This window comes from Cucurbita moschata, unplaced genomic scaffold (assembly GCF_002738365.1).
Source record: "Cucurbita moschata cultivar Rifu unplaced genomic scaffold, Cmos_1.0 Cmo_Scf00049, whole genome shotgun sequence".
NCBI classification, from domain to species: Eukaryota; Viridiplantae; Streptophyta; class Magnoliopsida; order Cucurbitales; family Cucurbitaceae; genus Cucurbita; species Cucurbita moschata.
The window spans coordinates 1,223,191-1,286,063 of NW_019268565.1; the positions used below are offsets into that span (position 1 = coordinate 1,223,191).

Genomic DNA, 62,873 nt, shown 5'->3' on the forward strand with positions numbered 1-62,873 from the left:
ATGGATTGAGGTGCTGAATCCGACTTCCATAGGAGCAGTTCCCCTTCGTCGTCTTCCATTGGAATACCAAGCAGAGCAGAACAGACTGCGGAAATGGAAAATGAAGGCCGGACAATTGAAGGGACTTTTTGGAAAATTCACGTAACTTTAAAGGGCTCTTTTGAAAAGTGGCTAAAAATAATATAAGGTGAAATGAAGGGTTAGTTAGAAAAATAATAAACCATTTTTTTTCCATTTTTTTAAGTAATATAATCTTTTTTTGTTCGGGTCATTTATTTAAAATTTTATTTTGTATAAACGTAAAATATCCGTTCATAAAACTTCTATTTATTTATTTTTTAAAACATTTTGTTAAAATTTACCATTTATATTTTGAAAAATTATCTTTTACGGAGTTAAAAATTATTTTTTAAGAGTTATTTAGAGAATAAATAATAATTATAATATTAAATAAATATTAGTATATTAATTTGTGTTAGGTTCGTGTGGGCCTTATCCAATCCCTTTTTCAACCAAGGATACTGAATGTGACCGGGGAGAAGGATATCGAGATTGGAATTCTTGGCCTATTAGGTAGGATAGCAGTCTTTGGGCTTTGTCTGCCCTTTCTCACAAAGAATTTCGGCTTGGCCCGGGAAAGCACGGGCAACAACATAAAGGAAGGGGTCCATGTAGCTGGTGCGTTCAACCCAATCTAGTGGGACCATGAACTAAAGAAATGCATCAACTTTTTATTTATTGAATCTAACTCAACTCAAGTTAGTTTATAACTCAACCTAAACCATAGGGACTATGCTTAGTTGATCAAAATTTTCAAGTTCTCGAGTTTTTTAACAACTCAAATCAAATCCTGCGAATCTCACATCAAAAGCAATTTTTTCTTGTTTAGGGTCATCATATGATTCAGGAGAAGGCAACCTAGTGGTACATTTCGATTCTCGCGCCTCGTAGCATTTATGATATGAGATAAGGGATTACTCCGTTAAGTCTTTTCTTTGAAGCCTTGAGAACTCGGTAGAGCATCTTTGCTCCTTTCTTTCACTCTATCTTCGTCTTTTCTCCTTTCGAACTCCCGATATCAATGATGATCTTTGCACCGGCCAACTCTGACATAGATTAATATTATAGGCTCTTCACATTCTTAAAAAATTTGGATTTAGGTAAATCTTAAATAATGTGAAGTGTTTTCATCGTGGCCATCCAATCAAGTATGTCAAATTGGGTCATAATGGTCATAATATTTTGGGCCCAAGCCCAAAGTGGTCCACGATTATGACAATTTTTCTCTTATTCCTAAGCCCAACTACTATGCCCCAATTTGTTTATGGTTTTTAAAATGCTAAATTAATAAAAATATAGTTTGAAAAGTTTCAATAATCCCTCGAATTTAAAAAAAAAAAAAAAAAAAAATCTAAAAATATCATTACCATTAACATTTTGTTCACCCTTGAATTTTCAAAAGGGTTTAAAAATTACCCTTCAACTTTAAAATAACAATGACTTTTCAAACGTTTGATTTTTTTTTAAAAAAAATTTCAAAATCATCTTTAAACTTTTTTTTAAAAAAAAATACACTCGTCGTTAGTACCATACTTTAAAAAAAAATAATAAGTAATTTTAAAAGTAATATTAAAAGGTTTAAAGATAATCTATGAGATGTGGATAGTGTTGAAGCTAATAATAGAAATTTGAATTTAGTTAGCACGGAGAACGAGGAGAATTCAATTTCATCTAGCTGGTCAACAGTTTCATCTAGCTGGTCAATAGTGTTGAAGCTAATAATAAGTAATTTTTAAAAGTAATATTAAAAAATAGTTTTTTGATATGTTGGAGACGGGTTATGAAGAGCCAAATGAAGGCGAGGTACTCTCAGCTGGTCAACAACAACTGTTGGCAGCATCGAAGTTGAAGGACCTGAAGGTCAAGAACTATTTATTTCAATCCATTGATAGGACTATCTTGTAAACAATGCTTCAGAAGAAGACATCCAAGGAATTGGGATTTTATGAGGAGAAAGTATCAAGGCTCAACGAGAGTAAAACGTGCTCAACTACAAGCCGTCAGAAGAGAATTTGAAATTCTCCAAATGCAAAAGGAAGAAAAGGTGAATGATTATATTGGCAAGGTTACAAGTCTTGCAACTAAAATGAGGATGCATGGTGATTCAATCACGGATGTTGCGGTCGTAGAAAAGATTTTGCAATCACTAACTCCAAAGTTCGATTACATTGTATGTTCTATCGAAGAAGCAAACAATTTCGAGGAGATGCAAATAGATGAACTCCAAAGCTCCCTATTAGTACATGAATAGAGACTCAATCATACAAGTGCAATAGAGGAGATGACAGCCTTAAAGATATCCACACCAGGTGAAACTTCAAGCCCTAGAGGTAGAGGGCAAAGAAGAAGCAGAGGTCGTGGGAGAGGCAGTCAAGAAAGAAGTGGAGATGTTGGCAGGTCAGCAGATCTAGTCAGAAACGATTATGACAACAAAGGAGACACTTTGACAAGTCTAAGGTGGAATGCTACAGATGTGGACGCCTTGGACATTACAAAAATGAATGTTATACTAGGTTCCAAAAGGAGAAAAGAGATCAATCCAATTTTGTGGAGAGAAGAGAAGAAGAAACATTGTTAATGTCATTCCATGCTATGAAGGTTGCAGATCAAGGTGTATGGGTCGTAGACTCTGGATGCAGCAACCATATGACAGGTGGTAAGGAATTCTTCTCAACTTTGGATGAAAATTTTCATACTACGGTTTCTCTTGGCAACAATTCAACTATCCAAGTGATACGGAAAGGAACGGTAGATATCAAGACTAGAAATGGCTTTGTAGAGTCTATTTCTAATGTATTCTACATTCCTGATCTGAAGGTCAACTTACTTAGTATCGGACCCTTACAAGAAAAGGGGTATGTGATCACATTCCAAAATGATGAATGTGAAATTTATGACTCCAAAGAGGATTGATTACTAAGATGAAGATGACCACCAACCGTCTATATCCGTTGACGTTAAATATCGTTGCCAAAAGTTTGATGGTGAAGAAAGAAGATACCACCTGGCTTTGGTATTTTAGGTATGGTCATCTACACTTCAAAGGATTAAAGACGTTGTCTACAAAGAAGATGGTAACTGGGTTGCCAGATATTACTCCTCCAACAGAAATTTGCGAGAGTTGTGTAGTAGCAAAACATGAAAGAAATTCTTTTCCATCCGGAAAATCAAGAAGAGCTCAAGCAATTTTGGAGTTGATTCATTCAGACATATGTGGTCCCATCTCTCCAGCATCAAATGGTGACAAGAAATATTTCATGACCCTCATCGATGATTTTAATCGAAAAACATGAACTTATTTCTTGCACGCCAAATCAGAAGCCTTTGATTGCTTCAAAAAAATTTGTACCGAAACTGGAAAAAGAGTCAAGGCTTTAAGAACTGACAGAGGTGGAGAGTTATGCTCGAACGAGTTTATTAAATTTTGTGAAGAGAAGGGCATAAGGAAGCAGTTAACAACAGCATATACACCACAACAAAATGGTGTGGCCGAAAGAAAAAACAGGACCATTCTCAACATGGTTCGAAGTTTTTTGTTAGAGATATGACTCCACAAGAAGCATGGAGCGGAAGAAAACCTGCAGTAGACCACTTTAGAATCTTTGGGTGCATAGCATATGCGCACGTTCTTGATGAGAAAAGGAAGAAACTTGAGGACAAGAGTTTGAAGTGTGTGTTCCTTGGAGTAAGCGAGGCCTCTAAGGCGTACAAGCTCTATGATCCCTTGACAAAGAAAGTGGTGGTAAGTCGTGATGTAGTCTTTGACAAAAAGAAGACTTGGACATGGGAAGAAAATATCACTGTGAATCAGCAGATTCCTGTAGATCTTGAAGAAGAACAAACTGAAGTCCCTATTCAACCTCACTATGAGCATGGAGAGAGCTCATCACAAGCTCAACAAGAAGAACCAGTAGAAGAAGATCATGATCATAATCAAAGAAATCCAAAAACAAGAAAGAGACCAAATTGGATGATTGATTATGAGATGGACTATGAATCAAGTGATAGCAGTTATTTTGCATTCTTTATGGATAGTGGTCCAATTGTCTATGAAGAAGCGGTAAAGGAGAAGAAATGGAAGGAAACTATGGACAGTGAAATCAAATCCATAGAGAAAAACAAAACTTGGGAGCTCACTGATCTTTCTAGAGGGCAGAAAACAATCGGAGTAAAATGGGTTTTCAAAACCAAGTTGAATGAAAACGGTGAGGTGGATAAGTACAAGGCGTGACTCGTTGCAAAAGGATACAAGCAGAAGTACGGAATTGATTATAAGGAGGTATTTTCACCAGTGACACATCAAGATACTATCAAGCTCATAATTTCTATTGCAGCACAGAAATCTTGGCCTATTTATCAACTTGATGTGAAATCGGCCTTCTTACATGGAGAGCTTCAAGAAGAGGTATATGTACGGTTTGAAGCAAGCTCCGAGGGCATGGTACAGTCGCATTGATTCTCATTTTGAAAAGATGGGATTCACTAAATGCCTGTACGAACATACATTGTATGTGAAAACTGAAAAGGGAGGTAATATTATCATTATTTGCTTATATGTTGATGATTTAATATTTACTAGCAATAATGAAGAAATGTTTGAATTTTTTAAGAAGAGTATGATGAAGGAATTTGAAATGACAGATCTTGGTTTGATGAGATATTTTCTTGGAGTAGAAGTTACTCAAACTCCCACATGTAACTTTATTTGTCAGAAGAAATATGCTCAAGAATTACTTGAAAGATTTAAATTGGATGAGAGCACATTTGGAACTCCATCAAAATTGGGTTTGAAGTTGCACAAGGATATTGAAGGGCGAGAGGTTGATAATAGGTACTTCAAACAAATTGTGGGAAAAACATCTCAATGCAGTAAGAAGGATACTTCGTTATGTGAGAGGAACTTTTGATTTGGGGGTATTCTACAAGAAAGGAGATGATCCGAAGATGGTTGGCTATACAAATAGCGACTATGCAGGTGATATAGATGATCGTAAAAGTACTTGTATTTTCATGATGAGTTCAGGAGCTATTTGTTGGTCTTCAAAGAAGCAACCTATTGTAACACTCTCAACTACAGAAGCAGAATTTGTGGCAGCAGCAGCATGCTCGTGCCAAGCAATTTGGTTAAGAAAAATGCTTGAAATTCTTAATTAGAAGCAACCAGGTACGACGGTTATATTTTGTGATAATATGTCAACTATTAAGTTGTCCAAAAATCCTGTGTTGCATGGAAGGAGTAAGCACATCGATGTTCGATTTCATTTCTTGCGTGATTTGTGTAAAGAAGGCATTATTGAACTCAACTTTTGCCGAAGTGATGAACAAATCGCAGACCTATTCACAAAACCCTTGAAACAACCATTGTTCGAGAAGCTTAGAAGAAAGATGGGGATGTGCAGAATCCAAGATGTATATCAAGAAGATGAAGTGAAGTCCTAAACTGATTTCTGTAGAATTCAGTTTAAGGGAGGAGGTTGAAGCTAATAATAGAAATTTGAATTTAGTTGCTACAGAGGAGGAGGTGAATTCAATTTCATCCACAAAAATCCCAACCAACTCCGGGAATCAATGAAATCGAGTCCTATCAAAGGACCTCCCTTCCCATCTCATTCAAATTACTCCTCTCAATCTCACTTCAATTTTTTGTTGTTACCGACAGATAAATGGTAAAAAAAAAAATTGAAGTTTTTTTTATAAACGTAGAGAGTGTCAATACTGATTTTTAAATTTTAAGAGTATTTTTTAAACCCTGCCTGTAATTGTAATTTTGAACAAATGTGTATTACTCGAACTTTTGAAAATTTTAAAGTTTTTTTTTTTTTTTTTAAGAGAAAGTAATAATTTAATTAATTTATCATTCATAGGAATTCAATTATTTGAATTATAGTTGCAATTTTCTGTTTTGTTAATGTAGTGTTTTTTTAGCCATTATTTGAAGATTCTCCCTGAGAAATGTTTGTCTTTTTAATATTTCAATTATGGAGGCACCTCCAATTTATATTTATATATATATATATATATATATATATATATATATATATATATATATATATGTATGTATGTATGTAGGTGTATATATATGTATGTATGTATATATGTATGTATGTATATATATATCACACCATCTTGGAAGATCGTGGTTCGTAACATTTATACAATCAATTAAGATTTTTGTTTTAATACCACTAATAAAGTTATTTCACACATGTTAAAAGGCGTATGTATTTGTTTATTTGTTTAAAAAATTACTATCGAATAATTAGATTGTTTGATTAAAACTCGAGAATTTCGACGAATGTCGAAATTCTCGTGTCCCAACTAAATCATGGTCCTCCCGACCTCCAGAGCCTTTGCAGAGATACATCGTCGGTGAGAAGGGAAGAATTGGATCTAACACATGACGAGAAAAACACGAGGCGTCAGTGACTCTGAGGTTACTCAAGGTAAGATGTTTACACTCAGTATCTATAGAATTTTCTTGGCTGTTGACAGAGTGTGATGTTATGGGATAATAAAAAAAAAAGAAAGGTAACGTCAGAATTGGTTTTACAAGTCTTACGAACGCCGTGGAAACAAGATGACAAGTCATAGGGAAGAGGAAAAAGATAGATCTATACAGAGGAACGACAGAGAATGAAAACATACGTCGTTTGGAAGAGAGAGAAAGACGTCGAATTTTCATGAGCAAATCGGATAAAGAAAACGAAGTCCGTGGATCTTGGATTAGATCTAAATCGAATAACCAGACCTACAACCCAAATATCCATTCGACCCAAGCCTACACTTCGAGACCCAAATCTGTAAATGGAATACCCAATACCCGCGTCTGCAGCCCAACACCCACTACCCGAGACCGTCGCATCAACCACCTGTAACACCTCACCGTCGCATCCATTAGTATAGGTTAGTTTGCATTTCCATTTAACAACATATAGGCCTTATAAAAAACATGTAAGACCTATGATATATATACAGTAGCAACTTTAACAAAGTAGAAGTCTAGAGTTGATACAGTTAGTATCCGAGTTCTACGTTACAGAACTTGTAGACTAGCTTACGATGTATGCTTGACACGTTCCATAGTCCAACTGTCGGTGCCCTATCACTGTTCATGCATAATATAAGAAAAAAAATTATTTTAAATGACATTTATTGTGATTGAGTTTTAGCCTTCAATGTTTCGTAGCATTGAAATTGATGTGTTATAGTTATGTCATTAATTGTAGCATGACGGTTGATTTAACGTCGCAATTATATGCTTGGTATACGAGACGGAGACGTAGATCGGGGTTTTTATTCATATATTAATGAAAAAAAATTAATAAAGATATTTTTTTAATTGAGAACTTTAAAAATTAACAAATATTTTAATTATTTTTGGTAATAAAAAAAAGTGGGTAGAATAATAAATAATAAATTAGGGTAGGTAACGTGGAAGCGTCCAAATGCATAGGCTGAGAATGCATTGGGAAGGTTTGTCCTTTTCACTAAAATAATGAGGAACCTAGCTTTGCTTTTTACCGATTGACAGCGCACATTTTGGCTGCTGCTTTCAATAATTAATTAAATAAATAAATAATATTAATATTATGATATCCCACGTTGGTTGGGGAGGAGAACGAAATGTCATTTTATAAGGGTGTGGGAACCTTTCTTTAGTAGATGCGTTTTAAAGCCTTGAGGGGAAGTCCGAAAGGAAAAGTCCAAAGATGACAATATCTACTAGCGGTGGGCTTGGGGTTGGACCGTTACAAATGGTATCAGAGCTAAACACTGGACTATGTGTTAGCGAGGAGGTTGTTCTCCCGAAGGGGGGTGGGCATGAGGCGGTGTGTCAGTAAGGACGCTAGGCCCCAAAGGAGGGTGGATTTGGCAGGGGTCCCACATCGATTGGAGAAAGAAATGAGTGTCAGCGAGAACGTTGAGCCCCTTAAGAGGGGTGAATTATGATATCCCACATTAGTTGAGAAGGAGAATGAAACACTGTTTTTACGCGTTTTAAAGTGAAAGCCACAAATATGAAGGCTAGTAAACTTGTAAAATTGTATCTAATAAAATTTTCATTTTTTTTTTGTACAAAATTTTTATTTTATTAAAATTAATGAGTTGATAAAGGTTTGTGATGTTTATGTTAAAATTAGTGGCGTCCAAAAATTTTAAAAATACGAAATTGGTTATAATGTATGGTTAGATTAATTAATGATAAACTATATTTATAAAATGATCAAATCTTTAGGACTAAAATATCAAATACCTAGTAGAAACTAAATTAATATATTTAATTTTGAAATTTTAAATATAAATAATTAATTATTTAAAAACATTTAGACACAAATAAAATAAACCTAAAACTCATGAAACCTTGAACACCTAAAACGGTGTAGTCACAAAAGGTGCACTTTGTTCGAGAGTTCTAGAGAAGGAGTCGAGCCTCAATTAAGAGGAGATTGTTCGAGAGCTGTATAGGCCTCAGGGGAGGTTCTATGGTGTAATTTGTTCGAGGGAATGATTATTGAGAATTATTGGGAGAGGAGTTCCACGTTGATCAATTAAGAAGATAATCATGGGTTTACGTGAAAAATACATCTCCATTGATATAAAACGTGTAAAATGCTTATGCTCAAAGTAGACAATATCACACGCTTACGCTTGCGCTTATCCATTATGTACAAAATGGAAGAGTTGAAGAAGAAGAAGAAGAGTTGAGAAACACTTGAAATTGTATTGAAAAGATACTAAACATAATACAAATCCATAAATAGAAACTGCCAAGGCCATCATCATCATCATCATCATACACATTTTAACTCTTGAATGCCCAAAAAATGCCCCCATCATTCATATTACACAAAACAAAACCTTCATCTTCTTCTTCTTCTTCTTCTTCTTCTTATTCTGCGTACCAATCATAGCATACAGTCCGTTCTGGCTGGCAGCCTCCGGAAGAAGTTGAGCGGCACCGACGGCAGCTTGTACCGAAACCTCGGATGTCTCAGCACGTAAATCCCCGACAGAAGCGCCACAACTTGGAATGGTGTAACATACAGAACTATGGCAGCAACCAGGCAGAAGATCACAAACAATGCCGACGCTCTCGGGTCGCGCCAACTGAGTAGAGATTGAAACCTTTCCCCCTGCGTTGCTAGGTCCCCGACTACCGTCTGGATCCTGCCCGCGATGCTCCTCAGCCGATCGTACCTCATTCTCACAACATCGGCCGGGTGAGACGTAGGGAAGGTGTCGAACTCCTCGTCGAGTTCGTCGGGGTAACAGGAGTCGGCGTGGGAGAGGCGGGTGTCCATGTGAGGAGGGTGCCTTGGCCTCCATCTATAGTGCCAAACTCCTATTAGGAACAGGTAGAGGAAAATTGTGGGGAGAATGAGTTCAGGGTACATGACAAGGATGATGAACAAGATGTGTATAAGAACAGTGGTAATTGGGTTTCTCCAATTGCAAATCTGATCAAACCACTTCCCAACAGCAATCAGTCCACTGAAAACTCCCATGATTCTGAAGAAATTCGCCTTGCTTCTTCTCATGCTCCACATGTGGGAGCCGACATCGAGCATATACTCGACAACCTCTTTTCGCAACGGTGGCTCAGCACGGCTCAGCCTCATCGACACGATCTGAGTCGCCTGGTGCCGAAGACTGTCGAGCTGGCTCACTGTTAACGGATGAATATAGTGCATTTTGGGGAGGAGGGGATGTGAATACATATGCAGCATGTTTAACAAGGACGAGCATGTAAACCTCACGGCCAAATGAATCTCGCCCATCTTCTTCACCCCGCTCGAGTGCAGAACCAGCAGAGGGTATGAATGAGTATATACTCGGTCGGTTTCAAGCGTGGAGAGGCGAATTCTTACCTTCCCTATTCGTGCATCTTTCGATCCTCCAGCCTTCTCCCCACCCTGCAAATGGCAGTTGTCGAAAACGCCAATTGTAATGACGGTACAGGGATCAAAAACCTCCCAAGTGTACTGCTCGTTCCACCGGGGAATGAAACTGTCAATGATCGTCCTGGTTCGAACCCACTTCTGCCCATACTTGGCAACACAGTATGCATCGGTTGTTCCACGTCCGTCTTTCATCTTCATCGGCATTAACCCCTGAGCATTCAGAATCCCCAATTCTAAAACCCCTATGCTGTTCTTCCAGAGCTGTTTTGCCGTCGGTCGAAGATCGCTACTATAATGTGTTGACTCATCCAGAACATGGTAGCCACCTTCCAAACATATCCTCAGGTGAATCCTACTCGAAAACTTGATTTCCTTCTTCTTGTCCCCTTCAACGATAACGACATGTTTCTCGAGATTGAACCATCTTGTGTTCACAGCTCTATGGTCCAATCTCCTATCGATATACTGCAGCGGAATTGCGCACCGTCCCAAGACCTCATCCTTGTTAGGTGCAACCCGGTCCTCCACACTCAAAATCAAAGGCTCTTCAAATGGTTCAGCTGCCACAAACATCAAATCCTCATTCCACATTGGATTGATAGTTCTAGACTGGGATATTCTAGTCCTCAACGCCTGATTTCCAAGTATAGCCTTAGCGAAAACCTCCGGATACCTACCCTTATCGCTCGGCTGCAGATCCTGAGCTTCAATGATATTCACCCTCAAATACCAAAGCTTAGGAGAAAGATAAACCTTAGACCGAATATTCGCAATCCCTTCGGCTCCGCTCACAGTTGCAGCATCTGAATTCCAAGCCTCGGAAAATGCTTCATCTGCTTGTGTTCCCATCCAAACAGCCAACATCAGCTCCCCTTTCACCTTGTCCCCTTTCCTATCATCCAACCGATACCATTGTGGTGCCAAAGGACTGTCGGGCGGTACCCTTCTCGGAACCTCATTCAAGTCAAAAAGAACTCTCCCCATGAAATCATCCTTCACAGGATCCTTATCCTTCACAGTCACCTCAAGCACCGAAGCCTGAATCCGATCCTTCGAAAACGCAAACACTTGATTCCATTCGGGATTCGACTTCTTCTCGAAATGCCGAGTCGTCCCTTTGTAATTCCCAAGCTTAACCTCCACATACGGATCGCAGCTACCTGTGATATCTTTCCCGGGCAAGTCTTTCGCCTTCACGACCCGAACATAGAGGTAATACATTTGCTCAACAAGGTCATAGGTACTTGCTAGTTTGTCACCAGTGACCTTCCCCCCACCAAGATGGGGATTGGTCTCCTTCAGTAAGAAATCCTCTGGTGGAGGCTTTTGCATCATCATCGCAGTTCAATTGATTTTTCAAACACACCTAAAAAAAACCCCAAAAACATACTCAAAATCCGAACTAAAAAAAGCCGTAGGACTTTAAACAAACACATCATGTGCAAGAACACTAATCGATCTCTAGATGCCATAAAACATGAAAAAACCCCCAAATTCTTCAGAAAAACCGTAAAGGAGTCTGAAATTTCACCTGATAAACCCAAATCCTTAAAGAAAAGGAGAGAATCTTCGTCAAGTCTTCAAAAGCTTCAGATCTGAAAAGCCCTCAACGCCTGAAGTGAAAATGAAAATGCAAGCAAGTGAGTTCATAAACAGCACAGATCCAAGAACACAAAACAAAAACAAACCCAAAAAAGAGTGTAATCCACAGAAAAACGGGCGAAAACCCAACAAATTTTCGCTCATTCAGCACAGAAACAAGCAGAGTAAGAACAGAGGAGAGTACCAAACGATGATTTTCAAAACCCCTTCAATGGCATTCTTGAAAAGAGGGCGAAAAAAGAAACCCCATTAGAGAAGAAAGAGAAATGCAGGTGGGTTTGAGAAGAGAGAGAGAGAGAGAGAAAGAAGAGCAGATTATAGGGAGTGGGTTTTTTGGGGCTGTGGGATAGGATCTGATGACTGAAGAGGAGTATATACAAAGTCAAGAGAACTGTACTTTTTCCTTTTTTATTTTCTTTTATTTTATTTTTTCACATTTATTTTGTTTTATTTAGTTTTAAAATTGTTCTATTTTATAAGAAATAATTATTTTAATTTTTCTTATATAATTTTTATCCAAAAAAAACTCAATAATTAATTTTTTTTTTAATGAACGATTATGAACTTATTCCAGTTATATTAAGTTTAAATAAATAGAAACGGGAACCATTCAAATTTAATATTAATTTTAAAAAAAAAATATTTTTTCTTACCATATTTATATATCTACATATTTTTGTTATTATTTAAATATAATTTTTAACTTTTTAAAATATATATTCCGTAATTCTTAACTAAATATTTTTAAAATAAATAAATAGTCTTCTTATAAATATTCAAACATTTTAAAATTATTTTTTATTATTTAGAAGGTAATTTTTTAAAATATATATTTAAAATGGGGGATAAATTACTAAATATTTTTATAAAAAATCACTTTTATCTCATTAATTTATTATTTAATAAAAATTAAATATATTTTTATTGGTGTGAGTGGAGTTGATTTTTTAATTTTATAAAATAAATGAAATATAAAAATGTTGAGGTGGAAAATAAATAATTTAAAAAATTAAGCCTTCCAAGTGAAGGAAGGGGCATGTGGAGGGAACGTTAGAAGTGGGTTTTTGACGTGGGACATGGACTGGTTGGCACGTGTGTATATAATGTTTTCTGTGGTCGCACGTGTGGGAAAGTGATTTTGGGGTTTGAGCCGGCGAGCGTCTGCATGTACTACTACGGCTGTTTTTATTTCCCCATTTAAATTTAAATTATTTGTTCTTCTCTATGGATTAAATAAAATTACACAACTATATAAATATAATGTTCTTCTTGCTCCTTGGTTGCCTCTTCTCAGGGTGCTCATCTCAGTCATGATGGCGTTGAACAAGAGAGACTTTGGAAACGACCGGTAACTGTTCGACTGGATTATCACATTAACCATTTGAATCACCTCAAACCCACACATCCTAGTTCCCATTGAAGGCTTTGGGTTCTTGGATTTCCAGTTTGTTAAGCCCGACATGAGCTTGGCTTGGGGTGTGGTTCTCTACGACCCTCATTGTCAAACTCACTCGGGTGCTCATTTCAGTCATGATGGCGTTCAACAAGAGAAACCTTGGAAACGACCGGTAACTATTCAACTGGATTATCACATTAACCATTTGAATCAACTCAACCCCACTTGTTGAGTTTGAACCAAATAGCTATAACATAACACGAACAAAAGTACAAAGTTTATAAAAGTCTTTTCAATCTAAGATACTACTGAACTAGTGCCTCTGAAACTATTAAAAAAAAAATAAAAACAATGCTAGGAATTGAACCCAAGTCTCTTAAGTGAAAGCCTAACCACTGGACAATAATGGAATTTTGGATTAGTTGTCTTGGAGTCTTTAGTCAGATCGCTGAAGAGTTTCAACAAGGTCTTTTGTGTAATGTCTAACTCTCCGACATGTCCTTCCATATGTGTGATAGAGCTCTCAGAGCTACCTCCACGTTTCGAGCTGTTCGATCGTGTGACTCTTTCTTCTAAGGGGTCAACCCCATACATTAGTTCTTTGATTGGCAACCCATCCTGAGGAGGGTCAATTGCATCGTTCCATGAACGGTCTTCCTATGAGTTTATGGTGCATGATCCATTTTGGATATCATTCACCTTCCAGCTCCACCATAGTTTTGCATCGTCCATGAGATGTATTGTGGCCAACATAACTCTCAGGTCCTCAGAGCAAGTTCCTGTAGCATTGAACTATTGTTCTACGTCAAAAACAAAGTTTAATTCTTTGGCATCCCGGTTCCCATTGAAGGCTTTGGGTTCTTCGATTTTCAATTTGTTAAGCCCGACATGAGGTTGGCTTGGGGTGTGGTTTTTTACGACCCTCATTGTCAAATTCACTCTGGTGCTCATCTCAGCCATGATGGCGTTCAACAAGAGAGACCTTGGAAACAACCGATAACTGTTCAACTGGATTATCACATCAACCATTTGAATCACCTCAACCCCAAAACAACCGGTAACCGTTTAACTGAATTATCACAGTAACTATTTGAATCACCTCAACCCCACTTGTTGAGCTTGAACCAAATATATATAACATAACACAAATACAAAGTTCATAAAAGTCTTTTCACTCTAAGATACTATTGAACTAGTCCAGTATAGTGCCTTCGGAACGATAAAACAAAAAAATAAGAAAATAAAATTCCATTGCCGAGAATTGAATCCAGGTCTTCTGGGTGAAAGCCAGATATCCTAACCGTTGGACGACAATGGATTTTTGGTGTAATTGTCTTGGAGTCTTTACTCTGATCGCTGAAGAGTTTCAGCATGGTCTTTTGTGTAATGTCTAACTCTTCGGCACGTCCTTCCATGTGTGTGATAGAGCTCTCAGAGCTACCTCCACGTTCTGAGTTGTTCGATCATGCGGCTCTTTCTTCTAAGGAGTCAACCCCATACATCAGTTCTTTGATTGGCAACCCATCCCGAGGAGGATCAATTGCATCGATTCCATGAACGGTCTTCCCATGAGTTTATGGTGCATGATCCATTTTGGATATCATTCACCTTCCAGCGCCACCATAGTTTTGCATCATCCATGAGATGCATTGTGGCCAACGTAACTCTCGGGTCCTCTGAGCAAGTTCCTGTATGTTAGGATCGCACAACACCACACACTCGATCTAGATGAACATAAAGAAATAGGAGAGAGAGAGAAGGTAAGGAGAAGTCTGGCTAAAGGATTTGTATTGATGAGTATGCATAAGAGAGAATACAGAGAAAAGAAACTACATTCTCAAAGCTCTGCCTAAGAGGAGATATATGATTCCGTTTACTATATATAGTTTTACCAGATTTAACCATCTACTATATATAGCTATTTACCATATATAGCTTTATCGGGATATAACTTTATTATATATAACCGTTGACCAAGCTATAAATAAGTAGCCGGCTCCATAACCTAACAATTCTCCCACTTATAGATTGATCCAATAAACCAAGAATTTCATTCTCAAACGATCACTGCACCATACCAATTAAGGCTTTGCATAACCTCAATTTTCCAACATCAACACATTTTCTCAGCATGTCTCCTGGATTCTTTGCACCCTCTATCTTCTCCAAACACATATCACCTTCTTCTACTAACCTACGAGTGAAATGGTATCGCCTTCTAATGTGTTTTGTCCTTGAATGATAGACTGAGTTTTTCACCAACTGTATGAGACTCTGACTATCTATATAAAAAATCTTTTTGCACTATTTCATGTTTAATTTTTCTAGATAGTCTATCATCCTTATCATCTCCTTTCTAGCTTCAGCTATTGCCCCGTACTCAGCTTCAGTAGATGAAAAGCAACGCATTTCTAAAGCTTGGACATCCTACTCACTGTTGTTCCATCTATAGTGTAGATATATCCAGATGTGCTCTTGCTAGAGTCTACATCTCCACTCAGATCAGCATCCATACTTTGTCATTGCCATAACAGAGTGAAGTATTGGATGTACCTCTCAGATATCTCAGAAGCCACTTCACAGCTTCCCAATGTTTTGTCCCTGAATTTGCCATATACTTGCTAACAACTCCCACTGCATGTGTTATATCAGGTCTAGTGCAGACCATAGCATACATTAAACTCCCAACTACGGAAGCATACGGAACTGATGTCATGTGCTCACGTTCCTTAACTGTCTTGGGAGATTGCCCCTTTGACAATTTAATACGATTTGCCAAGGGGGTAGTTCTGGGTTTAGCATCATTCATCTTGAATTTGGACAACACATTCTCAATGTACTGCTCTTGGGATAGATTTAATGTGCCAGCAGATCTATCTCGAGAAATCCTCATCCCAAAAATCTGCTTCACTGCACCCAAATCTTTCATCTCAAATACTGAAGACAAGCTTTCCCTCATGTGGTTTATCTCCCTCATACTCGATCTAACAATCAGTATATCATCCATATACAAGAGTAAAAACACATAAGAATCAATGTATTTCTTGAGGTAACAACACTGATTCTTTTCACTGCTGTGGAAACCACTCTTGCACATGAAGGAGCCAAACTTCTTGTACTATTGTCTCGGTGCTTGTTTCAATCCATACAAGCTCTTATTGAGCTTACACACCATGTGCTCCTTGCCTGGAGCTGCAAACCCTTCTAGTTGTTGCATATAGATCTCCTTATCTAAATCTCCATGTAAAAACGTCGTTTTTACATCCATTTGCTCAAGGTGCAAATTCTCCGATGCAACAATACTCAGCAGAATTCAAATAGTAGTTAATTTCACAATAGGAGAAAAGATCTCAACATATTTAATGCCTTTTCTTTGTGAATATCCTTTAACTACTAACCTGATGGTGTCAATATAACACATGCGGAAGCAATTTGGATCTTAGGCACTTTTAGAACATCAATTATAGTAAATAACTAGCATGTTCATAAGTATTAAAACTTAATGAGTTTAAATACTAACCTTTTGTAGTTCAAACTCATTTTTCCTCACGAACCGGTTTCGAACCACCATTAGTGTCTTCTCCACTATCCTCCGGACTTAGAACGGGATTGTGGAATCCGGTGAGTGACTAAACTTGGGAGGGATTTTGTATATGTGAAGATAGTGTTTGTGAGAGGTTTTTCTCAAGGTTTTTTTACCCAGAAGAAGAAGACCTTCCATGTACCATGATCACTCTATTTAAAGAGTCATGTTTGCATGTTCATGCAAATTTGAGATCACCAAATTTTGACACTTCAAATTCCACTCAAATGTTTGGGATTATGTGGCAAGCATGCATGTTTCAGTTAACCAAATTTTGGCACTCAAAATTCCACTCAAACTTGTGGGGTTTATTTGGCAAGCATGCAAGTTTGGTTAAACCAAATTTTGACACCTCAAAGTTCCACTAACATGGATTTTTCCATGAAATGAAGTCAATATTTTGACTTTTTTCATTTTAATTCAACAATTAATTTGAATAATTAATTTCAAATTAGAGTAATATTAAATGATTAATTAAACTATTTAAGTAATATTTAATATTAATTCAAATGCCGATCCCAATCGATTCCGACACATATTTGATTAAAATATTTAATCTTATTTAAATATCTCAAATTCTCTCTTTTTGTTTAATTCGTAAATAAAATAAAAATGCGGTTAAATATATCGTATATATGTAGCGCATAGTCCCTAATTTGAATTCGAACACTTCGAACTCACTCGTCACACTGTTCTATTGTTTAGTCCGATATGAGCTAGTAGAGGGACCCAATGAACCTATAGATCATGGGCTCCAATGATCCAAGATTAATCGGTTAAACTCATTAACCTTGTTAATCAATAACACTCGTTAACTACTAGGACACTCCACTATAGCCTAGTAGTTGCACTCCCCTTACTATAGATATATTTCTGTTCATTTGATATAACCATGATTAGTAAGTCAATCATTTACAGGTTGTTCGTAACTAGAGCTGGGTCAATTAGCCATTTTACCCCTGAAGTTACTTTTTGTTCCTTATGTCCCACTGATCCTCTTATGAACAATTGGGGTGTGGTCCAACCAGTAAACCGAATCCCTCTCAGGCCAATGAGTGGGTGGGGCCCCTTGTTCAAGACCTAGAGTCAATACTTAAGGAAACTACCTCTCTTCTATCCCTAAAAGTGGGTAGGAGCGAATTCCATCTTGCACCCCACGTCCCTAGCTATTCACTCAGTCTTACCCTTGAAATGGGAGGCTTATTGAGTCGAAGAACTCGAGCCACTCTCACCCATGCAAATCTAAGGATAATCTCGAATAAACAGGAGTTCATGGTTAGCTCAGGATTAAGATCGAGTTACCTAGGTCATCGAATGAAAAGAAAATCAGTCTCAACAGTAAACGACATTATAAAGTGAGAGTGATTTTCTTCATGGTCCGATCTTATGCAATACTCATTGCATAGGACGCCCCCACTCACATGTCTCCACATGTACAATTTAGTGATCACATTGTTTATATCATATACAAAAGTGGGCCGCATCCATAGTGTCCCCAGAATAAGGTACTCAGCCTTATCCTTATACTATAGATCATTTTGACTATATACTTGAACTTGATCCACTCTTATGTCTCTACATATAGTTCAAGTAATCATACTATAGCCAGAGTGTTCTTAGTTTATTGGATTTAGATTAATGATCGTAAAGTTCACTTTATTCAATAACAATCTTTACTTAATAAACAACAATAATAACTTTATTGAAAATAGAATATGTTTTTGTTTACAAACTATGAGTTTTAGGACATAAAACCCAATATAACCGAGCCTTAAACCTCATTATGCTATCTGATTCAGTCTTGATTTTGAACACTCATTTGTCCAACAGAGCTCTCATTCCTGTAGGTAACTTAGTCAGCACCCACATATTGTTCTTTTCAAGTGAGCTCATCTCATCATCCATGGCTTGCTCCCACTTGGTTGAATCTTCCACTTGTAGGGTCTCATCAAAGAACTCTGGTTCTCCTTCATCAGCCAACAACATATAATGTAATTAGGGTGAATATCTATCTGGTGCTCTGATAGTTCTGGATGATCTCTCAACACCTGCTAAGGTGTAACTTGCTCACGTCTAGTTCTTCAGCAACAGAATCAAGAGTTTCTTGAGCTTCTGCTGTAACATCATAGGGTGAATTTTCCTGCCACTCAAGCTCAACTCCCACTTGCTTCGTAGTCTCAGAGTTTATCGTCTCTTTGTCCTTGTCAGGATTTTTCTATTCTTGTCATCCCAAAACCTGTATCCGAACATGTTAGAGCCATAGCCTATGAAGTAGCATTTCACAGCCTTAGCATCAAACTTATCTCTCTTCTTTACAACATGAACATATGGAGTACAACCAAAAGTTCTCAAGCGAGAGTACTTGAGTTCTTTTCTTGTCCATACGTCTTCCGACAATTTGAACTTCAAGGGTACTAACGACCCTCTATTAATCCAATATGCTGCTGTGTTCACAGCATCAGCCCAAAATGTCTTTGGAGTCTAGAATGAATCCTCATGCTTCTTGCTCGCTCATTCAATGTTTTGTTCATCATTTTTGCAATATCATTTTGTCTTGCCTTATCGGGAATTGTTCTTATTAATCTAATTCTCTCAACTGCACAAAATGTTTTAAACTCTGATTTGTTGTACTTTTCTTCATTGTCAGACCTCAGACATTTGATCTTCAAGTCGGACTAATTTTCAACTTCAGTTTTCCACTTCTTGAAGGTGGCAAACACATCTAACTTGTGTTTCGAAAGTAAACTCATACCTTCCTGCTGAAGTCATCGATGATGGTGACGTAGAACCTTGATCCACCAAGTGATGAAACTGGAGATGGTCCCCAAACGTCTGTATGAACCATTTCCAACCACACTTTCTTCAGTTCTCTGGCAGCCTTTGTGAAACTAAGGCGTTTCTGTTTGCCCATAACACAGCTCTCACAAAGACTCATATCAACAGATTTTAAGCCTTATAAAGCTACTTTCGTAGTCAGCATCTTCATTCCTTTGACGCTCATGTGTCCCAGTCTATTGTGCCATAGACTTGAATTGGAAGCACTCTCAGCAGCAGCAACCATGTTTATACACTCTGCAGTAGTGTATAAGGTTCCGAATTTTTTGCCACGTGCAACAACCATGACACCCTTCACAATCTTCCACGAACTCTTTTCAAACTCTGTTGCATAGCCTATGCTATCCAACTGACCAATAGACATCAAGTTCTTCTTGAGACCAAGAATGTATCTAACAACTTGTAATGTCCACTAATTTCCTGTTAGAGTTTTTATGCAGACATCTCCTTTTCTTTCAATCTCCAAATCTTTGTTGTCGGCAAGATACACCTTCTCGAAATTTCTAGACTTGAAATTCCGGAACAACTGTTTATTTGGAGACGAATGAAAAGATGCACCTGAATCCAAAATCCAGGATTCAATCAAACTGTCCATGCTGAGGATTAGAGCATCCCCAATATCTTCTACTAAATTTATAGAATCATCATCTCCAGATTTGTGATTCTACTTCCTCTTTGATCTTGTACAATCTGTTCAAAAGTGACCTTTTTCTCCACAATTCCAACACGTTACTTTTGGTCTATTTGAAGATTTTGATCGCCATTTGTTTGGTCCCTTTGGTTTACTTCTTCCCCATTGGTCAACACTCAGAGCACTGCCATATGAAGTTCCAATTTCTCGTTTGCAAATACATTCGTTGAGAACTACATCTCGAATTTCATCAAACTTTAGTTTATCAGATCCTCGAGAACCGCTGATTGCGGCAACAACAGTATCCCACGACTCGGGTAAAGATGACATCAAAATCAAAGCTTTAATTTCATCCTCGAAATTAATTTCCACCAAACTCAGTTGACTTACAATCATGAATTCATTAATATGATCAACAACAAATCCACCTTCAGACATTTGTAGATTGAACAATCTTCGCATCAAATACACCTTATTCATAACCGACGATTTTTCGTACATATTCGACAGCGCCTTCAACAGATCTGACGTTGTCTTCTCCTTGATGATGTTGAACGCCATGTTTCTCGATAGCGTCAACCGGATCAACCTTAAGGCTTGTCGATCTTTGAGTTTCCACTGTTCCGTGGTCATGGTATCCAACTTCACCCCCAACAAGGGTTCGTGAAGAACTTTCTAGTACAAATAATCTTCAATCTGCATCTTCTAGAAATCGAAATCGGATCCATCAAACTTTTCAATTCCAATCTTTGAACTTTCCATCTTCACAGATCGTGGTGAATTTTGCCTAGCTCTAATACTAGTTGTTAGGATCGCACAACAACACACACACTCGATCTAGATGAACACAAAGAAATAGGAGAGAGAGAATGCAAGGAGAACTCTGGCTAAAGAATTTGTATTGATGAGTATGTACGAGAGAGAATACAGAGAACAGAAAATACATTTTCAAAGCTCTACCTATGGGATATATATATAGAGTTCCGTTTACTATATATAACTTACCAGATTTAACCATCTACCATATATAACTATTTACCATATATAGCTTTACCAGATATAGCTTTACTATGTATAACCTTCGACTAAGCTATAAATGAGTAGCAAGCTACATAACCTAACACTCTAGCATTGAACTATTGTTCTACGTCAAAAACAAAGTTTTCTAATTCTTTTGCATCCCAGTTCCCATTAAAGGCTTTGGGTTCTTGGATTTTTAGTTTGTTAAGCCCGACATGAGTTTGACTTGGGGTGTGGTTCTCTACGACCCTCATTGTCAAACTCACTCGACTGCTCATCTCAGCCATGATGGCGTTCAACAAGAGAGACCTTGGAAACGACCGGTAACTGGTAACTGTTCAATTGGATTATCACATTAACCATTTGAATCAACTCAACCCTACTTGTTGAGCTTGAACCAAATATCAATAACATAACACGAACAAAAGTACAAAGTTCATAAAAGTCTTTTCAATCTAAGATATTATTGAACTAGTCCATTATAGTGCCTCTCGAACTATAAAAAAAAAATTAGAAAATAAAATTCTATTGCAAGGAATTGAACCTAGGTCTCCTGGGTGAAAGCTAGATATTCTAACCGCTGGACAACAATGGACTTTTGGTGTGGTTGTCTTGGAGTATTTAGTCAGATGGCTAAAGAGTTTCAGCATGGTCTTTTGCGTAATGTCTAACCCTTCAACACGTCCTTCCATGTGTGTGATAGAGCTCTTAGAGATACCTCCACGTTTCGAGCTGTTCAATCGTGTGGCTCTTTCTTCTAAGAAGTCAACCCCAAACATCATTTCTTTGATTGGCAACCCATCCCGGGGAGGGTCGATTGCATCGATTCCATCAACGATCTTCTCATGAGGTTATGGTGCATGATCTATTTTGGATATCATTCACCTTCTAACGCCACCATAGTTTTGCATCGTCCACGAGATGCATTGTGGCCAACGTAACTCTCAGGTCTTTTGAGATGCATTATGAGCAAGTTCCTTTCCCTTGAGTTCTCACATCCACGTTCTTGCTCTAATCTATCTTTCTTGGTCTTCTTTTCCTTCTGTTGTCAACAACTTTTGGATTAGGGTTTTCTTGTTTTTCTCTAATTTCACAGCACTGCAACAGAGGCTACTGCTATTTAATTCGAAAATATGCTTTCTAAAGTATGGCTCCTCCCCTTTTTATCCCTTTCCTTTTAAATGTTTGTTTCTTCTCATTTATGGATGAGAAAGTATAAAATCGTCCACCTAGAATGTGTCTAATTTGGTAGTCAATGACCCACGTGCATTGATGATGTGGATTAAAATTTCCATGACATCTCCGAAAAGTTTGCTTTCCGAATTGCTTCAGCATCAGGGTCAGTAATTTATTTCCAGATTGCAAGTAGATTTGCTACAACATCATAGTTCAACATACCTGTTCTGAAATTTTACCAAATAACTCAATTAAATGTACAATTAAGCTCGATTTATGCAAACTGATCTTCTTTTCATATTAAACCACAATTGACTGTTTCATGTATACTAATTAGAATAAATTGAGCAATTAATTTAAAAATGGTAGTAAAAATGCAAAATTAACTGCAAAAAGACTCGATATAACTCTACTTTTGGAGAGTTATCAAACATCATTTCTCATCGAAGGTAAACTTAACTTTTGAAAATTTTAATTATTGCAGTAGCATGCTACACATGCTAAACCATCTATTACGTGCAAGGAAAGAATTTATTTAAGTATTTCGTTCGAGATCTAGAGGAAAACAACACATTTAAAAGAGAACATAACATAATATCGGTTTGGTTTTATGCCCTAAGGTGTCGTAATTAGTTATTTAATTTTTAATAATAGTTTTGATTATTTTATTTATAATTTAATATTATTTATTGTATAAAAATCCAAAGTTCTTAGTGTAATCCGTTGAATGCTTTATTTGGGTAACATGATTGATACGACCCGCTTTGTAATTGTTACAAATTATTTGATCAAAATCATTCATGTGAATATATTGAGTCTGGGTATCCTATGTAATGAATTTGTATAAAATTGAACCACAAAATATTTAAATCTCTTAATTGAGAAAATTAATATTTCATAGGATGATCATATACGACTTGATCTTAATCTTAAGTGAGTTATGAATTTCTGCATAGGTGAGAATGACTCTGGTAGCCAATTCAATATACTTACCATTTTCGGGATTTGACCAAATAGGGAGCTAGGAACATAATGACAGATGAAATTTTCTCCTTTCCAGATGGGATAAGTAGATGAGTAGTTCCTTACGTGTTGATTTTGGTACTTAAACAATGGGGTCCACTCTCTCGTTGGCCCGAGAGAGACTTGGTTTATGGTTGAATCAAGATGTAATTACATGGACTTTTGACTCAGTTGTAATTACGAACAACTCCGGAATGATCCATTTGCCGGTAATAAATATGTATAACAATTCAACTATATAGGTCTATAATGGAGTGAAAATATTAATTATTTAATTCTTTTTTTTTAACGATCGGAGCTTATAATCTATTGGTCCAAAAAAAATTTATATATTAAATAGGAAACGAGAAAAATATATTTAATTTAAGTATTTAAATTATTATTTAATATATTATATATATTAAATATAAAGAGAAAAATATATTTATTTTGAAGTATTCAGATTAATATTTAATATATTAATCGAAAAGTACAAAACTATATTTATTATATTTTATATTAATCGAAAGAAGACCGACGAAAACTAAACATGATCAAACCACCATGGCTCCACGAAAGACGTAGTCATCCGCTATTTTCCCTTGTCCTTACTTGAATATAAAACATTCTTGGACATCATAACCTTCCTTTATTAGCCATATAGCCATAATGTGACCATATCATCACTGACCACGAGGTCATATCATCACTATTCCTCGTAGCCAGATTGGCAAGTTTACAAATCATAACGGCAATCATATCGTCATTAAGACGACGGGAGGTCATATAGCCACTCTCCCTCATGGCCACATTGCAAAATTTTCTAAATTTCATTTTTCGGGAACGTACATATGCATGAGGTCTATAGCTAGCATATCTAACGTTATAGTTGACTTCAGATTACCATATCACGGCATGATTCACATACATCATCAACATCACAATTCTACTGGAGATCTTATGGTCATAACACATATCATGCACATTACAATCATGCATTTCGGTTTAAACCTTGATTTGAAGCTATCTGAGTTTCTCGTGTACTTCTAAGTGCCATTAATCGACAAAAATAATTGAAATCTATTGTAGCTACTTAACTTGGAGAGAATAATGACATAAATCGAGGTCGATTGGGTCGGGATAGAGGTAAAAAGGGTTGAATCGGCCAAAGGGGAGAAAAACTTGTCAAAAGGGCAGTATAATTAAACAGAGGACAACGAACCGAGTTGGAGGGCAATAATCGAGTCGAATTACTTAGATCGAGTTAGGTAGTAATGAATTATGTTTGCAGTTGTAGGATACATGCACCAGTTTCGAAACCACTCATATGTTCGGGGTGTATATATATATATGTATGTATAGTTCTATATGCCCTACTTTTGTACGCATATAACCTAAATTAGAATAAATCATATTAAACCAGATTGAACCGATTGAGTCCATGCGAATCAGATGTGAATTGGTCCAAATATATTGAACCACTTGGAAATGCGTTGAACTGGCTTAATTCCTCGAGCATTCTCTCATTCTTCACGTGTGAGATTTGGTGAAAACTTAGCTTCCTTATTGTGGCGTTCGTGTTTGGCGGTGTTACGATGGATCTAGCTACCATGTCAACAACCATGTGTGGGAGATCATCGATCAAGGATCTAAGGTAGAGATGCACATTCAATGAAACGATGGTTTGGCACTTCATGCAACAAAGAGAGAGACATGCAAAATCCAGAACAAAAAGTCTTAGGGAAGCAGAAAAAGAGTCGGAAAAAAGAGAGAGAATTGGCTAACCCAATAATATGACCTGCCCTCGAGTTCTATGAAGCTAGGTCACCCATATAATATGACCTGCCCTCGTGTTCTATGAAGCTAGGTCACCCATATAATATGACCTGCCCTCGAGTTCTATGAAGCTAGGTCACCCATATAATATGACATGGTAACCCTAGCCATTTGAATTTAAGAACCCTGTAAATGCTTTGGATATGGAAACCCGACCCTCGAATCAATTTAATTAATTTCATTCCTAATGATTTAAACTCTTGGAAATTTGATCTAACAATATTATTGAAGAATAAGCGGTTTAGATATAAGATTAGGATTACCTTGTTGATTGAGTATCTCAGTCAAGAACACTTGTTTGAGATTCGAATTATTCCACAACGAAGATCGGTCATGTCAAGCTTGAATGATTCTAACCGTGCAGCCTAAACTACATAAAATTGCAAAGAAACTTAGCTTTTAGCTAAAAGAAAACATAAACGTATTTTTACTGCATTTTCCAAGTCTATTTTACAAAGACAACATATATACATGAAATTATTATATAGTCTCAAAATGAAACTTTTGACCGTGAAGTATTTTAAGAGTGGTAACATTCATACTTTATAACCATAATTAGTTACTACGTGGGTGTAACCATAAAGTAAACAAAAGCACTTAAAATACATTAATGAAACATCTATGTAACAAACCTGGTCAGCCTCATGATTTTTAAAATGAGTTTGTTAGGGAGATGTTTCCACACTCTTCTAAGGAATGTTTCGTGTTCACCTCTCCAACCGAATCCACCCCTTTTAGGGGCCAACTTCCTTGTTGGAACACCGTCCAGTAACTGATTTTGATATCATTTATAATAGCTCAAACCCATCGTTAGCCGACATTGTCCACTTTAGCCTGTTATGTATTGTCGTAAGCCTCATAGTTATTAAAACGTGTCTGTTAGGGAGAGATTTCCACACCCTTATATAAGGAATCCTTCATTCTCCTCTCCAATTGATGTGGCATCGTAACTCTAGATTATCATCTACAAAAAATTTATAATCATTCAAGAATAAATTAAGCTTGATTGTTCTATAATGTGGCATGAATTGTAACTTAGTTTATCGAGTAGTAATTTGTGTTGGATGATGAAAGTCCCACGTCAGCTAATTTAGGGATATTCATGAGTTTATAATCAAAGAATACTCTCTCCATTGGTACAAGACATTTTGGGGAAGCCCAAAGCAAAGCCACGAGAGCTTATGCTCAAAGTGGACAATATCATACAATTGTGGATAGTCGTGTTCATCTAACATGGTATCAAAGTCATGCCCTAAAACTTAGTCGTGCCAATAGATTGGTAAATCCTCAAATGTCGAACAAAGGACTCCAAAAGAAAAAGGAGTCGAGTCTCGATTAAGGGGAGACATACTTTGTTCGAGGGGAGGTGTTGAATGATGAAAGTCTGGAACAATATCATACTATTCGGAGAGTTGTGTTGGTCTGGACAGTCCTCTTCACGTTTAATTAATATAAAATTGGTTAATAAGTATGGCAGTGTCACATTTTAGACACATTTTAAAATATATAAATTTTGAGAGAAAAAATTGTAATTTAACAAAAAAAAAATATAAGGTGAGAAAAAGAAAAAATGGATGATTGGTTGATTAGAGATATAACAGCCTCATTTCTTTTCGGTTAATTGTAATTGTAATTGTAATTTCATTTCGCCTCTCTTCGTTGCTCTCTCTCTTTATCTCTCTAGCGGGCAATGTAAACGTAGCAGCAGCCAATCTCATTGTCATCAACCAGAAACCCCTACATCGGTTTTCTCTCTTTTTCAATTTCTTTTTCATGCCCCATCGATTCCGTTTATGTTATGCTATTCAAATCTAGTCCAATCGAATCCAATTCGATATAATCCATCTTTTCGTAGTCTTGATCAGATTTGCTTCGGGACGGAGTTATTTCAATCCGCCCACGATCTGTTATATTGTTCTAATTACCTATTGCGATTGTAATTCCTAGCTACTATTCGTTTTGGCTCGCTTTTTGGCTCTCGATCAGATTGGGTTCATTTCAGGTTGTGAGGCAATGGAAGAATTGAGAAATGTAACTATAAGGGCTTGAAAGATGCCTGGGTTAACACAAAAGAATTACCATTTAAATTGTGGGTCATCGGCTATATACTCGCTCTCGGCCAATGGATTTTGGTCCCAGCATCGCGACGATGTTAGCTACAATCAGCTCCAGAAGGTATTCATTTCTCTCGTTGCCAGACGATTTAATTGGAGTTTTTATTGCTTCATTTGTTCCTTTATTTTTCGGAATAATTGCTACTGGATTAGATCACTTTCCTGCGCTGGATTTTTGTCACATTCCTGCTCTATATATATTTTTTTCCCTGAATTAGTACTTCATAAAAGCCTGGATTCATTAGTGCCGCCGATGTCATCTACCGGATGAGTGTCTAGCATTTTAGATGTGTGTGTTTGACACTGTAGGCGTTTCTTTTCTTTACTCAAAATTGAGTTACTGAAACTTCATGTTTCCTCTGCATGTTGCTCTTTATGAACAGAAAATATTCTTTGTACGCAACTGAAGTATCACATTGTTTAATTATGCCTTAAATCGTTAATTGGGATAAGTATGATCTAACTCCAGCATTACTTGGAACTGATGTGGTGAACTGACCATCGACTAATAAGTTGTGTTTACTCTCAATGTAGTTTTGGATTGAGCTGCTGCCCCAAGCCAGGCAAAAACTCCTGAGAATTGACAAGCAAACCCTCTTTGAGCAAGCTCGTAAGAATATGTATTGCTCTAGATGTAATGGTTTGCTGCTTGAGGGATTTTTGCAGATTGTCTTATATGGGAAGTCTTTACAACAAGGAAAAACACGTGTGAATCATGCATGCAACAGATTAGGGGTTTCAAAAAATCAAGCAGGTGATGGAGCGTTGACGGTTAATGGGTTTGAAGATGAAATTCAAGATCCATCCGTCCATCCTTGGGGTGGTTTGACTACAACACGTGATGGGTTGCTGACACTTTTGGATTGCTATTTGTGTTCAAAGTCTTTCCTGGATCTCCAAAATGTAAGTGCTTACTTTTAGTTTTCTTTGCTACTAAGCACTCCAAATCAGCGCATCCTTGTAATCACTAAGGTTTTCCTTGAAGCAGGTCTTTGATAGTGCACGTGCTAGGGAGCGAGAACGAGAATTGCTTTATCCAGATGCCTGTGGTGGGGGAGGTCGTGGTTGGATTAGTCAAGGAACAGCAAGTTATGGCAGGGGACATGGAACAAGGGAAACATGTGCCTTGCACACTGCTCGGCTTTCTTGTGATACATTGATTGATTTTTGGTCAGCATTAGGAGAAGAGACTCGACTATCTCTTCTAAGGATGAAAGAAGAAGATTTTATTGAGAGGCTAATGTACAGGTGTCTAGCTAATGCTCATCCTTTGTTTCATGCATTTATTTAAATTAATGGATGGAAAATGTGATAGTCGATGCTCGATGGGGACTTTAGTATATAATATAATCTTTAGGGATACAAAGTATGATAGACACATTTGGAGTAAAACTAACATGAATAAATAGAAGCTTGACTTCTTAATAAGAAATAAACCTGTTTATTTATTTATTTTTAATTTACCTTTTTAATGCATCTTGAAGATTTAAGCTAGTCTAGAATACTTCCTTTGTATGTTTATATTTTCATTTTTCTCCCTGAAAGCGTGATTTCTATAAAAAAGAAAGTGTAGAATTACTGCTGTCTTGATTTATTGTATATATATAATTTTAGTTATGGAATCTATAACTTAAGTAGATTGTAGTTTACAAGCCAAGAAAATTCTTGTATAATTAGTCTTCCGATGATTGTATATACGTAAGATGGTATGCTCCTTTTAGGTGTAAAAATTTGGGCGACTTACAAACATATTGAAATGACAATGTACAAATAGGGGGCAGCTTCTAATCCTTGGGATGAGTAGATAATAAATGTATTGGAAGCATTGGAAGGTGCCTTTTCTCTTTCAATTATTGTAGAGTCGACTTGTGGGAAGTATTATGAAATATTTATGGAGATCTCATACTATTTGGCCTAAAACTGAGATGAGTAGATAATAGATGTTTTTGAGGCATTGGAGGTGTTTTTTCTCTTTGAATTATTGTGGCATTGACTTTTAAGAACTATTATGAAGTATTAATGTGGAGCTCATACTTTTGGCCTAAAATTAAAGAGGATTTTAGGGATGAAATTGCAGGAGTTTCTGGTTTTTGTTGGCAGACATAGTGTGTTTGGAAAGGATTTTGGTGGTTTGTTTCTAGATGAGCTGAATACTCTATGGCACAAGGTCATAGTGAGCAAGTATGTCCCTCACCTTTTCAAATGCATTGTGGCTATGGTCTTGAAAGGCGCATTTAGAAACTCTTGGAAGTACATTGCTTTTAGTTGTTCCTTATTCTCTAATTTCATTCATGGCTCTATTCGAGATGATTCAAACTCTTATTTCTAGGAAGATTGATGGTAGCGTGATACTTCTATTCATAACTTGTTTTCTCATTTGTACTAGCTTTCCTCTTTGAGGTTTAGTCCTATGTCTCTGGTCATTTCTTATCCAAGTAATTGGCATTTGCTTAACTTTGGCGTCTAACATCCCTTGTTGGACAGGGAAACCTTGGATGTGCCTCTCTCCTTACTCTATTAGGAGAGGTCCATCTTCGTCTAATCCCTCTAAAGGGTTTTCTTGTCATTCTTTTCTCCTTCTTTTGGGTGCAGAAAGTTTTCTTACAAACTCTTTGTTTTCCTCGTGGAAGATAAAATATTTCCAAGAAGGTTAAGTTCCTTGCATGACAAGTTTTATTTGGGAAAATCCACACCATAGATCGCATTCAAAGACACTTTTCTTTTTTACTTAAGCGCAGTGGGGTACTTCTTGTAGGGAAGCGGTTGAAGATCTAATCGTATCCTTTGGTGACGCAAGTTTGCTCATTTGGATGCGTTTTTGGAGATGTTTGGTGTGAGTGTGTCGTGTATCTATTGTTATTGTTTCATGATGGAAGAGGTTTTATTCCATCCCCATCTCAAGATAAGGGCTTAACATTGTGGCAACCCTTTTTTTAAAAAAAATTTAATTTATGGACCATTCAGTTAGAGAGGGATGATAGAGTGTTTAGAGGGTCTGAGATATCATGAAAAGAGGTGTGGATTATTTCCAAGTTTAATACCTCTCTTCGGGTGTCTGCTCAAGAGACTTTTGTTACTTCCATCTCAGTCTTATTACTTTGGACTCGAGTTATTTATTTATATATTATTATTATTATTGTGGTTATTATTATTATTTTTAATATTGTTATGTTTTTAGGTGTTTTAGGTGCTGTCTTGGCTACATTTTTTGGGTGTTGTTTTTGTATGCCCTTTTTGTAGCCTTTCATTTATTCTCAATGAAAGATCAATTCTATAAAGAACGAAACTTATTCTACACTTTCATTGTCATTAATGTTTTTTAAAAGCCTTGGTAGAGGTAGTAATTGGCTGAATTATCGTCTTGTATTCTATTGATATGAAAGACGTAAGTGATATTTGGTTCCTTGTTAGATTTCATGCTTTTCTTTGGATTTCAATTTTGAAGATCTTTTGTAACTATTTGATAGGAACTAGCCATTTTCTCTGATAGAGTTTTCTTTTTGAGGGCTTGATTTTTTGTATACCTATGTATTCTTCCATTTATTCTCAATGGAAGTTGTTTGCATAAAACAAACACGTAACTGTACTTTAATATTTTTGAAGAATGTAACAGACTAATATTATTTTTCTAGTCATTTTAGCCTTTACACCTGTTCGGTGCATCACATGGGGCCATAAATATTTTCTTTAAGAGATGTAAGCCTTTTTTGATCCAAAGAGGCCTGAGACTTTAGCCTAAAAATTTGAGCCTGATCTTGAAGTGTGCCTCAAGGTGTAAGCCTCAGAAGTGTTTTGAAAAATTGGTTCTACTTGTTAGGTTTTTGCATATTCTGCTGACACTTATTTGCACAAATTCCAATAGTATTTAAGATTCTTATAGTTAATGAGGAATATAGGAAACTAGCCTTGTTTATTTTAATATGGCGAGCAATCATTGGTGTATTTATCCTTTTTTATGACAAAGAAATGGAACTTGATGAAATGAAAAGAGAATAATGCTCAAAAGTTGCAAACTCCACAAGGGAGTGAATAATAAAAAGATAAAAAGATTACAATGGAAAAATACAGTCATGCCAAATGAGACATGAATCTTGGATAGAGTGTCCAGAAAAGAGGTTGGTGAGTGCACACCAAGAAGAGACCCTCAAATGAGGCTAAACAAACCAAGCTGACCAATGCTTTAAATGTTTCTTAACCACCAGCAACTCTTCGTGCAAAAGGCCTAATAAATGATTAACCAGTTTTCTCTCCTGCATTTTCTTGCCTTGTAATTATTATTATTATTATTAATTTCTTCTTACAGTATGTTGATTGTCTCACAGGTTTGACAGCAAGAGGTTTTGTAGAGATTGCAGAAGAAATGTGATCCGTGAGTTCAAGGAACTAAAGGAGCTGAAGCGCATAAGAAGAGAGCCTTGCTGCACTAGTTGGTTTTGTGTTGCAGATATGGCATTTAATTACGAGGTGCATCCTTGCACTTCTCTTCAATTTTAAGTGCTCTTATACGATCATGGTTATAATGTAAATTTCATAATTAATATGATTAATAATTATAACGACTATGTAGATTCTTAAGATTTCTCTAGATTGTGAGCTTTTTGCAATCAGCATGAAAGAATTTATAATGCTATTGTCTCAGGTATCAGATGACACAATCCAGGCCGATTGGCATCAAACTTTTGCTGACTCTGTGGAGACATATCATTATTTTGAATGGGCTGTTGGAACAGGAGAAGGAAAATCTGATATTCTGGAGTTTGAAAATGTTGGCATGAATGGAAGTGTCAAAATGAATGGCCTAGATCTTGGTGGTTTGAATTCATGCTTTATAACCCTCAGAGCTTGGAAATTGGATGGACGCTGCACTGAGCTCTCGGTGAAAGCTCATGCGTTGAAAGGTCAACAATGTGTTCATCGCAGGCTTACAGTTGGTGATGGATTTGTTACAATCACAAGAGGGGAAAGTATTAGGAGGTTTTTTGAGCATGCTGAAGAGGCCGAGGAGGAGGAGGTTGTTCTCTTTCTTTTAATTTTGTCTCTCTAGGTTTTTTCCTATCATAAACTTTTGTACGTCAGTCATATTTCAATAATGAATGGGTTTTTTTTTTGTTTCTGCCATGAAAAAAATATCTGCAGCGTTATATTACTTGAATGGGTGACAAATGTTTTCATCTTCTAAATCTTGATAACTCTAATTGCTTCTCTGAATTATGTGCTTTTAGGAGGATGATTCTATGGATAAAGATGCAAATGGTTTGGATGGAGATTGTTCTCGTCCTCAAAAGCATGCAAAGAGTCCTGAACTTGCTCGGGAGTTTCTTTTGGATGCTGCAACTGTCATTTTTAAAGAACAGGCATGTTATCTGCAACCTTTTTGGCTTGTGCTTTCTTGCTAGTTGGCCTGTGTGATACTATTCTTTCTTGAAGACAAACACATGTTAAAATCTCTTGTTTTAAGAAATTTTATTAAGCACCAGGGATATAATTACCAGTTAGGCTCATTGGGACAAGGAAAAACCAATTAAAAGTTAAAATTACTATATCTATGGAATCTAGTGAAAGTGTTGGGCTTTATTTTCACATGCGATTCTTGGTTCATATATGTCTATATTTTTCTTTCTTTTGTTTTTTCCTTCCAATTTTTTAGTTATTATTTAATAAGATGTAGAAAAGAGGTCTAATATCTAACCAAGGTGGCTACAACTTCCTCCTGTAATTTCTCCCAAGACTTCAAGAAATTAGTGATGACTATGTCAGTCCAAATAGTTCCGGTTTTACCCATTTAGGCTAGGTGTGGATGCTAGAAATGAGACAATATAAGATGAGGGAAAATTGGAAAGAATTAGGGAGAAGAAAAATAGGAGGAGAAATTCTCAAAATATTAAACTAATTTGAATGTTGGTCTAATTACTGCAGTTTACTTATAGGTCAGTCTGTTTGTTGGGAATCTGAATCCAGATGCTTGAGAATCTATACTTTCAGTGTTGTTAGGTAGCCTTTTTTTTTTTTTTTTTTTTTTTTTTTTTTGAGAAGAAATATTCAAGATCCCAAAATTGAATGATAAAAAGGAGCTCCACTTGGCCAGAAGCGTAGTATCACTATAATAAGAAAAAGAAGAGAGAACGTTCACACCAAGATATAGCCCTTAGGAGATTATCTATTAAGGAATAAAAAGAAGCTTCAGTCCCTTAAAAAAGTTTACTATTTCTTTCTAGCCTCAGGTTTGAAAAGAAGTCTTTCACCTGGCACAGCCAAAGGGTTTATTGCTCGTTCTGGCAGGGGTGCCATAGTAGGACACCTGATAAGAGGTTATAGATGGATGTAGGCAAGGCCGTGGCCAATTTGAAATTGATGTGCATAAAGGTCCAGAAGCTATGGACAGTGGAATAGTGGATGAATACGTGGGCTTGAGACTCATAATCTGGCAAATATGGTACCAGCTGGGGGAGAGAGAGAGAGAGAATAGTAAGGAGCCTTCCTTTCAATCAAATTACGAGTGTTATCTCCCCGTTAGTTAGCTAGCATTGGAAAAATTTGACCTTTTTTTGACAGAAGCTTTCCCAGATTGTCAATTAGAGGGGAGATGAACCTTTATCTAGCAAAGAAGCATATAAGGAATGCACTGTGAAGCTATTGTCCAAAGCCCATTCCATCTATCTTTTCTGTTTTGAGGATGAAAGGCCATCAATCTCTTCATCTTTCAGATTTCTGATGAGGATGAGATTTCGAGAGTTAGGAATCCACAACTCTTTTTACGCATTTGAATGTCTTGAAATATTTGGTTTGTTTTATTTGATTTGTAAGATTTATACATGGATATGTGCTGTAGTTACTGAAATATCTTGCACATAATACAACTGAATGGGCTAACCACCATGGACCCTCTAGCCAATATCCGACCTAAGGTGTGAACTCTTCCATGTAAAACGTACCAAACAAAGAACTTGACTTTCTTGAAATAATTGACCTTCCACCTAGAAAAAAATGAAAATGCTTGACAAGAAAGGGGGACGGACCAAACACAAAAAGAGAGAATTACAGAAGAGAGCCTTTGGACAGTTTGAGACTTCAAAAGCGAACATCCCTCTTATCAGGATTAGAAGTCCCCCAACAAAAAAAATGTTCGACATTTCCCTGCAAAAACCTAGAGAAGGAGAAGGCAGGTTCTTAGAATGAGAAATAATTGAACCAGCCAAATGATACTTACAGCTTATATAACCAGTGATGTAAGATGCAGATGGGTCCAACAACCAACCAATCAAATGTATCTTTCCCATCATTCACCACATTATGAACAAAATCGGAAAAGAAATTAAGTTTAGCTGAAAAATCTTTCCACGGGTTTCTGGTATGCTTTTAGCCCCACTAACTGTCTATTCAAAAGGACGAGGACCGTGCTTGCTAACAATAACCATGTGCCATAGGATGTCAGAATCATGATGGAATCGTCGAAACCATTTAGCCCAAAGGGCTTTATTCCTTGCCCTTAGATTTCTCAAGCCTAAGCCACCTAGGTCCAGTGGCGTCTTTACACCTCACAAGATGAGATCATTTTCCCTCCTCAACACTCTAAGAGGAAATCCCTCATCAATTTCTCAATGGTCTCACTAATCACACTAGGGATTTTAACCAGGGGCAATAGATGAATAGGAATGTCACTCAGGACCGATTGTATAAGGGTAAGGCCTCCACCCTTCGTAAAAAAGCTCTTTCTCTAGGATGAAAGCCTATTCGAACCTTACCAATGCCTAGGTCTAGAGTGTAAAGCTCCTAGGATCATGCCCCAAAGGACTCTGACACTTGTTAGGCATGTGTCAAATGGTCGTTTAGTATAATAAATAAATACATTGTAATATAAGAAAAATAATGATGTTAGAATAAAACAAGTCAAGTAAGGTAGTGAAGCTTGATTTAAAAGTTACTTTGGTTGGAATTTGTTTGCAATATGTTTTCTCTTGAACTTACCGAAGAAGTTTGATGTCTCTTCACATGAACATGTTCCTCTTTGTCCAAGATCTCACCATATCATTTAAATCCCCCTCTCGCGACCAACACATCCTATTACAAGCCAATTAAACTCCAAAATCCTTGTCCCAAATTGTACATTAAAAGAGATATCCTAGTTAAAACATGCTTTTAGAGTCTTCGACATATTTTAACTAGTTAAACCATCACTTGTTACTTCAAAAAACATGAGACATCAACAATTAGGTAAAAATATTTGGAACATTGACTTATTCGAATAAAAAAAATTAATATAATATATATATATATATATAGAGAGAGAGAGAGAGAGAGAGAGAGAGAGAGAGAGACCAGTGAAACTTTTTGAAATTTAGGAACTAAATAGACAACCATCAAAGTTGGACTTTTACTTTAACATTTTTCTTTATATGACATTTAAAAACGTGAAAGAAAGATAATTGGAGTGAATAGTGAATAAGAAAGAAAAATTAGGAACATCATTGTCATAACAAGATTCCTTTCAAGAGAGTATTAGAAACTGAAGTGAATAAAAATTCCTTGGATGCTGCTCCAGTGGAAAATCTAACCATATTATTTGGAGATCCTGTTTGTCCTTTCAATTTAGGCCCTTCTTTGTGGGGTTTTGGAGTTTGTTTGGCATGGAGCAAGGATTGTAGGGCTGTGATGGAGGAGGTTTTGCCTTTTCATCCTTTTAGGGAGTGAGTAATTTTCTATGGCAGGCTTGCTTCTTTGCAGTTGTCTTATGGGATTTGGCTCGAGAGAAATAATAAAAGCTTTAGAGGGAATCAGAGTTTTGTATAGGAGGTGTGGGAGGTCATTAGGTTTAATACCTTGTTTGGGCCTTGGTGGCAAGATCTTTTGTAACTATTGATTAGGAAAAAGGTTTTATTCCCTAGGATTGGGGCCCTTTATTATAGTTCTTTGGATTCCTCTTGTTGGTTTTATTTTTATTTTTATGCTCGGTACATTTGTTCGTTTGTTGATATCTCTGTTTGGCATCTCATCAAGAAACAATAAAAAAATCCTGCATCAATTGATATTGATACTACAATTAGCAATGCCCATCTTCTGAAAATATATAAGCTAGCTTTAAACGATTGAGCAGAGTGTTATTAGGTTAGTCCACAAGCAAAACAGAGAGCAATTGCATCATTACAAATTATCCCTTTATTCGTCTACAAGAATTAGGAAATGAGTAATTGCCATGGGGACAAATCAGTTGCTCTCTATTTTAAAGTAAGGTCATGGAGATAAATTTTTAAAGAATCTTTAATCTCAAAACCATCCTGGATAGGATTTATGGCTTCCTCGAGGGAATCTAGATCCTCAATGTCATTGAGGAACTTTTGTTTGTATCGATGAAAATTCCAAATGATTTCTATTGTAAGATTTTATTTTGTGATCGAGAGTCTTGCCTATTACCTTACCATAAGCTACAAATGAGAGGAAATTGAAGAAAATATGCTTGTATTACCGATTATCCATCCATTGGCTTCACCATATGGTCATCATACAACCGAGCACACTTTTCTATTATTTTAATATATATTCTTCTTGGAATATTACAAATTCATTTATCAAAATGAATATTTTTTGGTTCATCCATTGCATTGTTTGGCTACCTTTTGGAGGAAGAAAGCTGATTCAAGTATCTATGGGTTTCTTAATAAATGCTTGGTATTTTGTTTAGGAAATGCTAAAAGACTTACTCAAGAATTATGATGGCAACTTTCATGTTTTAAAGGATTTAGCTAAAATTTCTTTGGAGAAAAATTCTTCTTTCAGTTGTAATGTGTGGGAAGAGGCAAAGAACTTGAATTGAAAGCAGGGGATTGGATTTCAAGTGAATGAGATCTCAAAAGATTATTTTAAGTATTGTTGAAGAGTTGCCTTTTCTTATTCTCAATTGGTTAAAAAGGACCAAAAAGTGATGAAATTGAATTTTAGCGAGCTAATAGTTGTTTTTAGGTTGTTTTCTCACAACAATAGGAAGGAGATTAAATATGCCTTAGGACTATCATTTTATGGGCATTGTTTCAATTAATTCTTTCCTGGTAGACCTGACATAACTATATTTTAATTTTGAAATCTTGTTCTAGGCTTTTGATTATGAAGATAAATGGAGATTCTACGTTGATTTTGCATTTGTTTATTGAAAAAATGGTATCGTGAAAAGCAGTCATCTGAATTTTATTGAACGTTATGCTGGATGGATCTCCATCAAGAACTTGCTTCTAACCTAATGGGATCAGAAGCACATTTGAAACTAGCGGCCATTACTTTGGTGGTCTTGAGAGTATTTCTTCCCCTAATCTTAATATGTTAGATTGCATGGGGATCTTATAGAAGTTAAGAGGAATTTGTGTGGTTTTCTTCCCGCTATGATAGAAATCATAGGATAAGAAAGGGGGGAATATTTTTATTAGATTTAGTGATGTTACTCCGTTAGATCTCCAAATATCATTAATAGAGAGTTCTCTCCTTGAAAGACCTCTCCAATTCTCTGGACTTACATCTTTTACATCAAGTCATGGAAGGTGAAGGAACTTTTAACGTGAATGATGATGTAATTAATCATCCACCAACTTTAGTTCCCGAGAATAGAGAGATTATAGTCACTGAAACAGGGATGAGTGTTTTTAATGGGTCTACTCTGCATGAGCATCAACCATTCGTTTTAATTCAACAAGTTCTTGGGAATTTTTATGAGCTCCCTACTATTTTAACGACCTTTATCCCTTTGCATTGCCTTCTGAGATTCTTGTGTCCCTTTTGGAGACCTCCATTAAAGTTCTCGAGTCCTCAATGCCCTTGATTGTGAAAGAGGTTAAAAATTGTTATATTATTGCATACCCCTTGTACTATACTCGGTGAAGTGAACCTATCATTTATTCTCAATCACCCATTGAGATATACTGTTGATCTTGATTTAATTGAAAAAAATTGTCCACGTCTCTTGGTCTCCTTCGTAAGACTAGGGATAGTTGGAACTTATCAATATTAGCTCCATCAAACCCTTTAATCCCTTCAAGTAGCCTTAAAGTTTTCTCCTCTTAATGGGTATATTTTTTTCTTCATGAGATGATTCACTTGAAAAAGTCCTTATAGTTCATCTTTCTCCCTCTAGGCGTGGTGAATTCGATGTTGAATCTAAAGTTACCTAAGTAGTGTGAAATCTCTTGGGCAGCCAATGGTTAATCACTTTGATGATATGGAGATTGAAGACTCCCTTTTCAATGCTTTTGAGTTTCTATTTTTTGGAAATGATGTGGAGATTTTCCCTTGCCCTTCTTCGGTGCCTAGAAAATTTGCATGTCTTATTGAAGTTTGTGGTCTTGAATTACAGGAACTTCCTTCTTCAACTTCATAAGGACTAGTTTTTGTATCAAGGTTCCGGGGAATGTTCTTTTTTCATATTTACATTCTCTTTTGGAAGTTCGAAGTTTTGGAGATTATGGTCTGGAGTTTCTTAGTTGGTGTGTTAGATCTTTTTGGAGGAGGATTTTTAGTCAGTGTTTTCATGTTTTTGGATCTTATTGATTCTTATCTTTAGCTGTTGTGGTTGCTGTTTGAATTTGCTTTGGAGCTGAGCTTTTGTTTGATGGGTCGTTTTTATTTCTTGGTCGTTCTCTTTTGTTTGTAATTGCTTTAAGATCTTGGCTGTTTTCTAGTTCTATTTTCTTTTCTTTTTCACTCCCTTTGGGAGTTTGTATCCTTTGAACATTTTCCTTTTTATTATATCAATGAGAACTTGTTTCTTGTTAGAAAAAAAAGTGGAAAGAATTTTCTTTTGTTCAAGATGGATGCTGGGTTGATAATGACCGTTGACGTCATTCATCTAAATCTACTGATCACCTTCGCTTGTGGGATGTCTCATCTTCCTTTTTCTGTATATCCTCGACTCTTGATGAAAGTTTGAGTGATGTTCAACTTAAATTTGTTTATATCAGATTACAATTTCTTTGTTTTGAGTAGAAAAATTATATCCAATTGTTGCTTGGCATGAAACAAGTGAATATTATCCTATCTTTTCCTCAAGGATTGATACTTCTCTTATTTCAAAGAAATTTCTCTTGAACGTTTTGCTCGTTGGATTGAAAGTTCAAAGTCGTGGTGTCTTTCTTTTATTCCCACTTTCCAGTTAATTCATTGAATTTTTTATTGATATCTCTTCTTCTTGCTTCTTTGACTGGAAATACGATACTGGAACTGATCTAAGTTTTTCCTAGGTATTATAGATTGTTTATATTCTTATAACTTGTGGTCTTTTCCAGGTTGAAAAAGCCTTCAGAGAAGGAACAGCACGCCAAAATGCACATAGCATCTTTGTGTGTCTTGCACTAAAATTACTGGAAGAACGAGTTCACATAGCATGCAAAGAAATCATTACTCTGGAAAAGCAGGTTCATTGCGAGCTATATCATTGCTCATAGAATTTATTTACAAAATTTAAGCTCTCTTGACTGCTAACCTTTGTGAATTTTGCTGCAGATGAAACTTCTTGAAGAAGAAGAGAAGGAAAAGCGTGAAGAAAAAGAACGCAAAGAGCGGAAAAGGACAAAAGAAAGAGAGAAGAAACTCCGGAGAAAAGAAAGATTAAAAGGAAAGGAAAAGGATAAAGATAAGATAAGTTCTGAATCAGCTGAAGCGTGTGCTCATTCTGATGTCTTGGAGGACTTGTCCCCATGTGATTTGGAGCCAAATTCTGATGCAGTCGGTGAAGTATGTGATGCCAGCGTGCCCGAGTCTTCCGATACTTTCAATGAGCTGTTTTTAAATGAATCCATCATTTCAGAAGGGCAAAATTCATATGATGATAGCTTTGATGGGAAACTTGGCGATGGAAATGAGTCTTTCATAGGTGATCAATCTAAAGTTTCTCGCTGGAGATTAAAATTTCCAAAGGAAGTTCAAGATCATTCTTTCAAGTGGTCTGAGAGGCGCCGATCTATGGTTTCAGAAAATGGGGCGCTGGTTAACAGATCTGAGCAAAGATATTATGCGGATAGTTCGGAAAATCCTTCCAGGAGTATGAATGCATCAAACAGGAAATTAAGAACAAATTCATTAAAGGCCTATGGTCGACATGTCTCTAAGTTTAATGAAAAGATGCACTCTTCCAACAACTGGGTATCGTACGATTACCGTTCCTGTGTCTGTAACCAAAATAATGAATTTAACAAAAAGGCAGAGCCGTTTGTTTCTTCGGTTAGATTTAACCGAGATGTCAAATCTGCGAGCAAGTCAGAATCTTTATTTGATATGTCCAAGCAAAGTTATCGTTCTAACAAGTTCAGCTATGGAGATTATTCTCGTGATAGCGGAAGACTGAAAAACAAAGCTGCTTTGTTAAACAATTCTCCTGGTAAAGATTTTGTTTATTCAAAGAAAGTTTGGGAGCCCATGGAATCACAGAAGAAATATCCTAGAAGTAACTCTGACTCAAATGTTGCATTGAAGTCTTCAACTTTCAAGTTTGGTGTGGAACCTGATTATGACCTTGTGAAGTCCAGGCATGAATGCTGCAGTGGTGAAGTTAGCGTAGCTTCTGGCACCGTTGATCAAGAGGAGAGTAATTCAACTGAATCTACTTCTGTTATTGAATCAGATGATGTCTTCCAAAATGGACTTCCTATTGAATTGAAGGATCATAAAAACGTTGAAGAAGACGCATGTGAGGAGGTAACACCGTGTTCTGTAAATTCGACAGTAGACATGAAAATGACATCCTGTGGAACCAGTAACCAAGCAGGAACTAGCTCTCTAAATTCTGACAACTGCTCATCATGCCCGAGCGAAGGAGACAGTAATACTATCTGCTCGAACCATGGAAATTTAGAATCGTCGTCCACATCAGACTCAGAATATGCTAGCCATCAATCAGAAGGAAAGGAATCTTCAGCATCCATTCAGTATGGCTTTTCTGAGCATCATGAGATAAGGATGGATAAAGCAATTGGCGGTGATGCGATGGGAAGCACGAACTGTTCCGGTCTTTCGCAAGATAACGAGGGATGTAAAGTTCAAGGAAAGGCACCGAAAAATGTTCCTCAGAACTTCGAAGCAGGGTTCTCTGCTGTTAATCTGGATTCCCCATGTCATGTGACACTTCCTTCGGTTCAAAACCAAAATGTTCACTTTCCAGTGTTTCAGGTTCCTCCATCAATGGGCTATTACCACCAAAACTCAGTTTCATGGCCAGCAGCTGTCCATGCGAATGGAATAATGCCTTTCTCCTATTCAAATCACTGTGTATATGCCAATCCTCTTGGGTATGGTTTAAATGGTAACCCACGCTTCTGCATGCGATATGGCCATTTGCATCATCTTGCTAATCCCGTCTTCAACCCGAGTCCCGTTCCTATTTATCAGCCAGCTGCCAAAGCTAGCAATGGTATCTTTGTTGAAGACAGAACTCAGGTCTCTAAATCAGGTGCAATAACAGAAAGTTCTGCAGCTAATCCAGACGTCGTCGTTACCAGTGGACTCCCGTACGCACTCAGTTCACCACCAAGCGGAGATTGTAAGCAAAACGATACTTCTTCCAAACTGCAAAAGGATAGCTCAAGCTTTTCATTATTTCATTTTGGAGGGCCTGTTGCACTTTCAACGGGAGGAGGTAAATTAAATCTCATGCCCTCCAAGGAAGACAATAATGAGGTGGAAGTTGTTGGAAATGGTCATGGTTTCAATAAGAAGGAAACTGCCATTGAAGAATACAACTTGTTTGCAGCAAGCAATGGCATGAGGTTCTCATTCTTCTGAATCTCGGAACAAGAAGAAGATACGAGGTGGCTGTTTTCGATTTACTCGTCCCTATCTTCATATTAATTCTTTTTAATGGAATTTTACAGTACTTGCTACATAATAAGTTTTCTTGAAATCTCAATTTTACTTATAAGTTTTTCAGTAGTTGATGATTGCTCTCAAATTTAGTCTACTCATTATTTCTCCTGCTGTAGAAGTGAACACAAAAACAAAAGAAAAACAAAAAACAAAAAACAAAAGAAGGATGAAAGAGTGCGTGCGTGGTATCGTGTTTGCTGCAGGTTCCCAAAACGAGTCGAGTTTTTCTATCGACACAAAATTTGTTGATATGAAAGTTTTGCTGCCTATCATTTGCTTGAAACTGTCATTCGTTTTTGTACTTTTGACTTGAACTTGGCGTGCATACAAGTCTTTGGGTTGTGACCTTTCAACCATTTTGACCCTTATTTTGGGGAGACATTCATAGGAAAGGGTTTCTTAAAAAGCTTGTGTTCTTCATATGTGGTTTGTTTAGATGTTCTGGCATGAGCTGGAAGAAGATATAGCAGAAAGAGAGACGAATTATGTTAAGTGTTCAATCTATACTTTGTTTTGTGGAGATTTTCTTAGCCTATTTTTTCTTTTTAAGTCCGGATGATTTGGACACCTTGGTTTGCTTTTTAGACATCCAAAAAATTATTGTAAAACCTAGAAATAGACCGTATTTGATATATCTTAGAATGCATGCATAAACTATTTACTTTAAGGTTGGTAATTTGTCTCAGTTCGCTAAGTTTGAAAAGTCCAAAGAAAGAAGAACATAGTAATAAGGAGCAAAGCCACAAGACGAGTTCAAAGAAAGGGTGGGACATTGAGAAAGAATCGATTCCAAACCACAATGCTAGCAGATGGCGGGGCCTCAGATCTACTCTTTTTTTGAGGAACTGAGCAATGGCGCGCTATGCGCCTAAGTGCGAAAAGACAGTGCAAGCTTTGTTATGCCGAAACTTTCGCCTTTGCCTAAAAGCTTGGCACTAGGATGATGAAACCTTATCCGATGACTTTCGGACTATCTTTTCCATTTCTATGGAGATTTATAGGGCGAGTGTCTAAAGCCCGGGTTATCTCTCATCGAAGAGAAGAATTTATTTATTTTAGAGTTAGGTAATTTGTCTCATTTAATTTAATTGAAACAAAGTGAATATCGTGACTGATCACTATATATCATGATCGATCACTTACGTGATAGTGATTAGTAAAATTAACGTGTAGGAGTAGATTGCAAGTATGCCTCTAAAATTTAGAGTAGGTTTTAATTGTGTATTTACGGTTAAAAGTGTCTATTAACCTTTAACCAAAATAATGTTAGATAAAAATATGATAGTAATGATATGAGGTGGGCTATAGAAAAAAAAAATTAAAGGATGGAGAAAAAGTGGAATCCTTGTGGGTTCGAAAGATTATGTACGGGAAAAATGAGAACAAAAACGGGAGAAATTGGATTTTTTTTTTTTTTTTTTTTTTGTTACAACATATACATCTAAAGAAAATTTTTGTGCCCCAAAGTACCTTATACTTGGAATTACTCGTGGTACGTCTCCCATCATTCCAACTCATACATCTTATTTCTCTATCTCGATATCATACTTCCCCTAGCCCGCACTAATTTAGAGAATATGAAGAACAAATAAATAAAAAAAAGAGAAGAGGTTCGAAGTTATACGAATTGTATGATAGACTAACAACTATTGTATAGCTTATCTACATGTTATTTATTGTATTATGATATGATTTAAAACGAATGGAAGTTTTGCATTAACATACATGCAATAACGATTTTATGTGATTCCAAAAGGTTTATTAAATTAATAAAGTTACTTATTTACAAAAATTACTGATTAATTAATTAGTTAACTTACATTAGTAAAAAAAATTGGTCTTCAATAATTATAACTAATTATTTATTGGGAATATTATTGTCTAGCTCATTCATAAATAATATATCATAATTTTAAATTTTAAATTAGATTTATAATTAATAATGAAAAACTATAATTAATGAAAAATAATTAAATATTCAATAATTATTTTATACCTGTTATATAAGTGTTTTTTTTTTGTTTTATTAATAATTTATTATAATTACATAACATTTATAAGATTATCCCATTTACAACAATTTATTTCACCGTACATAATATTTGATTTTTGAATTATATTAATTCTTTATTTTAATTATTTACTAATTATTTATAATTAAATGTTTATATAAATATATTATTATCTTATAAATGAAAATGAAATTAAAATTAATAATTTGAAAGAGTAATCCCACGTGTCCAAGAATCCCACATGGCATCAGGCCCTAGAGATTCGGATACTATCCGTCCAGCTCATTGACACGTGTCAAAAACCCATTGCAGCGGAGAAAATCGCAAGCAACCGGAATCTAAGCTATTGATCCAAAATTATGAGAAGCAGAAAGAAGCGATTAAATGAGAATCGAGAGAGACAGAGAAGGCTGAAGCAAGTGATTAATTCATCGTCGCTATCTCATACAATGGCAGCCATTGGGCCTTGCTGTTCAACGCTTCCTGCAAGAAGGTATACTGTTCTTCCTCCTCTTCTTAACCCTTTAATCCAACATTGTTCCAACTTAGATTTGCCCTTTTTTTCGTTATAATCTCTCCATTCCATTTGGCCTCTTGAATTCCAGATTTGATACAGTATTTGACATCATTTTCATTTGTTCTTAACATTCTGATTTCTAGGGTTTCTCTGTTTGTATGAATTTGTTTGTTTTATGGGAAGAAATGGAAGTCCACTGCCAATTTGTTCAAGCATTTACTGTTTTAGTTACATAATAAGATTAGGATGAGGGCTATGTCTAGTTCGTCTGAGTGCTTTTGGCGGCACTTTGACTATCAAAAAGTTTTGAATGATGAGTTTAAGTACTACTAACTTTTGAACTTTGTGTCTTGGTGCCAAATTGGAGAGGGAAACGAAATATTCCTTATAAGGGAGTGGAAACCTCTCCCTAGTAGACGTGTGATTTGAAGCCGTAAGGTTAACAGCGATACGTAACGGGCCAAAGCAAACAATATCTGTTAGTGGTGGGTTTGAGCTATTACAAATGGTATCAGAGTTAGACACCGAGCGATGTGCCGGTGAGGACGCTGGGCCCCCAAGTGGGAGTGGATTGTGATACCCCATTTCAGTTGGAGAGGGAAATGAAACATTTCTTATATGGATGTGGAAACCTCTCTCTAGTAGATTCGTTTTAAAACTGTGAGGCTAAGGGCGATACGTAACAGGACAAAGCGGACAATATCTACTAGCGGTGGACTTAGGCTATTACAAGTGTTGTTGTGATGATATATTCTAACCCTTGGCTGTTTTGAATGCTAAGATGATTCTTTTATATCAAATGAAAACAATTTACACTCTTTTTTGTTCATATGAAATAAAGGGATTAAGTATGTGTTTCCTCCAGCAACCTAAGGACGTCCTGGCTTTCCATAAGGACTGTACCTCATAGAAGAACCTATCCAGGGAAACAAGTTCTTCAGAGAAAATTTGGAATTAGAGCTGAAATAAATTTTGTCAATGTTGAAGAAGCCAAGAAACTAACTGCAGATGATGGATATGTAATCGTTGATGTTCGGGACAAATCGCAGTTCGATCGAGCTCACATTAAATCGTGTTACCATGTCCCGCTTTTCATTCAAAATGAAGACAATGATCTTGGTAAAACCTTCTGCTTCCCTACATATTTTGATATTAGATGTGTTTACTTTGATTGGTTAATCATTTTTCTAAAGTGATTTTGAGTGGAAACTTTGAATGTATGAGATTTGAATTCTGTGCTGTGCAGGAACTATTATCAAAAGAACAGTGCACAACAATTTTTCTGGTCTCTTCTTTGGATTGCCATTTACAAAACCCAACCCTGAGTTTGTGCAGTCTGTTAAAGCCCAGTTTTCACCTCAAACCAAGCTATTGCTAGTTTGTCAGGAAGGATTAAGGTAAGTTTTTTTTGTTAGTATGATGTTGAGTTATGGTATGGTTAATGTGGAATGAGAGTGATTTTGTTAAGATTCATATGTAGATCGTTCAAATCAACACTAAATTACTTTTTAGAACAATCGATCCATTAACGAGTTCTCAAACACCAAGGTATGGTTTAGCATAGCAAGTACTTGGATTGTTTATAGGTAGCTTGTGAGATCCCACGTCGGTTGAGGAGGAAAACGAAACATTCTTTATAAAAGTGTGGAAACCTCTCGCTAGGAGACGTGTTTTAAAACCTTGAGGGGAATCTCGGAAGGGAAAGCCCAAAGAGGACACTATCTACTAGCGGTGGGCTTGGGCCATTACAAATGGTATCAGAGCCAGACACCGGACGATGTGTTAGCGAGGAGGCTGAGTTCAAAAGGGAGTGGACACGAGGCGATGTGCTAGCAAGGACGCTGGCCCCAAAGGGGGGTGGATTGGGGGGTCCCACATCGGTTGGAGAAGGGAACGAGTGCCAGCAAGGATGCTGGGCACTGAAGAAGGTGGATTGTAAGATCCTACTTTGGTTAGGGAGGAGAACTAAACATTTTTATAAGGGTGTGGAAATCTCTCCCTAGCAGACGTGTTTTAAAACCTTGAGAGAAAGCCTGGAAGGGAAAGTCCAAAGAGGACAATATCTGCTAGCGGTGGGCTTGAGCCATTACAAATGGTATCAGAGCTAGACACCGGACGATGTGTCAACGAGGAGGCTGAGCCCGGAAGGGGGTGGACACGAGGTGGTGTGCTAGCAAGGAAGCTGGCCCCAAAGGGGGGTGGATTAGGGGGTCCCACATCAATTGGAGATGGGAATGAGTGCCAGCGAGGACGCTGGGCCCTGAAGAGAGTGGATTGTAAGATCCCACATCGGTTAGGGAGGAGAACGAAACCTTTTTTATAAGGGTGTGAAAACTTCTCCGTAGCAGACGTATTTTAAAACCTTGAGGGGAAGCCCGGAAGGGAAAGTCCAAAGAAGACAATATCTGCTAGCGGTGGGCTTAGGCCGTTACATATCTTTTGGTGTCTTGAGTTCAAATTTTTTTGTTGTAAACATAATAAAATTAAAGTTTTCTTGTGGCTTTGGAGCGGCCGAAGAAGCGTTTGAATTGTCAAGAAGAAAGGAAAGAAAGAAAAGGGTTAAAATATTATTTTGACCGGGCTCATTTCATTTTAATCTCTATACTTTTAAACGTCATGAATAGATATGATTAGCATAGCGACGTGTTTGAGAATGACAATAGTTATAATGTGTTTGTTTTGATTGGTAAATAGGTCCGCTGCTGCTGCTGACAAGTTAGAGAAAGCTGGTTTTGAAAACATAGCTTGTATAACATCAGGACTCCAATCAGTAAAACCAGGTTAAATTTTTCATCTAATTTATCGTAATCGATTAATTTTCATGTTCGTTAGTCGTATTATGGAACACCGAAAAAAACCGCTGACTTATTAAATGATCTATTGAGTCATGGAAATGACTCGACAAAGAATTGTTTTATGTTAAACAATACGTGGAGTAAATCTCAATAAAAGTAAGACGTGTAGGCAAATCAACTTATCATGTTTTCATAGAATTCACGTTTTTGGTTCTTTTGTACGCTACGATAGGCACATTTGAGTCGGTTGGTTCGGGTGAGTTACAAGATGCTGGCAAAGCTGGTTTGGTGCAGATCCAAGGCAAGATTTCAGCTGTGCTAGGAACTGTTCTTATCTGTAAGCTTTCTCAACTCTATACCATCCTCTTTTTTCAAGTCTCTATGCTTGGGTGTTTTTTCGATTTAGCTAAGGTGAGAACCCGACTAACTTAAATTACTCAATCCAGACCATAAATGTTAGGTTGGGTTAGATTTTCTTCCGATTTGGGTTGGGTTGAATTTTAAAAAAACCGAAACTTTGGATCAGTCTGCAGGTTGATGGATCTCGAAAATAGGATTACAACCCAATCTAACCCTACCCTACCTTTAAGATTATTACGAAAATTAAGAATATTTGACGTTTGTAACCGAGGTTAGTAATGCGTCGTGACTTGTTAATGTAAGATGTATTATAAAACTGACAATCCAACCCACCTAGATGGGCAGGTTGAGTTGTGCACGGTATTTGGGTTGCTCAAGTCACCAAGCTAACCAACCTGAAATTTCGAGCTAGTCCAAAAAATTTCCCTAATGCACCCCGTGTACACCTCTAGATTTAGTCGACACAAAATTAAAACTTTAATGATCGATTAAGCACATTTTTATTAGACACAAAATTGAAAGCTTAGAAACCGTTGCCTACTAACCGTTATTTGAATGAATTTGGTAGGTGCATATTTGTTCATAACCCTGTTTCCAGATCAGGCTGAGAAGCTGCTTCAAATGGTACCATCAAGTTAAACCATTGTCCAACATAAACCCTTTAATTTTAATTTTTGTTTATTTATTATAATTAATTTCTCTTTTTAACAGCATATTTTTCCATAAGATCCTCTCTTCTCTTCCTTATCTCGACTACTTTATAAACGTGTCTCGATTATTTTATTAACGTAATGTCGGTTAGCTCTATTGGTTAGATATCGATGTCTCTGTTTACGAATCATAGATTTAAATTCGAGGACCGTAGATCTATTAATTTAAAGGCTAAATTAATAAAAATACTATTAAGACAGGTTGAAATTTTAATAGTATTTAAAAAATATCTTTAAATTTTAAAAAATTTAATTAATATTCATTTTAAAAAAAATACCCCTAATTCTAAATTTTGGTTTTTTTATATATTTTTTTTTATGAATATTATTCGATAAATAGATATTTTGCTTTTAATATTAAGAATTTGAATAAACCACTAAAAATAATTTGTACCTATCAAATCTAAGAAATTTATAAATTTACAGTCGGTTGAATTTGGTTATGAAACAAAAGTTGTTTGGATTAATACAATTTTTCTCTTCGACTTATTACCGCTCCAACCACTCGCTGTAATAGTTTGTTTCTCGAGTGGCTGCTATTATAGTGAGTGGCTCGCACCTCGGGTGGTGCGACTGAGCCAGAGTGGCTCAGCAGTCGGCCTATGTTTCCAGACACGCGTAAAGGCATGATTAGTTTCACTAATCTAAAAAATTTATGACCCGAACAATTAAATTAGGTTTAAAAGTGTGGCTCGCACTTCAGGTGGTGCGCCTAAGCTAGAGTAGCTCAGCAATCAACCTATGTTTCCAGACATGCGTAAAGGCTTGATTAATTTCACTAATCTAAAAAATTTACAATCCAAACAATTAGATTAAGTCTAAAAGTGTGTGGCTCACCCCTCGAGTGATGCGACTGAGCCAGAGTGGCTCAGCAGTCGAATTTACAACCCAAACAATTAGATTAGGTCTAAAAGTGTGTGGCTCACACCTCGGGTGGTGCGACTAAGCCAGAGTGGCTCAGCAGTCGGCCCATGTTTCCAGACACGTATAAAGACATGATTAGTTTCACTAATCTAAAAAATTTAGGACCCGAACCATTAAATTAGGTCTAAAAGTGTGTGGCTCGCACCTCAAGTGGTGTGGTTGGCTCAGCAGTCGGCGTATGTTTCCAGACACGTGTAAAGGCATGATTAGTTTCACTAATCTAAAAAATTTACAACCCGAACATTTAAATTAGGTCTCAGAGGTGAAAAACTCCTTAATTTCAACCCAATTTATAAAACCTTACTCGGTTTCCGTTCATCTTTTCTCATATTTTCCTTGTCTGTTCGAAAGCTGTCGCTTCCCTTTCTCGTTTTGAGCAACAGAGTTTATCTCCAAAAGAAACAAAAGAAAAAATAAGTAAAAAGCCAAAGAGAAATTAAAGAGAGAGAAAAAAATTATAATGGCGGTCCCGCAGCGGTGGTGAAAGCAATTGCACAATTCCAACGATTCATCGATAATCAATCATTAATCGTTTTAACTTTTTGTTCGAATTCCAAAGCCGATGAGGTATGGGCTAATCCCAGTTCTGGTCCCCGTCGGATTGAGGTTAGTTTTCTTTTCTTTTAATCCCTTTCTTCAATTCCATTTCTTGATTTGTTTTTAACGTTCGTATTGATTTTGCCACTTTTGTGCCACCCCCAGAATTTATCATTTGAATTGATCGTCTGTTTCTGCAATTTGACTCGGAATTCTCCACTAGGGATATGGATTTTTTTTTGTTTTTTTTGTAAGATTTTCTTCTGTTATTGTTCTTGGTTTTTGTGGGGTTCTGTTTTTCTTTCTGGAGACTTGTAAATGAGGTCTTGTTTTGTTCCCTTCCTTAGGTTTCTTGCAAATGTTGTTTCGTTGTTGAATATTGATTTTCTAATTCAGAAATGGTTTATCAATTTGTAATTTGTAAAAGAGGAAGAACAGGGTTTTGCATTCGTGCTGCTTGGTCTCGTTTCGTTCGATTTCAGTCCATTTTTTAGGGCTTTCGGTGGATGAATTTTGACTTAATCACATGGTTTTTGAAATTTGACTGAAATAGGGTTGTTCTGATGGATTCAAATGAGCCTATGATTTCATTAAGTGATTTATCTCCACAATTTTGAAGCATTTGATATGAACTGAAACTTTTTTGTAAGACTATGTTAGCGTTAATGCTTTGTTACTTTTCCTTTTATATTTCTCTTCCAAAACAAAATAATCGAGTTAAGTTAGCGTAGGATGTTTCATTTTGTGTTCATGATTAGACATCTTTTGCTAGAGTTTGATTATAATGGGCTCTGTATGCAACCTGTAGCTGGATTGAATCCTTCGCGATGCAAATGCCCTCTTCCTTCTCCCAACCCAACTAAGGTGAAACACCTACTCCTAACAAAAGCGAAGCAAGCTGCGCTACTACACCGCGCATACGTTTTTTAGCTGGCTTCAAAGAAAGAAAAGCTGGCGCTCCTGCCCCTAACCTAGGTTGAGACCTTTCAAGATTCTTAGTCCAGCACACCCTGCAATCTTTCTAAAGCGCTAACGCCGCTCTAATACGCCCTTATTAGATAGAGTCGATTTCCTCTTTTGTTAATGGACACTCTCTCAATTCTAAAAATTAAAAGAGGGGCAAATGAGTGGAAAAGGTTGAAATCTTTTCTTAATAAAATTTTGAATTTAAGATTGCCCTTCCTTTGTCTTGGCTCTACCTATGGTTCTTGGCTTATTCAGAAAATTAATGATTCTGGTGATGGTGGCAGTTTGGGGTTAGAGGGACAGAAGAGAAAAATCTTGCTTACATTTATTTGGGTATGGGGAAAGCATAAAGAATAACTTAGGTCCCCAGAGATGATTCCAAGTTGATATTAGACAAACCGTAATATTGAGCGAGCTCCGTGTTATTTGGGATTTCACTATTGCTTTGGGTTTGGAAGGAATCTAGATTGCTTTATATTTATTTCATCAAGGTTTTTCAAGTAAAGAGTTCATCAAACTAAATAAATTTTGAAGTTGATCTTTCAGTATTTTTAAGCTTCTTTGCAAATGAATGCCTGGACGTGCACGTGCCTTGGCACAATCCAACTTTAAGCTAGGATGTTAAACTCATAGTTTTGACAAGCTAGCCTTGTTGGGTTTAGGTTCGGTAGTACGAGTTCACATGCTTGGACTATTCAATGGAATGGTTTGTAAAATCTCGAGGTTTGTGTAATATGTGTTTGTTTAAGATTAATAATATACAAACTTCACATGTAGTAGAAAAGGTGGGTTTTAAACCTTGAATTTTGTGTAGTTTGTAGGATTAGCGAACTTATAGCTTGGAATACGAAACTCCAAGTACCATACGCTCGAATTCTGTTAACTCAATGTTATATAAATCTAACTATGAGCTAGCGACCAATATCGGTTACTAAAGAATCTAGCAAATGGCCAGTAAGCATATATGTGTTGTTTCCAGTTCAGATTATAAGAAAATGAGGGTGTTGCTAAGTCCTGTATGTTATTAAGCATTGTTGATCATGTTTAGTTTTCGTTATCACCCGACTTTCGTTCAAATTATACCAACAAATCTCCGAACAACACGAAACATTTCGTCTAATATGTTCACTGACATGCCCTTTTCCTTTTTTTGTCTGGTTTAATAGGATTGAACTCATGGATGAGTGATGGCTGCCATATGGTGAAGCATTTCCAATAATAGCTTAAAGAACTCCATTAAAGTTTAAATGGCCATGGCTCCAGGAAGCAGTACCTGCAAAGAAGTAGTTGATTCTCATCCTTCAGTTTCAGGGCATGACATAGCAATGTCTAAATCAGAGAATAATTCTACATCTTCAAAAGTCCTACTTGGTTCGAGTGGGAAGCTTGGAGTTTATTCAACCAATGGCGTGCAAGAACTGCTCGAGTGCCCTGTCTGCACTAATCTGATGTACCCTCCAATTTACCAGGTATGTACTTCATATCCAGTTTTTTCTCTTGTACTTCTCATTATAATTTAAGCTATGCTCGGGAGTGTTCGGAGTGCTTTCAGCGTCGAAAAAAGTACTTTTTCTGTATGGCTTAATTGCTTAATTCTTGATTCGAAGGTTGATTTGGACTCTGTACTGTGGCGAATTCTCCATATTACTGGTTCTTTAGTTCTTTTCTTAATATTAAGGTTGTATTGAAGACTTAGAACATCTCATTATTCTTGAATCTTTACGTCATGGAGGTGTGATATATTTTTCTGCTTCTGCTTTGAATCGAACTTTCTTGACTGGCTTTTGAACCTTAGTGCCCGAATGGCCACACGTTGTGCTCAAACTGCAAGATCAGAGTTAGCAACTGCTGCCCGACCTGTCGTCATGAACTCGGAAACATAAGGTGCTTGGCATTGGAGAAGGTAGCTGAGTCGCTGGAAATCCCCTGCAGATACCAGAATTTGGGTTGCCAAGATATTTTTCCTTACTACAGTAAGCTTAAGCATGAGCAACACTGTCGATTCCGTCCTTACAACTGCCCTTATGCTGGATCGGAGTGTTCGGTCACGGGTGACATCCCGTCTCTTGTTGCACATCTCAAAGATGATCACAAGGTTGACATGCACGATGGGTGTACCTTCAATCATCGCTATGTGAAATCAAATCCGCACGAAGTTGAAAACGCCACATGGATGCTAACGGTTGGTGCTTGCTCTATATAGTATTAGTATACTTTCTCACCATGCTTCACTTCACATAACTTAACTATGTAAGCCATATATACAGTTTTCTTGAAAATCAAATGTATAGTTAAATGGTCGTCCCGTGAATATATATAAATATATATTTCGATAAACCATGTAATCTGTACGATGATAATTGCTAGCTAAAGGTCTGAAAAACCGGGTTGTCTTCCATCTTTGAGCATTGGAATATCTTATAGTAGTTTGCAATGGCAGGTTTTCAACTGCTTTGGAAGACAGTTCTGCTTGCATTTCGAGGCGTTCCAGCTAGGAACAGCGCCTGTTTACATGGCGTTCTTACGATTCATGGGCGAAGATAACGAAGCAAAGAAGTTCAGCTACAGTTTGGAGGTGGGTCACAACGGGCGTAAACTGATATGGCAAGGAATTCCGAGAGGCATCCGTGACAGTCACCGAAAAGTTCGTGACAGTCAAGACGGTCTCATCATTCAAAGAAACCTGGCACTGTATTTTTCGGGAGGAGAAAGACAAGAGCTGAAGCTGAGAATCACGGGTCGAATATGGAAAGAAGAATGAGAGCAGGAGCAAGGGCCTAAGGTAAGCTCTTGTGGTGTTCAGGTGAATGTATGATTGTACAGGTAAAACAAGTTCTCCAAGTGCTGAAAAAGCTCTTAGGAGAAACTTCCAAGCTAATATAAAAAATGTAACCTACAAAATGAATCAAAGAAGCTTTTATGTATTTATAGTTGGAGATGCGTTTCAATCTAGTGTCTCTGGTTTTTTATGTTATTATTTTGTTCGTGTAGTTTGAGCTTAGCTTCAATTCCATCGACCGTGTTTAAATTATGAGGATTAATTATCATGATAGCTAAACTGGGTTTAAAGTTTAGACCGTTTAAAACATAGTTAGCTTCCACTTGCATACTAGTCTTAACATGTTTATGAGTTTCATAACATGTCTAGGTTGATTTTGTTCCAGCTATGTACTCTAGAGTGTGTGTTATGATGGTTTTATCTTATGAACCACTGTTTTACGTAATATGATATTATAACATAGTTGTAGGTCCCATTTGCTTTCTTCGGTTCTTTTCCAATAAATTTCATTCCAATGTATGTAATCTAGAGCATCGTACTCGACTAGGTAAATGATTATGAGGTGCAACCTTTATTCGTGAACTAACCAAAAAAGGTTAGGATCTATTTGGTAAGTCACCCACAGTGAGTTACATGAATAAAAGAGGGTTCGTTGTTGCACCTAGGAGCCAAGTAATTTACTATCTTTGCTCGAGAGGACGATAGGAGCCAAGTAATTTACTATCTTTATCTTTGCTCGGAGGACGATGCGACATATAGTTTATTTTTAAAATAAATTGTTAATAATTTATTAATTTTTTAAAAAATTTAGAAATAATCTTTTTATTAATTAAAAAAAAAGAAAGAAAAAAAAGTGAAAGTAATGCATTTTAGATTTAAAATAATTTCCGTGTGAAGAAAAACGGGAGAGCTGAAATCCGCGCCCACGAACAAAATCAAAAAAAGACCCATACACTCATTTGATTTGATCTTCGATTATTACACATGCCTCTCCCCTCTCTCCTTCTTCTCTAAATCTCTCCTTTTCTCCCACACCCTCTCCATTTCTCCCTCTAGAATGGAAGAAGACGACCCCAGTAAGGTTCTTGATCTCATCAAGGATCTTGTTCTTCGTCTTCTTTCCCACAATCCCACCTCCAATTCCAGCCCTACCTCTTCCGATTTCCAAAAGTCCCTTCGCTATGCGATTCGCATTCTTACTAGTCGAATGACTCCCTCCATTGCTCCTGATGCTGCCGCCATTGCTGAGTCCATCAAGCGTCGGCTCGCCACTGAGGGTAAGTCTTCTCAGGCACTCACTTTTGCTGATCTTTACACTAAATTTGCGTCTAAAACTGGCCCTGGGAGTGTGAATAATAAGTGGGCTGTGCTTTATTTGCTCAAAATTGTGGCGGAGGATCGGAAATGTAGACAGACCCAGTTTGAATCTTCAGTGCTTTTGCCTAATTTAGTGGCGAGTGATCCTGTGTTGGGAAAGAAATCTAGTGGGGCGGAGAAGGAGTGGCAGAAGGGGGTTTTGCTGGTTGCGAAAGACCCTGAGAATCTTCGCGATGTTGCTTTTAAGGAGTTTGCTAATTTGTTAAAGGAGGAAAATGAAGTGTCTGAAGAGGTTTTGGTGAGGGATGTGTTGTATGCTTGTCAAGGAATTGATGGAAAGTATGTGAAATTTGACAACAATGCTGATGGGTATGTTTTATCCAATATCGTTAAGGCTCCCAGGGCAACGAGGACAATGGTTCGCAAGCTCTGTGAAATTGGGTGGCTGTTTAGGAAGGTTAAAGGTTATATCTCAGAGAATATGGAACGTTTTCCAGCCGAAGATGTTGGAACTGTTGGACATGCTTTTTGTGCTGCATTACAGGATGAGCTTTCAGAATACTATAAACTGTTGGCAGTTGTCGAAGCTCAGTCGATGAATCCGATACCTTTGGTTTCGGAGGCAGCAAGTTCAGGAAACTATCTGTCTCTAAGGAGATTGGCAGTCTGGTTCGCAGAGCCAATGGTGAAAATGAGGTTGATGGCTGTATTGGTGGACAAGTGTCGGGTCCTGAAGGGTGGGGCAATGGCTGGGGCCATTCATTTACATGCTCAGCATGGTGACCCCTTGGTGCTCGAATTCATGAGGCGTTTGTTGCGGCGTGTATGCTCTCCACTTTTTGAGATGGTAAGGAGCTGGGTATTAGAAGGGGAGCTGGAAGACATTTTTTCTGAGTTTTTTGTTGTTGGTCAACAAGTGAAAGCTGAATCTCTCTGGAGGGAAGGTTATAGGCTTCATTCTGGCATGCTTCCATCGTTTATTTCGCAGTCTCTAGCCCAACGTATTTTGAGGACTGGGAAATCGATTAATTTCCTTCGTGTTTGTTGTGAGGACATGGGATGGGCTGATGCTGCAACAGAAGCAGCAGTAGCGGCTGGGACTACAACCAAAAGGGGAAGTCTTGGATATGGTGAAACCGACGCCCTTGAATCTTTGGTTGATGGAGCAGCAAAAAGAATAGACAAACACTTGTTGGATGTAATGCACAAGCGGTATAAGTTCAAAGACCACTGTCTAGCAATCAAGCGCTATTTACTATTAGGACAAGGAGATTTTGTTCAATATTTGATGGATATTGTTGGACCTGAGCTTTCTGAACCTGCTAATTCTATTAGCTTGTTTAAGTTATCTGGTCTCCTCGAAACTGCAATTCGCTCCTCTAATGCTCAGTATGACGATCCCGACATCTTGGATAGATTAAAGGTTAAGATGATGCCTCATGGAACTGGAGATAGGGGTTGGGATGTATTCTCTTTGGAATATGAGGCAAGAGTCCCACTAGATACTGTATTTACAGAGTCCGTCATGTCGAAGTATTTAAGGATCTTTAATTTCCTTTGGAAGCTTAGACGTGTTGAGCATGCACTTATAGGTACTTGGAAGACGATGAAACCAAACTGCATCACGTCCTGTTCATTGACTAAGCTGCACCATGGGGTTAAGCTGCAATTACTCTCAACATTGAGGCGATGCCAGGTCCTTTGGGTTGAGATGAATCATTTTGTCTCAAACTTGCAATACTACATAATGTTCGAAGTCTTGGAGGTATCGTGGTCGGATTTTTCAAACGAAATGGAAGCGGCAATGGATTTGGATGATTTACTTGCGGCTCATGAAAAGTATCTTCATTCAATATTTGAGAAATCTCTTCTTGGAGAACAATCTCAGCCACTTTGCAAGTCACTTTTTGTTTTGTTTGATCTAATATTGCGATTTCGAAGTAATGCGGACAGGTTGTACGAGGGAATACATGAATTACAATGCAGGTAATATTATATTTTGATTTATTTATTTTTACGCTTCTCTGTGTGCTATTCCCTTCTTCTTGGATTTAGTATGTCTCTTGTTGTTATGTAGAACAATAGAATCATCTTTACCCTCCAGAGGCAAGAGTACAAATATCCGTTCGACAGAAAAATCTTTAGAAACAGCATCATGGTTAGCTGATGGCAAGAAGGCTCTAACGCAACGTGCTCGTGAATTTCTTCGGAATGTTGAACAAGATCTAGCTGCATTAGCTAAAGAGTATTCTTCATTACTTGAGGGATTCATTTCTCAGCTGCCTTTGCAACAGCATGTTGATTTGAAGTTTCTCCTATTCCGCCTTGACTTCACTGAATTTTACAGCCAGTTACAGCCTCGTGTGTAGAGTGGATGTCAGATGTAATATCATATGGCCTTTCAGGTTAGTCACAATTCGGGGAGCTCCTAACAATTTTTTCATGGCAGCCACAGGGATCAACCATTGAAACTGTCTGGCATGTAATTTTAGGTATGCAGTTGTTCATTTGTTTATAGTTTTCTGCAGAGATTGTTGTTACATTTACGTGCCGATCTGAGCTTGTGTAAAATGCTTTACAAGGGCTTGACCATCTTTATCATTTATGAATAGAAATGTTGTTTGCTCGTTACGTTTAGCCCAGAGTCTACCGTTCACTTTAATGTTGTTTTCGTAGTCTTGATTTGGATTATGTTAGTGTTTTTGTGAAAAATTGGTTGAGGAGCTAACAAGTCCACATTAGTACTATAGCCATGGATTATTTTTATGCGGTTTCTAATATTGACTGATGATATGAACCTCTATGGAGCTTTGGTGGAGCCAACGTGAGAAGATTTTGGCTGAACATGAGTATCAGTCAGAGGATAATACTAAGAATAAAATTTAGCTATGATAATCGTTATATTGTCTTTTGGAGATGGTCTTGAGTTGGACAAGCCTCCCAAAGGTGGATCATGAGCCTAACGTGGAACGAGCCTACGATACCTAGTTATAGAGAATGAAAAAACGTTCTTAGGCAGTGTTCAGAGGTATGGACTTTTTTATACAGTTTAATGCTATGCTCTAGGCTCTTTTACTTTAGCACTTTTAGATGATAGGGAGCTTAAGGGTAGTGGATTTTGTTGTTGTTGATATGCTCAACGTGTATACAAGGTGTCACAATCGCACTTTTTTTATTGACAGCGGACTTTGCGATTGTGCAACACTCACTTTCCAACACCAAGTGAGTCAAGCCAATTTGTATTCGTGTCGCCTACGGCTGGGCAACGTATGCTTAAGCCTCTGGCCCTAATTTGAGAAGAAGGCTTTAGAAAATGGGGACAGAGAGATTTTGAAAGAGAGTTGGAAAGCAAGATTGAGAGAGGTCGAAAGCAATGTTATATGGCATACAAACACAAGACAACACAACAACTTAAATAGCATATAACTTTTCGGGTAGGGAGAACTTGACAACTAGTCGCATCCCCTATAGTACAGTTTGAGGCGATTCAGGTCTAGCAGGCCTAGACGTGATTTCGCCGAATGGTCATACAAAATCATGGAGAGGAGTTGACAATTAGTCACACCCTCCTATAGTACATTTTGGGGCGATTTAGGTTTGACAGGCCTAGATATGATTTCGCCGAGTAGTCGTACAAACAGAAAATACAATAGTAAGACAATACAACATGGAATTAAATAAAGGGTTCGGCATCACATGGGCATGCAGCCACAGACAACATGCCCTGGACGAGCATGACCGTGATATTGGGCATGCTTTTTATTTATGCGTGCACTCTTATCTCTTATGAAAGTCGAAGTTTGTTGTCAAAAATAGTTTATGGTTCATGCAGGCTTTATGTATTGCCTAGGTTCCTTTTATATCATACTCTAGGATGTGTTTTATTTAGGCTGCAGACAGGAAAAAGTTATTCTTGTTTGCAGGCAGTTCTATAAGGGTTTGTTGCTGGATGATTTTAAAATCATTTATTGAATATTTAATGAAATCTATTCAAAGGCCTACTGAGTAGCGATAAATCAATAACACTTACCATGTCAAAGGAATCTCATATACTAACTTGTGATGAGTTCTGTAACGGCCCAGATCCACCGCTAGCAGATATTGTCCTCTTTGGGCTTTCTCTTTTGAGCTTTCCCTCAAGGCTTTAAAACGTGTCTGCTGGAGAAGGTTTCCACGCCCTTATAAATGGTGGTTTGTTCTCCTCAACCAATGTGGGACATCACAATCCACCCCCCTTCGGGGCCTAGCGTCCTCGCTGGCACTCTTTCCTTCCTCCAATCGATGTGGGACCGCCCTCAAATCCACCCCCATTTGGGGCCCAGCGTCCTTACTGGCACACCACCTCGTGTCTACCCCCCTTCGGGGAACAACGAGAAGGCTAGCACATTGTCAAGTGTCTGACTTTGATACTATATGTAACGGCCCAGATCCATCGCTAGCAGATATTGTCCTCTTTGGACTTTCCCTTTCGAGCTTCCCCTCAAGGCTTTTAAATGCGTCTTCTAGGAGAAGGTTTCCACACATTTATAAATGGTGGTTTGTTATCCTCTCTAACCAGTGTGGGACGTGGTACATCACAAGTTCATTACCATGTCATAGTTTGATTGTACTTTTTTATAACTTAAATATAGTTTCAAAGAAATTTGGTAGTTGGGCTTCTTCCTCTTCATTGCTTATTTGAGCTTTTTCTTTTTGGGCTTCCCCTTGAGGTTTTAAAATGCAGTTTTAAAATGCGTCTGTTAGGGAGAGGTTTTCACACCTTTATAAGAAATGTTTTGTTCCCCTCTTCAACCAATGTGGGATCTCACAATCCACCCCCCTTGGGGGCCCAGTGTCCTTGCTAGCACACCGCCCGGTGTCTGGCTCTGATACCATTTGTAACAGTCTAAACCCACTGCGAGATATTGTCCTCTTTAGGCTTTCCCGTCTAGGCTTCCCCTTAATGTTTTAAAACACGTATGCTAGGGAGAGGTTTCAACGCCCTTACAAGAAATGTTTCATTCCCCTCTCCAACCAATATTGGATTTGACATGGCTGAAAAGGGTAGGTGATCTAGAATCAGCTTTTTCTATAGCAATGACCAACCAACATTACCATATGGATTAAATTGGAGGGTCTTATATTCACAATATTTTATTATCTCCAATTGATATATGGAATAAGTTCGATGTTTTTTTGGCTATTTTATATTGGTATTAACACTTTCTCATTCTATAATTATAGTTTTGTTAACTGGCACCTGAGTTGATTGTATATAGAGGCAATATATTCAAAACAATTTGGTTCTTGTATTCATTTTATCGATGTTATTGACTCTGATGTTGGCTTGAAATTTGGAACTGGCTTTGTTTACCAGCAGTTCATATATGAGAGTTCTTTTTATGGCTGCTTTCTTCAGTTCAAAGCTTCTATATGGCACATGTCGTTTGCTTGTCTTTGATTGAAGATGCTGTTTGATTTTATATATTTATAAGCGAGTGAATGAACTCGGGATTGTTAGTTAACCCAGGGGCTGTTTGTAGCCGTGATGCAACCAAGGAGGAAGTAGCGAAGTCGACAAGCTGCGACTGGCCGAGTATATTAGATCGTACGATCTATGGGAGGGTATGCTTTTGTTGGCAGTAAAGTAGTTGATCAACAAGAGGAAGTATTAGGATTACTATTACTACATTGCTCTCTTTTTTGGGTCTTTACTTTTGTATTTTCTCACAATCCCATTGTGATATGATAAGGAATCACTATAAGGGGAGTAAGATTCAGATTACTTTATTGATCGAATATCTCAAGACAAGAACATTGTTTGAGATTCGAATCACTCCACAAGCAAGATCGATCATGTCTAGTTTGAATGATTCTTGTTGATCAAATATCTCAATGCAAGAACACTTGATTGAGATTCGAATAATTTCACAAGCAAGATTGATCATGTCGAACTTGAATGATTTTACATGCAACCTAAACTACATAGAATTGCTGAGCAAACTCAGCCATTAGCTAAAGAAAAGCAGCTTCTTTTAGTATATTTTCCAAGTCTACTTACAAATACAACATACATGGTTTTATATAACCTCAAAATGAAACTATTAAAGGCATTCTAAGAGTTGTAACATTCATCCTTAATGACCATAATTAATTATTATGTAATTGTAACCTAAAGTAAATAAAAAATTTTAAAATGCATTAATGAAATACAATAACTCTAGATTGTAATCCACCCAAAATTTTTAACATAAAATTTCATTCTTTTTCAGTGTGGTATGAATTCAAATATCTTTTGATAATTTCAACTAGAGAGTTTCCATTATTCAAATTGGAAGCTACGAAATCCCGTGGGTTAGGAGTAGCTTAGAGAACACACTTATAAATGTAAGAAAAAAAAAATACACTCAAGGAGGGGTCCTGGTTGCCCTGGAGGGGTCCTGGTTGCAAGGGCTTGGAGTCTCTTGGCTAAGCTTGAACCTATTAAGTGAAGTTAATACTAAAATCTTTTTTGTCTCGTATTTGATCCTTAGAGTCGACTCGGGTGTCCTATGTTATGGTCATGTTTGTACAAATCGTATTGTCTGTGACTGCGTGACGGATGACCTGATCATGCTTGTTCAGGATGTGTTGTCTATAAGTGGATCCACGTTTCAAACCCCTTTGACTTGCTTTCTTGTATAATTAGGTCTTTACTATTTCTGCCGCGTCAATACAGGGGTGTATGATTGTTCACCAAAATCTTATGTACACCAATTAGGGCTAAATTGTTCACCAAAATCTTATGTACACCCATTAGGGCTAAATGTCCCAAAAATGTACTATAGAGGATGTAACTAGTTGTCAATTCTTCATACCTGAATTATATGCTATCAAAGCTTTGGTAGTCGCTTATTCACTTTTAGCTTGTAACATTGATTTTTTTTTTTCTAATTGTTTTCAATGCATTTCCTCGCTCATGTTTTCTAAAACATTTTTTTTTCAAATGTGACCCAATGCTTGATCTTAGAGCAAGATTGTTTGTAAAGTTCAACTTCCATATGGTCAATTTTTTCGTGGGATTAGAACAATTATTGCATAATCGTTATCTCGGTACCAAAAGAGTACGATGTGACACCCTGCTACAAAAAAAAGCAAATTATATGAAAAAATGTAAGAAAAAATTGATTGCAGGAGTTTTCACGTATTTTACGTCACCTTTAAGTTCACATAGCGGTTCGTGATTCGAAGCCTTGAAAAAATAGGTCGTTACATCATAGTTGGATCAATAAAAGATTCAACCAAAACTCTTCATATTGGCATTAAATTGCGATCACGACATCTCTTAGTTGGTCTAGCTCACCTTTGTTTTTTTCTCAAGGTAAGGATGATTCGATCCTACTTTTTATTGAAATAGAGCTGCTACCATATGCATAACATGTTCTTTTTATGTAAAAATATTTATTTTAAATAGTTCATAAACGATGCCATGAACTTGTACATTAAAAATAAAATTCTTAAATCAAACTGACAACATTTAAAAAACGAAAATTAGAGGAATGAATGAAAACTAGTAAATAAAGCAGATGTGTAGTACTTCTTACACATGACCCACGTGTGCGCTAGGTGTCACGGTCATGCTTGTCCAGGGCATGTTGCCCATGGCCGCATGCCCATGACAAGCCAAACCCTTGTCATGTCTTTTCATTCTAGTGTTTTTCCTTTTGTAATTCTAAAGCGTATGACACCTCAAAAATATCATGTCTACGCCTGCCAGAACTAAAATGGCCCAGAATGTACTATAGGGGGATATGACTAGTCGTCAACTTCTCCCTACCCAAGGTTATATATGCTAAGCCGTTGTTATCTTTCTCTTGCTTGCTTATATAACGTCTCTTTCTAAAATCTCTCTTTCTCAAATCTCTCTCTCCTCGTTTTCTAAAACCTTCTTTTAAAACCGAGGCTAGAGGCTTGACCGTACGTCGCTTGGCCATAGGCGACGCGAGAAC

General features: G+C 37.1%; 6 protein-coding genes across 13 annotated transcripts in view; 4 read left to right on the forward strand and 2 right to left on the reverse strand.

The window, feature by feature from the left end:
• Positions 1-129, reverse strand: part of LOC111435467 — a 33,703-nt gene extending 33,574 nt beyond the window's left edge. The window contains exon 1 of the mRNA XM_023072840.1: positions 1-129. This exon is cut by the window's left edge and continues 113 nt beyond it. Coding sequence (XP_022928608.1) covers positions 1-59 — 59 coding nt within the window. The 5' untranslated portion in view covers positions 60-129.
• Positions 130-8,762: 8,633 nt separating this feature from the next.
• On the reverse strand, positions 8,763-11,919 carry LOC111435514 (FT-interacting protein 1-like). The gene is made up of 3 exons (XM_023072896.1): positions 11,749-11,919; positions 11,494-11,575; positions 8,763-11,328 (listed from the first exon to the last, which is right to left on the reverse strand). Exon 3 carries the CDS (start codon positions 11,298-11,300, stop codon positions 8,967-8,969), a length of 2,334 nt encoding a protein of 777 aa, XP_022928664.1. The 5' UTR covers positions 11,301-11,328; positions 11,494-11,575; positions 11,749-11,919; the 3' UTR covers positions 8,763-8,966.
• A 14,768-nt stretch (positions 11,920-26,687) lies between these two features.
• On the forward strand, positions 26,688-42,225 carry LOC111435513. Its single transcript, XM_023072895.1, has 8 exons — positions 26,688-27,218; positions 27,692-28,060; positions 28,146-28,405; positions 31,480-31,621; positions 31,797-32,168; positions 32,380-32,511; positions 39,418-39,546; positions 39,635-42,225. The coding sequence occupies exons 1-8, from the start codon at positions 27,096-27,098 to the stop codon at positions 41,906-41,908; spliced, it is 3,801 nt and encodes a 1,266-aa protein (XP_022928663.1). The 5' UTR covers positions 26,688-27,095; the 3' UTR covers positions 41,909-42,225.
• Positions 42,226-44,356: 2,131 nt separating this feature from the next.
• LOC111435449 (rhodanese-like domain-containing protein 9, chloroplastic) lies at positions 44,357-48,480 on the forward strand. 2 transcript variants are annotated; one of them, XM_023072823.1, is made up of 6 exons: positions 44,357-44,494; positions 45,384-45,637; positions 45,765-45,915; positions 47,213-47,298; positions 47,546-47,650; positions 48,242-48,457. In XM_023072823.1, exons 1-6 carry the CDS (start codon positions 44,361-44,363, stop codon positions 48,310-48,312), a joined length of 801 nt encoding a protein of 266 aa, XP_022928591.1. In that variant the 5' UTR covers positions 44,357-44,360; the 3' UTR covers positions 48,313-48,457. The 2 variants fall into 2 exon arrangements, with proteins under 2 accessions (XP_022928591.1, XP_022928592.1); XM_023072824.1 differs by lacking the exon at positions 44,357-44,494 and adding an exon at positions 45,193-45,299 and having other exon boundaries at positions 48,242-48,480.
• Positions 48,481-49,644: 1,164 nt separating this feature from the next.
• On the forward strand, positions 49,645-53,758 carry LOC111435553 (E3 ubiquitin-protein ligase SINAT2-like). Of its 6 annotated transcripts, none has more exons than XM_023072967.1 (4): positions 49,645-49,913; positions 51,977-52,279; positions 52,606-52,992; positions 53,238-53,454. In XM_023072967.1, the coding sequence occupies exons 2-4, from the start codon at positions 52,058-52,060 to the stop codon at positions 53,352-53,354; spliced, it is 726 nt and encodes a 241-aa protein (XP_022928735.1). In that variant the 5' UTR covers positions 49,645-49,913; positions 51,977-52,057; the 3' UTR covers positions 53,355-53,454. The 6 variants fall into 6 exon arrangements, with proteins under 6 accessions (XP_022928735.1, XP_022928734.1, XP_022928730.1 ...); XM_023072966.1 differs by having other exon boundaries at positions 49,655-49,874; positions 53,251-53,758; XM_023072962.1 differs by having other exon boundaries at positions 49,656-49,913; positions 53,251-53,758.
• Positions 53,759-54,646: 888 nt separating this feature from the next.
• On the forward strand, positions 54,647-60,624 carry LOC111435547 (gamma-tubulin complex component 3). 2 transcript variants are annotated; one of them, XR_002709086.1, is made up of 3 exons: positions 54,647-56,892; positions 56,984-57,398; positions 60,416-60,624. XR_002709086.1 is itself a non-coding variant. In XM_023072952.1 (2 exons), exons 1-2 carry the CDS (start codon positions 54,647-54,649, stop codon positions 57,273-57,275), a joined length of 2,538 nt encoding a protein of 845 aa, XP_022928720.1. In that variant the 3' UTR covers positions 57,276-57,543. The 2 variants fall into 2 exon arrangements, 1 of the variants encoding a protein (XP_022928720.1); XM_023072952.1 differs by lacking the exon at positions 60,416-60,624 and having other exon boundaries at positions 56,984-57,543.
• Positions 60,625-62,873: the final 2,249 nt, after the last annotated feature.

Excerpts from the sequence above, each read along its gene's own strand:
- LOC111435547 (XM_023072952.1), top strand. The coding sequence starts at position 54,647 with ATGGAAGAAGACGACCCCAGTAAGGTTCTTGATCTCATCAAGGATCTT. Across the intron at positions 56,893-56,983 it reads ATACATGAATTACAATGCAG|AACAATAGAATCATCTTTAC; the intron begins GTAATATTATAT and ends GTTGTTATGTAG.
- LOC111435513 (XM_023072895.1), top strand. The coding sequence starts at position 27,096 with ATGCCTGGGTTAACACAAAAGAATTACCATTTAAATTGTGGGTCATCG. Across the intron at positions 28,406-31,479 it reads ATTGAGAGGCTAATGTACAG|GTTTGACAGCAAGAGGTTTT; the intron begins GTGTCTAGCTAA and ends ATTGTCTCACAG. Across the intron at positions 39,547-39,634 it reads TCATTACTCTGGAAAAGCAG|ATGAAACTTCTTGAAGAAGA; the intron begins GTTCATTGCGAG and ends ATTTTGCTGCAG.
- LOC111435514 (XM_023072896.1), bottom strand. The coding sequence starts at position 11,300 with ATGATGATGCAAAAGCCTCCACCAGAGGATTTCTTACTGAAGGAGACC.
- LOC111435553 (XM_023072966.1), top strand. The coding sequence starts at position 52,058 with ATGGCCATGGCTCCAGGAAGCAGTACCTGCAAAGAAGTAGTTGATTCT. Across the intron at positions 52,280-52,605 it reads TGTACCCTCCAATTTACCAG|TGCCCGAATGGCCACACGTT; the intron begins GTATGTACTTCA and ends TTTGAACCTTAG. Across the intron at positions 52,993-53,250 it reads ACGCCACATGGATGCTAACG|GTTTTCAACTGCTTTGGAAG; the intron begins GTTGGTGCTTGC and ends TTGCAATGGCAG.
- LOC111435449 (XM_023072823.1), top strand. The coding sequence starts at position 44,361 with ATGAGAAGCAGAAAGAAGCGATTAAATGAGAATCGAGAGAGACAGAGA. Across the intron at positions 44,495-45,383 it reads TCAACGCTTCCTGCAAGAAG|CAACCTAAGGACGTCCTGGC; the intron begins GTATACTGTTCT and ends TGTTTCCTCCAG. Across the intron at positions 45,638-45,764 it reads AAATGAAGACAATGATCTTG|GAACTATTATCAAAAGAACA; the intron begins GTAAAACCTTCT and ends TGTGCTGTGCAG.